The sequence below is a fragment of the Lactuca serriola genome, chromosome 2 (assembly GCF_051521515.1).
Source record: "Lactuca serriola cultivar US96UC23 chromosome 2, Lser_US96UC23_V15, whole genome shotgun sequence".
Lineage (NCBI taxonomy): Eukaryota > Viridiplantae > Streptophyta > Magnoliopsida > Asterales > Asteraceae > Lactuca > Lactuca serriola.
Genome location: NC_136409.1, coordinates 217,723,931 through 217,796,019, shown reverse-complemented (window position 1 = coordinate 217,796,019; position 72,089 = coordinate 217,723,931). Strand labels below are relative to the sequence as shown.

The 72,089-nt window shown below is 38.2% G+C and overlaps 2 pseudogenes; both read right to left on the bottom strand.

The window, feature by feature from the left end:
• Nucleotides 1-22,233: 22,233 nt before the first annotated feature.
• LOC145090075 (E3 ubiquitin-protein ligase UPL3-like) lies at nucleotides 22,234-25,627 on the bottom strand (annotated as a pseudogene).
• Nucleotides 25,628-25,806: 179 nt separating this feature from the next.
• On the bottom strand, nucleotides 25,807-26,639 carry LOC145090074 (uncharacterized; annotated as a pseudogene).
• Nucleotides 26,640-72,089: the final 45,450 nt, after the last annotated feature.

Below are 72,089 nucleotides of genomic sequence, written 5' to 3'. Positions count from 1 at the left end.
TTTTGCTTTAAGATGACGATTACTCTAAAAAGATAAGGTGCTGACTCAGGCGGGAGTCCAATCGATTTGATTTCAAACGGCGCTAGAAGGCCAGGCATGCGAATAGGAACCGTTTCCTTTAAAAACCGGCGCCTGATGGGAAGGCGTGTGAATCGGGACTGACATTCTCTCTCATGCGTAATCATCAGTGCTACGTACTGTCACACACCAGTCACTCCCGGAAATCCCTTCATATTACCCTTGAAGATTTGGGAACGATTCTTCTCTCTCCTCTACCCACAGTATAAAAGGTAACTTCAACCATTGTTTACCTCTTTACTGCACCCAAATTTCAGAGAGCAAGAAAACCTTCAAGTATTCTACTGTTCATCATCTCTCCCAACCTCTTCACAACAATGGCGGATTCTTCATCAGTTCATGCTACTTCACACATCTTGTCGATTCGTCCCCAACAGAGTCTGATCATCGATCTTACTCCCCACGCATACGATGCCTTCGTTTTCCCGCTAATCGAATGCCTCAAGTACTCGCCAATTGCTCCTGCTCTCACCAAAGCTGAAACAGTTCCTATGGAGTTCTTATCTCAGATTTTCGCCACTGCTCACTACGACAAGGCCGTCGATCGGATTTTCTTCGACGTATTTGATCACAAGGTGTCAATTTCCGAGCAGAGATTCTGCTCACTATTAGGGTTTAAACCTGATTTATCTAGGGTTAACCTTGAAACCATTCCAATGGGTCATCTGTTTTCTATGTTCTACAACACGGGGTATAATGAGGTGCTTACAACGGTCACGAAGTTCAAGAAATCGTGCCTGCCTCCTCAGTGGAACGGGTTATTTATAGTGCTGTTCAAGGGGTTGTCTGAACGCAGTGCAGGATCGGACGGAGCAAGTCGTATGTTCATCTCGATTCTCTACGGGATCTACAACGGTATTAATTTGGACTACGGGTCGGTCCTATGGCAACAGCTCATTCAGAGTCTATCTTCTACATCTCGGCATTCCAAGATTTCGTACCCTCGTTTCTGGACTATCGTTACTAAATGGGTGATGGACAAGTACCACATCCCCATTGTTGCTGGTTCTCCAATGTCTTCGATTGGTACTTTCCATACCACGAAGATCATTATCTCAGATGCCTCAAAATTTCCATTCAATGGTTCAATCCCCGAATCGATGTATGGCGACGTTCCTGCTGACAGCCGGATAATTAAAGCCCACAAGGAGTTTCGTAGCTCTAGTCCTAGAGAGCTTACTCCTGAGATGCTCAAGTCCATTCATGAGGCTGACAAGCCTGCTCCAAGAGGAAAGAAGGTTGACAAGGGCAAAGACAAGCAGGTTGCAAAGGGAGCGAAAGGCCCTTCTCCCAAGAAACGTAAACCTACCAGGGCTGTCCAATCCCCTCCGATGAAGAAGAGAAAAACCCAACCAAAGCGAAAGCTGATCATCGCTTCGTCTTAAAGCGAATCTAAGGAAGAGGGTTCTGATTCTGATGAGTCCCCTCGTGGTAACACTCCTCCAAGATCCCCTACCCCATAAGTTCACTTTTCCAATTCACCTATCTCTTCTCCACCAGTTACCATTCCTATTTCTATCCCCCCCCATAACTTCCACCACTTAAATACCACCTACTTCCATCCCAGTACCCCCTCCCATCTTTATAGAAGCAACCACCACAACTGCAGAAGTAAGAACCAACGTATCTGATACGGGGGCTCCTACTAAAGCACCCGAACACACATCTCAACCCGAACCTACATTTACTACCGAGCCTCCACTATCATCTCCTGCTCACCAAGCAGAGAGTGAAGAACCATTCCTTGGAGGAGAGGACATGACCTTTGATTCGGTCTATTACAGTCCGTATCAAGTACAGAGTGATGACTATGATGATGCTCCCGTCACAAAGAAGCATCTCAAGGAGCTTCACGAAAAGATAGATTCGCTCATCGCCTCCTCTTCTTCATCGCCTCCTCTTCTTCATCCCACTCAACCAAAGCTTGTGAGGCAGCGACCGAAAAAGTCGAAAAACTATTTACTGATGCTTCCTCTCTGTTACAATCTTTACTGGAAACTGTCGAAGCCACCAAAACGAAGTTGGAACCCATTGTCCACCAGTTGGCTACATCAGTTGCATCCGAGCTGAAGTCTTTTGCTTCTCTTTGTCAATCTCTCTCAGAAGACAACTCAGCTTTCAAGACAACCATTGACGAGCGCCTCTCCAAGCTTCAAGAAGATCTAGCTGCTGAGAACTCCCTCATGGACGCTCTCGTTAGGAAGACCACCGCTCTTAAGGTCAAGAGTATTCAACTCTCCAATTCTCAAAAGGAGATTGAGTCTCTTCGATCTGAAAGAGAGGTGATTTCATCGTGTGTTTCGGATGTCCACGCATCCATTTCAAACATCCTGGAAGCACATGACCTGATACTCAACTATTCTGTGAGGCGTGATCTTGCAAAAAACCTTCCTCCTGCCCTCTCTCTCCTAAGCAAGATTGAAGGGCTCCTTGATTTCGTGTCCATTCCGAAACAAGGGGGAGAGAATGAAAATGTGTCTCAACCGCCTCCTTCTTCAACAGCAACCAAAACAACCGAACCTCCTTTTACAGGCCAAGCCTCAGGTTCGGGTGTCAAAGACAAGGGCAAGAAAATTGTTGAGGAGAGCGATGATGATAAGGAGACCATTGCCGACCTTCTGAAGAAGCAAGGTCGTGATAAAGATGTTGACATCAGCACTTGTGTGGCTAGAGAGGCTGAAGAAGCCGAAAGAAGACAGAAAGAAGCTCACGACCTTCTCGAGAGTAGGAAAACTCTTTTTCCTCCTTGGACTCTTGAGAAGCTGCTGAAAGAATCCATCGAAACACCCAGCATCTTGTGGCTAGAACCGATGATCTCTTTAGATCGTTCAAATACTATCGATTCTCAGTTCGATATGCCACTGACCCGAAAGGCGTTCATCTTTCATGCCTTTGATAACATTGCTGAGTTCCCTAATCTTCATCTAAAGGTTGACAGGGACTTAGTCGATTTCTATCTGAGGGTCGCTCAGCCACATTATCAAACATGGAGCGCTCAGAAGATTATCAATGTTTGGGTTCTGAAGCCGTATAGGGAAGGAAACTTTACCAACGTTTGGTTCAAGATACTAAGAGGATCTGCCAAGACCGAACATGCCATCTCGCTTGCGGATCTTCCCAACTTAAATCCACATGACTGGATCATCTTGCACAACATCCTTCTTACAAACAAAGCAGAATATGGTCCGATCATTGACCACTTTAAAAGGATGCTTGTATGATGTGTCATGGAAGTTGCCCAGATGGATCAGGAGATAACGAGTGTGTTCAAGAAAAATCCTACTATATCTCCTGTTGTCTTTGCCAGTGATCTCAACATGATGCAGATGGGGAAGATAGACCCAAAGAGAAACTTCGTTATGTTTACCAGAAACGAAGGCCAAAAATGCCTTTTCGCTTTGGCAGACAAACATCTCTATACCACTGCATGTCTGGAACACTTCTTTGGGATCATTCATCGGTGCAAGCAAAATACAGCAGATGATAAGAAGTACTTTGAAGATATGATACAATGGTACATTCTCTTCAGACAGACAATGCTCGCGCTTATCCCTCATCAGTTTGATACAACCAAGAAGGTTCCAGTAGCTAGTCCAAGCAAGAAGAAATGATAGTCTCGCTCCAAATTGACGCAAAGGGGGAGATTGTTAGGTCCAGTTTAGTGTTGCGTCTTTTGGGCTCGTTAGCTAGTCCAAGTTTTGTCTCCGGTATGGGCCTGTCCATCCGTGAGTTTTATGTAGGGTTTATTATAAATAGATGCTTGCATGCATCCTAGAACGTAACGATTAGATAAGATTTTGATAGAGATTTTCAAGCGTATTCATCGTTCTTGTTTTGTAACCCTAGAATCCTCTACAACGGAAGTTTTTAATCAAGCTTTGCTGAGGACTGAGTTAATCGAATCATTCGACTCATTCAGATCCATACTTGTGTTTTATTTTATTATTTTTTACGTTCTTTATTTACCTGTTACAAAGATCTAATCGATCAAATAGTTTTTAATAACTCATCAATGGGGCCTCAGCACGTACGTTGGGTGTACTCTTAGTATGCAGGGCATACGTGGTGAGATACTAAACCCTAATTTTTAGGGTTTGGACCATATTTAACCAACTTTGTGGCCTCCAAACCTCATCCCTCATCAACCTTTAAGACCTCCATACGATTTTAGCTAACCCTAGCTACTTGTTTAAACATTCTTGACCCTTGTGCGTGTTTTTGGTGGTCTTGAAGGAGAAAGAAGGAAGTAGAATCACCTTGGAAGCTTGAAGGAGCTTTGGATCTGGGAGCTTCACCTATCTAGAAACCTCCAAGAGGTATAAAGCTTTAAACTTGGCTTGTAACTCCTCAGATCTTGCTAGGCCTGGATTCATGAGCATTTTGGTCCCAAGTCTTAACCTTTTTAAGTATGGCATGCTCCAACCAATTTTAACTATCATATCTGACATTTTGAGAAGTTTAGTAGCATAAAATAGAGTATTGGATCTTATTTCTTCCCCATGCATGTGCTTGGTGATCTTAATGGGTTAAGAGGTTGGTGTTTCTGTCATTTAGCACTTATTAGCCATGCAAGACCATAAAGTGGAAACTATATCGTGAAGAATGATATTTGGGACTTAGATCTACATTTTGGACATAAAAGATTAAGTATTAAGGACTTATTACCTTAAGAAGAAGTTTAGTTGTGTAGTTTGGGCGTACCAATTGGTAAGTTGCATGTATGTGGTCAAACCCCCACTTCCTGGTCAACTATCGAGTACGCCCCACGTTCTGCTGAGTACGCCCAACGTACTCCGCTGGGTTGAATCGACTGAGTTTTTGACTTTAACCTTTGACCAATGTTGACCTAGGAGTTGTTTGAATATTTTGGGCCTTGGGATTGCTAACTATGCTTAAGTCTCAGTTCAGTTTAGGTGATCGACAGTGTTGACTTTCAGAGTTGCATTTCATTCAACATTCACTTTGGACTGAGAGGTGTGTTTTTCTCACTATACTCATAGGTTGAAGGCACAAAGTGTAATATCCGGTTCCTGGTACGTATTTAAATTCAAGTAATCTCATGTTTTGCTCTAAGACTCGGCGAGTTGGAGGCCCAACTCGACAAATAGAAGCTGTCTGGATGAAACCCTAATATTTAGGGTTTGCACCCTATTTAAACACCTTAAGTGGTTCCCTTTACAACCTCAAACACCCTCAAAACATCTTCACAAAACCCTAACCATTTTTGAGTGATTTTTGAGCTCTTTGTGCCACTTTGTGTAAGTTAGAAGGTTGAAGAGAAGAAGAAGGAGCTTGGGATTTCAGAAGGAGCAAGGAGATCAAGAGGTTTTGCTTCATGTCTTGTTTATTGGAGGTAAAAAGTCCATACATTGCTTCTCCTTTCATTAGATACTCTTTTGGGAGTAACTTAGGGTTTTTGGAAGCCATTTTGGAGCCATTCTTGGATGCAACCATGATTTTCGGATAAGAACTTCAGATTTGGAACCATTGAGGGTTCCAATGGCATAAAGGTGCAAACTTTATGGCCATGGGAGACCCATGCAACATATAACCCCCTTTTATAGTTTTTTTTAGCAAAATACCCCATGCATGGACATCAAATTCGTAACTTTACGTATAATATGGACCCTAGGAGGTCAGATATGTGGTTTGGGTGCATTTAGACTGATTAAAATCGACTGTATAGTTTCAGAAAAAGAGGGACTCGGCGTTTCGGGACGTATTTTCCATCAAATCCTTTCTGTTGATGGACTAGATGCTAAGATTGAAGGTCCCTCAGTTGTTTAGGCTTATCAGGGACTTGGAAATCATAGAACTCAGCGAGTGTATGAGCTAACTCGGTGAGTTCAAGGCAATGTCCCAACCACATGAAGATGGACTCAGCGAGTTCAAGGGGAACTCGACAATTCATAGATTGAACTCATTAATATGGATGAAGATGAACTCGATGAGTTCAAGGATGAACTCGGCGAGTCGGTTGTAGAAAGTTCGATGTGCTATTGAAGGCGAACTCGTCGAGCTCTTGCTAGACTCGATGAGTAAGGAGGAAGTTTTAGCTTTTCGTGGACAAGGGGACTCGACGAGTTGGTGAACCAACTCGGTGAGTCTGGTCAACCAGATGTTGACTTTGACCAGGGTTTTGACCTATAAATTGACTTGGAATTTAGTGACCCTTGTAAGGGTTATGGGTATGATTTGGTAATGTAGAAAGGATGTTGTGTAGGGACTGAGTAATCGGGAAGAGTCGATTTTCACACCGAGGACAATGCAGACACTACACGACATTGAGGTGAGTTACCTTCCAGTAGAAGTGGGTCTAAGGCACCAAGCCCGACGCACTAGTAGTTGATTACAGTTGAGATGATTGTCTTTGTGATAATTGTCTGGTTTGCTACTACCTAATGTGTTCTATGTGCGAGTATGATATACTATACGTGATAGTGGTAGTAGGAGGGGAATAGTCCCATGATTCGGTTGTTAGGACTGAAGGGTAGGTTGGATAACCTAGATATGTCAGATAGCATGATCATGATATGTTATTAAGTGATAGTAGTAGGGACTAAATAGTACCCGTGACCGGGTGAGATAGACCGAAGGGTAGGTAGGCACCCCAGAACGAACTGACACAGGTAGGTCAGCACCCCATAATGTCTTGACATGAGTAGGTTAGCACCACAGAATGGCTTGACATGGGTAGGTCGGGCACCCCAGAATTGCCCGATAGTATGTACTCCACATTTGAGAACCCTGGGATTATACTATGACATTATGCTATTTGACATTTTGGTTTTTGAGACATGTATCTATGGTTTTGTGGTTTGATGTGATATCAATACTGTTTTTCCTTAAACATTTTTACAAGTAATATAATTAAAAACAAAAATTTTGGGTCTTGATTTTTGGGATGTTACAAGTTGGTATCAGAGCCTTGGTTTGAGGGATTCGGGCACACCTTAGGGGGTGTTTGGACTCAAATCGAGGGATTGAAGGATTTTTACAAGAAAAATGGTTTTCTAAAATATAAAACAATAAGTTTAGGAAAGAATAAGGTGTGTGATGCGTGCGACCGGCCGAGCTCAAGTAAGTTTTTCCCAAGATACCCATACATGATGTGTTATGTTATATGATATGATTATGAGAACTACATGCTAGACTAGGGTTAAGGATCTAGGGAGGATGTCGTGTATGCCTGTTAAGTGATTATGAGAATTGCATGCTTGACTAGGGCTAAGGATATAAGGAGGATGCCTTATATGTCTGTTGTATGAGTTTATTGAGCTATATGTTAAGGCTGGTTAGTCAGCTGTATGATAGCCTGATTAGGTCATGCTTGGTAATGGTTACTCAATGCACGGATGCTGCTTGCTTTGTGCTGATAGGGGTTCCGGCTAGCTTTAACTAACTAGTAAGCGAATATGTAATAGTATTCACGAGCTAGTTATGGAAATATGGTAGGGACTCCTTATGCAGCTGATGGCGGAGAGTAGGTCGGAGAGTGCCCTAGGACAAGCCTAGGATGAGATTAGTTTGGAAAGCAGTAATAATAGAAGGGAAGTGGTGAAGTCAAAGCAATCTTTGAGGAAAGTACTGATAGATGTGGAAGGTAGTATGGGCCCGTACTATAGGAAGCAGAGGATCCGAACTCGAATAAAGGAGTGCTAAGATAGAACTAGGAAATTGGAAGGGTATGTGAGACCTCTCGAGAGTATGTATGACCCTGACGTTTATGTGTTTATGTCACACCCCAAAACCGAGAACGGCGGAAACGTTCCGTGGTGGAGGACGTCATGTACAGTATCACAACAGTGTAAAGTAGTAACAAGCAACAACATCATCCATTGCATTAAAAGTAAAGTTTTAATACATGTGTGTTCTTTCATTGTAATAAGACACCAAAATATGTAATCAAAATAAAAGACGAGTCTTGTTTGTGCTCCGTCTTCTCAAAACCTGGCCATCGTACCTGTCTACTGGTGACCTGTGAATACAAGTTATTTTGAAAGCGAGTATCAGCCTAAAGCTGGTGAATTCATAAGTATTTAAGTGTCATTGTCTTGTTTTGGAAAGCCGTCATGAATGCCATGAAAATCTTTGAATGAATCAATTGATATAAGTATGAAAAACCCTAGAAAATCCCATATTTCCTACTAGTATAAAATGTAGTCTTCTACCAAGACCCAAATGTTTTGAAAGTAGTCTTCTACCAAGAAATGTATGTATGAAAGTAGTCTTCTACCAAGACCTGTATGTTTTTCTGTAACAAAGATGATTTTTCCTTCTTTTTGAGTATTAGTAACAGTACTTAGTCTAACTCATCGTTTATGTGAATGTATCACACAATGAAGTAATAGGAAAATTAGAATCATGTAAGTGTTATCCTTTGGTAGGATTAACACGACATCGCGACTAGCGAAATGTATAACCTTTGAACATCCGTAGATTGTTCAATTTTCCTCTGTAGCTGTAGCAGGTTTAAGGAATGGTTAGTCCCGTAAAAGTACTCCTAATATAAGTATTAACCGTAGGCATCTGTAGATGGTCATTTACCTCTGTAGCGAACAGTAGGCTAAAGGAATGGTTAGTCCCGTAAAGGTACCCCTAATATAATTAATAACCGTAGACATCCGTAGATGTTCATCTACCACTGTTGCTAACAGGTGGGTTCCGGAATGGTTAGTCCCGTCTAGACATCCCGTTGAACTGGGATAGGCAGGACAATTTACACATAATGCACTAGTAAATCATCATAGTGAATCTAGGTACAAGTATCCATGTAAGTGCATACAAATAAATGTATATATGTAAATGTATACACGTAAGCGTATCTATGTAGACGTATTCATGTATCATGTAATGTATAGTATAGACTCATGAATGAACTGACTCTGGTGTAATTCCTTGTAATAGGAATAATGTTTTGTATCTCCTAACTATCCCTATAATAGTTTAACTGGAAGTTAATTGATTGTCCAATCAGGTTTATACACCCTTGCTACACAAGAGTGTGGAAACCTGAATGAAGGCTGAAAATTATAACATTAATACATATATAAGAACATAAGTGTATAGATATAGTTTTGTTCGAGAAGTTGAAAATGGTTTTGTAAGATATTTAAGAATTTTGAACAACAATTAACAATGACTTGATGTCATTTTAATAAACATTTCAAAAGTAATACATTTGATAACAAAGTATTTTTAAGATAGAAAACCATTTCATGCATCACATTTTGAAGTATGTGAAATCTGCTGGATGAAAACACAGTTATAAATACATATGAGTGATTTAATAACATGTTGTTTTCTACTTGTATCCCCCCCCCCATTAAAGCATTTAAAATCATTTAAACATTGATTAAGGGGTATGAACTCACCTGTAGTGAGTGGTTCGGATGTACGGAAGATGTAGGATTGCTAGGTGTCAAGTGAAGTCCTGAAGACACTCTATGATCCTAGTTAGCATATAATCACACATATATGTACCTAATTAGTTTTAAACTACTAATTGATCATGATAAGACCTTCTAGATAATGCTAAACACCTTACATAGGTGTTATTAGTCCTAAGGATGGTATCTAAGTTGTTGTAGGTCAAGGCTAAAGTGTTTGGGGTCCAAGGGTAAGCTCCTTTGGAGTTTACAGTTTTAATGACCATTACCCAAGGAGTTTACGGCAGTAAACTCAAGGGTTTATGGTCGTAAACTCTACACCTTATGACCATATGTTGTTTTGAGGTTTTACAAGTCCTTTGAAGCATTTCTACTTGGTGGTTAGTCCTTTGGAAGGGACTAGGGCATCAAAACTCTCCTTTGAGGAGTTTACGGCCTCATGGTCATATTCCTTTGGGTTTACTACCATAAACCCATATAGAAAATGGTATTGCTATGTTTTCAAGTCCATAACTCATCTAGGTAATTTTCTAGGTTAGTTTTTAGGCCTAAGGAAGGAATATGGCCCAAATAAACATACTTTAGGGTGTTTACGGTTTTGGGAGATCCCCAAACCGTAAACACATAGAAATGGTGGACTTTGGTGTTTTTCACGGATTAAACACATCAAGGGAAGGTTCAAACACATCAAGGAAGGCTTAAACATCCAACTAGGGCTTAGATTAAGGGCTTAGGCACACTTTGGTGCCTTTCTTGGTGTTTACGGCCCAAGAACATTCTTGGACTGTGAACACCTTATTTCTTGTGTTCTTGGCATATTTTCTTGATATTAACATGTAATACTAACTTAATAAGACTCAAGGATGGAAGTACTTACTATAAGGAAGCTTGAAATATGTTAAAAGTCCAAGAACACTTAGTGTGTGTTCTTGGTGTTTTTGGAAATCTAATCAAAACACAAAAATGAATGGATGAATAGATGCACAAAAACTAGATTAAGTGTTATATCTGTTGGATTAGTGTCTAAGTCCATAACTATTTTGGTATGTACTTGACCCGATGGTGCATGGTCCTTTTGGGTTGCCTTCATCAAAGCAACTTGATAGGATGAATTATGGAGAGAAAGGATTAATTATGATTTATTAATATGTTATGAGAATAATATATTAAAGGAGAAATCATATTGTTTAATTAATATTAGTCAAGAATTAATAAGAATTAAGTTTGTGGCTAAAAGACATTAATTAAACTTAAGGGACTAAAAATGTCAATTGTATGATAGTTGAATATTGGGCTAATGGACTCCATATTAGAGGAGTGGACGAATTCTATGGGGGAAACCCATTAGAAATCGTCCGAGGCCTCTAAGGAGGGATTCCATGGGTTTCTTAGGGCCTAAGCATCCAAATTAGGGTTTCCTTGTTAGATATCCCTAATAGCCTCACTATTTAAGGACCCCTTGGGCACCAAAAACGTGGTGAACTGATTCCTTAGGGTTTCCACAAGTTTTGGGTAGCCTCCTCTCTCCTTATTCTTCATCCTCTTGCTCTTGGTGTTTGTGAACCATTAGAGGAGTGACAATTGTGTCTCTAAGCTTTCTAAAGTCATTACAAGGAGGATTTGAGATTATTATTGCCACATAACAATCAAGGTAATATCTTAAACCCATTCTTATATTAATATTGATTATCATATGCTAGATATAGGGTTTAAAGTCTTGGATAAATTGCATGTACAATAGAGATACCTAGATCCAAGCATTAGGGTTTGCATGAGCACATAGGATGTTCTTATGGCTAAAACCCATCAGTGGTATCAGAGCCTTGATTGGTTTCTACTGTATTGATGCCTTGTTTGTTTGTTCACGCTGTAAAATCGATTTTTGGCCCCCCTGCCTGATGAACTCAGCGAGTAGGCCTCAACTCGGCGAGTTCGAGCGTCAGAAGGAGGGGATTTCGGGATTTCTTGCTGTTTTACTCATGGATACTTGCCTTAACTGTTTTGGGTCATAAAAATCCGATTTTAAACATATTTTTGAGTATATCCTTGATTAAACAAAAGATATTTACCAATTGATTAGATAATAACTTACTTATACGATTAAAGTTTGATTATTTGTATTAATTGGATAACTTATCTTGCAAGAAATTGAAATTAGGTCAAATATAGATAATGAAAAAATTAATTGTTTAATTTCTATTATTTGTTATTTGATCCTTGTGTTGTGAAAAAGTTTCAATTATGCCCATGTAAGTTTTATAATTTAAATTAAAACTTAAAAGTTTTTGTTTTGAAATTTAAATAGTTAAAACCCTAATGTTTTGAAATGTTTCAAAACATGCCCTCAAGTTTTGGAATTTAAAAGTTGATTAAAAGTTTAATTTAGAAATGTTAAATTCTCAAACCCTAGTATAGTTTTGAAAAGTTCAAATCATACCCTTATGGTTTTATTAATTAATTAAGGTATATAATTAAACGAGATTTAATAAATCCATAGAGTTTTTGGTTTATATTTGATTAAATTAAAAGTATAATTATTAAAGTTGACCATCTAGTAGTTTAAAAGTGTAAAATACGCCCTATACTATATGTAACATTAAAAGTCTAATATTATATATGTATGAGTAAAGTGTCAAGTATTACCGTTAGTAGGCCTCATTCACGAAGCTGGTCTATAAGGGGTGTTTAAGGAAATTGCCTATAAAATGGCGATTGAATGGGTATCCACTCTTACCCACCGCACTCTTGACTAGTGGAGGGTCGTTAGCCGAACGGGTAGGATAGGACATACACCTTCCATTATAAGTATAATGAAGTACAAAAGTAACTAAATGCTTTCATAAAATTCCCGATCTTAGTTACTTTAGGCAAAAGTGAATTGATGCAATTCCATGAAATTACACTTTGTGCCCTTGCGAAGACGTTAGTGGAGTGTGTGTGGTTAACCGGCACACTAAATGGTTCTAAGCAAAGGTAGCAAAGGGTGACTCAATGTTTGTCATAGTTCGGTGGAGTGTGTGTGGTTAACCGGCACATCGAATATATGATTGTAACATGTGGGGGTACCATGTAGATTTGCATGGTTATTCAAACCCGCTTTGTGATCCTCGGCATCCCAGTCACAAACTAGAGGGGCATATTGAGATTTAAACATGCCATTGAAAAGTTCAATGAATCTCAAAAGATCTAGGAAATTTCAATAGATTTAAAACTTAAATTTCTTTTCATTTTTCATGGTGAAAATTAGTGAATCGTCGTTCACTTACCTTCAAATGTTCTGCAATTTGGGTTACGGCATCCCTCTCCCGAGTTGTGGAATATTGTGTTGGGTCCTAGCCTTAATATATCATTTGGGTGATTTCCTAAGGACTCAATAAATCAACTAACTTGAATTCGTTTTCTCTTATTTTGTAGATGTCAAAGTATGACAATCATGGTCTTGCCAAATTTCAAGGAAAAGGTGTTCCTACTAAAATTAAGTTGTTCCGCTATTCAAGTGAAGAATCAAAGTGGATTAGGATGATTCCACTTCCTCCTCCTCCTCCCGTTGTTCTCCCTAACCTACAAGATCGAAGAATTGAAAGGTTTAATTTCACTAAAGCCCTATTGGAAATGAAACATGAAGATGGTAAGCCCGTGTGTGCCCACGTTCTAGGAATGAAATCACACATCGATAGGTTAATTATGTTGGGTGCGTCATTCCATGATAAGTTGGCTGTAGACCGGGTTCTGCAGTCACTTCCTGAATTATATAATGAGTTCAAAAGAAAGTATTTTATGATGGATCATGACGCAAACCTCATTGACCTAACTTACATGCTCATTGCTGCTGAATCAGAAATGATTTGGCAAAGCAATGGAGTATATTTGTTGGGAAAGTCAACCAACCATGCTTCTGAGGACGTTCTAGGAGAACCGACCTGCGTTTGCTGCCAAGTGAAAGGGCGTTGGATATAAGTCTGCCCTAAGTGCCTGAAGAATCCAGAAGATGGGAGAGTCAAAGAGTATGGATGTGCTTCAGGTAAAATCCACTATCTAACTCCATAAAGTTCCTATTCATTGATTCTTAATACATAATGTGATAAGATTGCATTTGAATGTTTTTCAGGATCAGTGAAAAGAGAGGAAGCCTGATGGAAAAGCAAGATGAGTCTGATCACGAAAAGATGGATCTCGATCACATGGATTCGAAGATTAGATTTTGAGCTTAGAAAGTTATGATAGAGTTGTTAGGAATATTTGATTACATAGTTTTTCAATTGATTTTGCATTGTAAGGAAAAATGTTTTCCGCTGTTTTTATGAATAAAATAAATTTTTGTTTGACTCATTTATTTATTTATTTATTTCCTTGCAATGAAATCGTTATGAAAAAATTGATGTTTGCATATTTCTACAACGAATGGATGTGATTCTTAATTGTGTTATTTGTGGAAAGGTCAAAAAATTTACCAAATAGGGAAAGTTTCTCATCGCCCAAGTTTCATGTGGACAGAAACTTGGAATCATACAACAAGTATTGCATGATGAATGAGAAATTTCATATTTGAAAATTAGACTAATTCGTTGACAAAGTGTCAAGTGAAGGACTAGGAGATCGAGCACACAAGGTTGTGTGTTGATCAAGTCCACCATAAGAGTAACAAAGATATTCTTCATGATTTACTAAGCTTAAGTAAATATGATTACACTTATAAGATTAAGTGTAATTCTTAGTTGATTGAAAGAGTTTAAATCAATAGCAGAACGAATAAGAAGAATCAAGTAGGCAGAAAGATAAAAGTTTCTCTATTCTATGAAGAAGGGAGAGTACCTTTTATTATGTTTTATGATAGGTCTTAATGATTAAGAACCATATCTCAATTGATCCTCTAAGTGAATCTTTGTGCAATTGTATGTCTAAGAAGAGGAATCAAGAATTGAAGAAATGGTTAAATCAAGAAGCCAATCATACTTAGTTCCAAAACAAGTCTTAGAGTTAAGATTGTGACATTGAGTGAAAAGTATTAGGAAGGTTGATAACATTCATCAAATGTGGAAAGTTGTGACGTCTTGGATAAGACAAAGACCAACTAGGACCAATTTTATGAAATGTTTTGTTTTGATAAAAGCTACACTAACTCTTGAATATTCGTTTGTCAAGAAATGTTCATTGACAAAAGAATCTTATATGTCAACGAGTCAGTGGGAGTCTTAATGGTCTTGAAAAGTTTCAAGAACTAATCAAGAATGAACCTTATCCATCATCACTAGCACACGACTTGAGGTTTACAACCTATTGTGTTGACATTATCTTGTTTTTGTGCCGTTCCAATTGAGTTAATTATGCATGGAAGTTCTATGAGTTCTCATTTGAACGCATAAAAGGCAAGCACCTTAATCAATGAAAAGTACATTGATAAGATAGGGTGAGCTGCTTAACTACTTGGAAGACATGGTGGGCAGCTGTTTTACCATAAGGCAAGAGATCAAGAATAAGAAACTTCGGTCCATAAGAGTTTGGATTTGTCGCAAACTTTGGTTTTGACAATTCGCATGGATAGGAACACATACACCGTTAAAATGTAAGTGTCATAAGATTTCCTCCTTCATAGAGATGGATGTGAGTAAATGCTTTCACTAAGAGAGATTTTAAGAAGATAGCGATCGTAAAATTGTATTCTCAAATTTGATTATGGTTACGGTATCCCTTTCCATAATTCAAATTATGAGATTTGGCAATTAGTCTGAATTGTTTAGACACACATATGAACTATCTCAGATAAAGGTGTATGAGATTAAGAAGCTTAGATAAAAGATTATCAAAGCATTAAGTATTAGAAATATGAACTTAAGAAATTCAATAGGTATTGTTTTTTTTTCTGGAAGTTCAGTTGTTTTCTAAAACATGTCAAAGCTAGTGGGAGCATAAGAGTTATGCTTATTTGATAATAATCATCGTGATAGTGGGAGCATAAAAGTTGTGCTGGTATGATTATTAAGGCAAGTATTGCAAGTTAGCAATATTAATTATAGAAAACAATAGTTATACTTTGCAAAGTTGTAAGGGTTGAATATTTGTTTTGCTATAATTAAGGGAGAGAATATTATGCTTCATTTCAAATCTAAAGGCTTAGGTTGTGTAATGTTAATAAATTTAGTCAAGGATACATAGTGTGTTCTTAAATTTCGATTATGATTACGGTATCCCTCTTCATAGTTCAAATTGTAAGAACGAGACACATAAAATATTATGGCAGAAGATTGATAAAGTATCATATCTTTATGTAAGACATTATGCATCGTGTCCCATACGCTTCGGGTATAGGATCAATTGTGAATGCTATAATATTTGACCATTCTAAATTTTTTTTTCCAAATGTGTAGCGCATTTAAAGGGAAAAAGGACTAGAATCGGTTTTGACTAAGATAATTAAACAACTATCTAAGGACGATCCAAAGCTTGCTAAGCATTGGTAGCTTGTGAGTAGTTGGAAATATGATATTGGATGGAGCATATCGACATTATTATGAATAGATAAGATTCTATTAAGAATGAGTTGTCATATGATAAGTATGGAAAGGTTTCCATATTGGGAGTTGGATATTGATAATCTATGTCTAGATTAGAAACTTTTATGCAAAAGGATGTTCAAAGGAATGTACTTTGAGTGAGAGACATCACATCTATGGAATTGTCTTGTAACAATTTCCGATAGAGAGCTTTGTAATTCATTGGCAATAGTCATTGTGACCTTAGTGCAGTGACATTACAAAAGGATCATTGCATAAAATGTTAGAATCTAACATAAGTGGCAAGAATTTGATATTCTTACACTTATGATAAGAATTGGGAGTTGTGAAATGAGTATGATTGGAAATGTGTTCATTTGATCTATTTCACAAAGTAAGGACCATAAGTAAACATTGTGTGCTAAGAAGTTGATTACCCGAAACAACAAATAATGAGTAATCGATATGGTGATAAATAAAAAGTGTTTTGTTTATACTCAAAGGTTTGAGGCCATATGGGATTAGTATTATTCTTGTGTTTCACTTTGCATGTTTTGACTTCCTGAATAATTTAATTGGCTCAGAACAGTCAAATTATTCGAACGGACCACAGTCGTTCTTATATAGGAAGTAGGTATGAATGAAGACTGTCATGAATTGGTGTGTGGATTGTCTAAAGTGTATCAGACATAAGGAATTGTTTGCTGCAACGTTCATGAGTGCTTATGAATATGATTTGAGCATTGGATCAAACCCACGCTCACTTGGATCACTTCATGGATTTCATCACGAGTGATTGGTGAGATGATAACATCTTATATTCTTGAAACCGAGATGAGTGAGTTGTATCTTGTGAGTCGGTTACACATTGATAATATGTAAACGCACCAGTAACTTGGTGTTATAAAACATATTGTTGTGTGTAATTCGGTAACTAAGTGCAAGCGAGCATTGAGTCAAAGTTTATCCGTTCCTTTTATCCAAAGTAGGATAAAAGCGATATCTTTGGGCCCCTCGATGATTTAGTCATGGCACCTAAGCGCTTGGCCAAGCCAGGACTAAATTGATGTGTTCAATTGTAGTCTGTTGTCAGTCATCATAAATCGGAAGTCGGGAAATAGTATAGAGGGAATGATTATGCTCATGTCTCATATCTATACGATATCTAGAATGGAGGAATATATGATTCCTTATCGAAAGGACACGTGTATCTGATAAGATCAGAGTAGACAGCGGCTTTGGAAAGCTACAATTGCAGATCAGGATCTGAATTCATACGCATAATAGTTATTAGACTTATCCAAGTGGGAGACTGTTGGATTAGTGTCTAAGTCCATAACTATTTTGGTATGTACTTGACCCGATGGTGCATGGTCCTTTTGGGTTGCCTTCATCAAAGCAACTTGATAGGATGAATTATGGAGAGAAAGGATTAATTATGATTTATTAATATATTATGAGAATAATATATTAAAGGAGAAATCATATTGTTTAATTAATATTAGTCAAGAATTAATAAGAATTAAGTTTGTGGCTAAAATACATTAATTAAACTTAAGGGACTAAAACTGTCAATTGTATGATAGTTGAATATTGGGCTAATGGACTCCATATTAGAGGAATGGACGAATTCTATGGGGGAAACCCATTAGAAATCGTCCAAGGCCTCTAAGGAGGGAGTCCATGGGTTGCTTAGGGCATAAGCATCCAAATTAGGGTTTCCTTGTTAGATAACCCTAATAGGCTCACTATTTAAGGACCCCTTGGGCACCAAAAACATGGTGAACTGATTCCTTAGGGTTTCCACACGTTTTTGGTAGCCTCCTCTCTCCTTATTCTTCAGCCTCTTGCTCTTGGTGTTTGTGAACCATTAGAGGAGTGACGTTTGTGACTCTAATCTTTCTAAAGTCATTACAAGGAGGATTTGAGATTGTTATTGCCACATAACAATCAAGGTAATATATTAAACCCATTATTATATTAATATTGATTATCATATGCTAGATCTAGTGTTTAAAGTCTTGGATAAATTTCATGTACAATAGAGAAACCTAGATCCAAGCATTAGGGTTTGCATGAGCACATAGGATGTTCTTATGGCTAAAACCCATCAATATCAACTTGGAATGGCTAGAACACCTACAAGTTTGAAGATCTTGATTTAATTCTAGGATGATACTTGAGAGGGTTTTTGAGTTTACTCTTTTAGGGTGAAATAATGAAAAGTGACTAATTTGAGGTGTAAACTCGTGCTTATGCATGAGTTCACAGTTTTTGGATGATTTTCCGACCCAAATATAAAAGTTTGGCCGTGAACTTCTAAGACACGAGGTGTTTGCGGTTTTTAAATTTCAAAACCCGAGACGGCACTTTCTTTCACCCGTTCGCTTAAAGAATAATATTAAAATAATCAAACAGACTTTAAATTATCTAAAATAAGAAATAATGACATTAACTTATAATAAGAAGTGATTGACTTTTAGGTTTTGACCAAATGAAAATTCCGGGTTGTCACAGTTTATTTCAATATGGCGATTACGCAGCATGGAGCAGTAGGTTGAGGGTCTGGATCAGGATCAAGATCAGGCTCGGGTGCGGGTGCGGGATCCGAGCAGGTTAATGACGGGCTACGCGAGTTCATCATGCCTGAGATCACAAGAGGCATCCTTGAGGCGACCCTGGTCATTTTTGGGTCTATCAAGGAGGGGATTATTGAGCTTATGGAGGATCGCCTCCCGAATATTCAGGAGTGACTTGGCATATAGCCAGTCGGGTAGGCGCACACTGTCCTTCAAGGACTTCAGAGGGAGTGGTGTGCCAGACTTTCACGGGGTGAAGGACCTCATTGCTGCCAGAAGATGGATCGCAGACATCGAGTCTGCGCAGTTGACGAGCTTCTGCCTGGAAGGGTCGAAGTTCCGCTTTGTTGTAGGTTGTTTGAGAGACAGATCTAGGGACTAGTGGGTGTCGGTTGGTGACTCACTGGGAGCCCTAGCTATCGAGGCTATGACTTGGTCTGTGACCAGGTTCAGGGCTGAGTTTGTGCCAGTTGTGGAGCTACAGCAGCTGGCCAGGGAGTTTCTTGACATGATACAAACTACAAAGATAGTGGCGGAGATCACCGCCAAGTTCCAAGAGAGGGCCTTGTTGGTACCTCAATATGTAAGGGATGAGGAGATGCGGAAGACCCACTTGTTGGATTAGTGTCTAAGCTCGTAACCATATTTGGTAAGTACTTGACCCGGTTGTGCATGGTCCTTTTGGGTTGCCTTCACCAAAGCAACTTGACTGGAGAAATAATAGAGAAAGACGTTATTATGATTTCTTAATATATTATAGCAATAATATATTAAGGGAGAAATTATATATGTTTAATTAATATTGGTCAATAATTAATTAAGAATTAATTTTGTGATCAAATGTAATTAATTAAACTATAGAGGTTGAATTGTGATTATGTGATAGTTGCAAATTAGGGCAATGGATGCCCTAAGGGAGAGGTGGACGAATTCAAGGGGATAAGGCCCTAGAATTCGTCCAAGGATTGGTTTCTAGACTGATCTTATGGATTGCTTGGTGGGCAAGCAACTAGATAAGGATAAGGACTAAAACCCCAATCTCTACCCTATTAAAAGACCCCTTGGCTAAGGGAAATCGGCCACTTGTTTCTAAGAAGCCTTAGAGCCGATTTCTAGCCTCTCCTCTCTCTCTCTCTCTCTCTCTCTCTCTCTCTCTCTCTCTTTCCTCTCCATTTGCTTGTGGTGTTGGTGAGCCATTAGAGGTACTACACTTGTGCTACTTGCTTTCCAAGACAAGAGATTGAAGATTAGTGTTGTTATTGCAACATAACAATAAGAGGTATGTAATCCCTTCTAGTGTATATAAATACATGCATGCTAGGGTTCTTCTTGTGTTCATAAAGTTGTATATCTAATAGAGAAAACATAGATCCAAATCTAGGGTTGCATGCACACATATGATTGTTTGTACAAAACCCATCAGTGGTATTAGAGACTTTGGTTGAAATGTTTTCAATTAGTATTATACAATTGTATGAATTTGACACTTTAGGGTTTATGGCCAATAAACCCTAAGAGGCAAGGATTTCGATTGTAGGGTTCTTGAACCCTAGTGTTCGAAATTTTGAGAAGGGTTTTCAAACTCTTTTTTTCCTTGTTGCCCAAGATTTCGAGATCTAGGGTTTGCAAACCGTAGATTTATGAGATTTGCCTCCTCCCCAAGATAATTTCCTAAAATTTAGGGATTTGGATAATATCATATCTTGTAATTATCCTTTAATGTTAAATATGGTAATTCAAGATTGTGAATTATCCCCTCCCATATTAGAGGGATATAAGGGATTAGGATAAAATTAATTGTTTAATTTAAAATAATCCTTTATGATTTAGTAATTAATTGTTTAATTTAGATAATTATTAAACCAAGAGTTTTAATATTTAAAATTTTAATTTAAAAGTTCTGAATTTCGAAAAATTTTAAATTGAAATTAATACCCTAGTATTTTTAAAATGTTTAAAATACACCCTATACTATTATATTATTAGAAGACTAATATATATATATATATATATATATATATATATATATATATATATATATATATATATATATATATATATATATATATATATATATAGGGTTAGGATCAAATGTGAATCATAAGTATTGTATGAATGTATGACTAAATTTTGACTATTAGATTAAAAGAATGGATGGTTATGATCAACAATGGCACGATGGTAATTAAATGGAAAAAGTTAATTACTTTTTTTTTTATTTAAGCCATAAGAAGGGTACATTGGACATTTTATTTTTAAGCAAATCAAGTAAGGGCGGATTTTAAGGATATTTTTTTGATTGTTTTTTTATCACATATTCATTTTAATTATTATCTGATTTTTAATCAATTTCAATTGCAAAGAGCATTCTTGAAGAACGTAGTGTTTTATCCTAAACGTTAACTTGATTTGTTAGGGAAATAAAGATTAATAATTGGTTTAAATTAACAAACAATCAAATATTCTTGCAGAATTGCAATAATAATACATTTAATACATTTCCATTGTAGAGAGCATTTTTGAAGAATATAGATTCTTTGTGGTTCAATAAAAAATAACATTCTTGAACTAAATAAACATTGTATAAGAATGGAAGACTATGACAAGAATTATAAGTATAAATAAAATTCTTGAAGGATAATAGATAAGTTATAAATTCATAACTTACATTTTTGAAATATTATTTAATATTCTTGAAAGAATAAAAGACATGTTTTAGGAATAATATATGAAAAAAAATACAAATACATGAAACATTCTTGTTCTATACATGTTTGGTCTGCAAGTCCATTCTCTACATTCTATTCTTCAAGAATGTTGTTGTATTCTTAGAGAATATGTGAATGGAGTGATTTCATTACTAAAAAAAAGGCCTTTTGACACTCATTGTGCGTCGTAAAACGCTCAGATGACGCGCAAATGCGTGTCAAGGAAGGCCTTTCCATAAAGAGAGACGACGCACTTTTACGTGTCGTCTATAGACGACGCGCATTTACGACGCGCGGTTATGACACGCAATGCGTATCAAGGAAGGCCCTGTCATAAAGGAAGACGACACGCATTTGCGTGTCGTAACCTCACGACGCGCGTGTTTATGACACGCAATGCGTATCAAGGAAGCCCCTGTCAAGAAAGGTCATGTCATAAATGAAGATGACACACATTTTTGCGTATCATAATTTTAAATGTTCTAAAAAAAATATTTATATATTTATTAATTTTTAAATTAAATTTGCATTTAATGTCTCATAATAGAAATAAAATATCATATACAAAAAAATGCAATCCATTGTATAAAATTTAATGTCATACAATTCTATTTTTAGAATATCTAAATTTGCATCTAATCTACTCTGTACATCAAATTCCAACTAAGTAAAGTTGCATCTTGCCTTTCATAATTCTTTAAGACTAATGCTCCAAGCAGCTGTTATATGGATAAGAAGTTGTACATTGGCCCATCTCACTCAAGAATGACTTAGCCAAATTCAACTCCAAGTCTTTACTGCATCTTGCTGATAATGTTGCAAGATTTGAATCAAGTGGCTTCATATTCCTTTCTTCCACCAACTTTACCTGATGCACAAAATACACAAAAACAAAAAAAAACATTGTAGAGGAAGGGGTAATTTTGGAAAATGTGAGGGGTATCCTCTGCAAAACAAAACAAAAAATATCCTTTGCAAGATTTGCTCTTTAGTATCCTCTGCAAAACAAAATAAAAAATATATATCAAAAAATTAAATTTTTATAGTTTTATATCATAATTATGCCTAGAGTATTACATACCTGAAGAACCATTTGTTAGCTCTACAACACTTTTTGAATCTGAACCAAGCTTTCATCACTAAAACCAACACCTTTTGTAGCCCCTAGGACTACGCATAAAAGTTAGAAAAACTAAATATTCCAAAAATACCCCTAGGACTCTTTTTGTCCCAGAATCTGAATTAAACCACAAGTAATGCTTCGATTTCCCTGTTTCTTGCAACTTCAACATGAAGTGTTCTGATGTTGTATGTGTAAAGTTTCAGACTTTACAGGAGATTCTTGGGGAAGGAAAGAAGGTTAAGCTTGAACAGAAGGTAATTTCATATCATATGCTTCTGTGTTTTAAGGGTTAAACAAATCATTTCAAGATTTGAAATTTATTAAAAAAACATTATAATTGTAGAAAACAAATTGATAACCTTCTAAAATCTTGGGAGCGAAACTATATCCAATTAAAACAATGAAAATGTGATTTTATTTTTGTTTTCAATGTTGTAGTAGTAGGAAGAGATGAAAGTTTGATATAATAAACAAATAACTAAAAGTAGGTTGCTATTTCTTAAAAAGTAATTCAACTTTGGCATATTATAGCTTACCTTCTCTGTTGGTGGCAACTGCAATGAGTTCTTTCATGGCTATATCAGAAACAAGATAAAACTATAGAAAAAAATGTAGGTTAGTTGGTAATTTACAATCTTTCTTTCATCATACAATCTTTATTCTTTAGGTATAATGTATTTATTAATCCAACAATATTGATATTATGCATAACTTGAATTCAAATATAAATTGGACAAGATATAATGTCTTTCTTAAACAAATAGTTCAATATGCTACCCCACTATCGTTGACTATTAAAGAAATTAGGGCCAAATCTAACAGTAGAATGTTTATGACAATTAAGGCCTCATTTGGAAGCCAGCAACAATAATACAAGCTAGAAAAAAGGGAACGGGTGGTGTTTTTAAGTTATAATTTTGAATAGAAAAGGCAAAACATCTATAACAACTACTATAGCAACTGAAGTTAATATCATGGTGCCTTCCTCAGATCCTGATGCTGATCTGGTATGCTTGCTTCCAATTTATTTTTCTTAAAAAACTTTCTAGAGGTAGTTACGTCATTTGCACACACAAGAGATTGAAAACAAGTCCTGGTCAAAGTTTCTGCCAAATATACAAATTTTGTATGTTATTATCGTACAAAATATAGAAAAAGAGGTGAATATCTAATTTTTATTAGCTGATTCTTTCTTTATCACATGTCTCACGTGTTATCAATAAAATCTAAAACCTAAAATCACCAATTTTTAAATAAACGAATTGAAATTGGGACGTGTAAAGAAGTGTAAATGCAAACAATAAGAATGTTATAAATGGGTAAAGTTTTCAAAATAGAATGCCTTGATAAGAAAAAAAATTTGAAAATAGAATGTCTTAAAAAACGAAATGAAAGTATGGTGCTATATAATACACAAATAAATGAACCATATTCAAAGGAATTGGAATTTGAAGGATCTGGAATCTCAAGAAATTGGATTCTCTCACACATTTGGTTGATAAGAAATAGATTGGAATTTGTAAACAATACGTAGAGGAAAAGTAGATGGAAATGCAAGAGATATGTTTACTTGTGAGATATAGGGTTAAAAGGGTAGTTAGAGTATTTACTATTTATAAAGAGACAGTGTTGCAAACATGATGCGGGATTAGAATGGAATCGAATTCCAGTTCCAATCCTAATTCCAATTCTGGCCAAATCACACAGAATGTGACATAAAGGTGACTTAGACCACAAAACATCATAACTGAAGTGTAAAAGAAATCCAGATAATTTAGGGTTCTGTGACTTCTTTATCAATTTGATTCAAAACTACTTCTAATCAGATTTGTCTAAAATCCAGACATTTTTATCTATATTTGCATCAAAGTCTTATTGAGAAGAGGGGAAACAATACTCTTCAATCAAAAAACCATTTCTTTGTGATAGAAAGAAATGAAAAGTTTGTTTACCTTGGTGGAATAAGGAAGAAGCTTGAGGTAGTTGGCACATGTCATGACACTTGGCAAATCATCATCTGCAGATTCCGACACTCCACCCGCAGCATTTGATTCAGTGTTGTTGGAGCTTTGAAGAGCGTTGTAATTAATAAAGGGTTAGTGACTGAGGAGGGGCAATTTCGTAATTCACCTAGATAAAATTTTGAAAACAAGGGGTGGTTGAGGGGGTGTTTTTACCCTTCTGACAATGGTCAACTTAGGGTTCAAGACAGCCAAGCCACCTGGAAGAAGCCGAGGTGCACCAGTAACAAACTGACAGAATGCCCTTTGCTGTTCTGGATTGAACTCTCCCATTATCTCAAGCAACTAACAAAGAGACATAAACAAAATTATTAATATTAACTATAATATAAATTTATAAATCTTCCCTGAATATCGCTAAAAAAAATAAATTACTCACATTAATTACTACAAAGCTCTTGGATGTGTATCCATGGTCGAATTTTATGTGTTCCACAAGTGTATCAGCCTGCATTTAAAAGAAACATGAATTCTCTACATCATATCATTTTCACAAAAAATACATGTTATGTTTAAGTAGAAAAAAGATGAGCAAATTACCTCCCACATTTCTCTACGCCCACAGAGTAAATAATCCAACTCACTTGGAGAAAATATTTGTCAACTTGAAGCCTCAAAAACCTGATAGTAATAAGATAAAATAATAGCTTAAAAAAATTATTTTGTATATTTTCTAATTCCATAAACAATTTAGCATATTAGAATGTTGGAAAAAGATGATGACCTGATTAAAGCCAGCTCTAAATGCTTCCAATTGCCTTGTGATACCAGTCTTGACAGTAGCATCAACCACCAATGAAATGTACTCTTCCAAATTATTTAAATCGACCTGTGAATTTGGAAGCCACAAGTTTATCAACAAATTAATTGCTAGATAAACATAACCCCATAAACAATAAAGATGAAAAAAGATCAAATTACATTCAATCAAAAAAACCATTTCTCCTTCTATTAACACTTGATCTAGAACAGGCAAACATGTGAAAACTATCAACCTAACTTCAACTGGCCAATTTGTTAAAGCTTCTTTCTTTCAAGTTTCATCAACTAATGTAACCTTGATCATCGATGCGAAAAAGAACTTAAACCATGTTGCCAACAAGTATTTCTCGTAGTAAAGATTCACAAACAACTAAATATGAATTCATAATAAGCTAATCATACATAATATCCACGGTTAAATCACTCAAATGAAGTCTACAGAGAATTAAACTTACTTCTTGTTTCTCCTCCCACATTTAGGTCCCCATCCTTCAAGCTTTACAACAGGGCAACCCACATATGAAGTTCATATGTGGTGGAACTTGTCAAATAAAAGAAAAAGAAAGAACTAAATGCGTTCATCTTAATCGGTCACTTCAATCAAGGATTAGTGCCCTAAATCATCGGGTCTCTAAGTGTAAGAAAATTAGTGTGATTATGATGGGAACCAGACTCCAAATTCACCCGTGGCTGATGAGTCTGAAGGGTTTGTATTCTCAGAGAAGGACTCGGTAGGCTGAGCCAAGTCCTTGTAAGGGCTATTTGAGGTCCAATGGTCTCCTTTCTTCCCACATGTCCTGCATACCATCAATACATCTCCTCCTTTCGACATTTGGGCTAATGGGTCTCCAACTGCATTTGAGTCTTCAAAACTTCGCATTCACAATCTGCATATCTAACAAGCAGCAATGAAATTGAGATAGATTCCTAAGTTTTTAAATCGGTAGTGATTGACTATTGTCATGATGATTGATATGTGTATAGTGAATTGCAACTGAAACTGTTGATCTAGGCAATAAACCTGATGTAAAGAACTAGGGCTAGATGTAAATAAAGTAATAAACTTCTTCAACTACATATGCCTTAACAATTTCACATAAATAATTGTAAAGGATTGTTACAATTATCTGAAATTTCAGATCTAGGGATGACGTACCTGGAGCCCTTGGTCACTCAAAGATGATTTCCTCGGTAGAAACCATGGTGAGTTTGGCGCTGACGTCCTCTTGAATGGCATCACCGAACATAGGCCAAGAACACCTCTCCATGGTGCGCTTGCTCAGCCGAGCATTAGCGATTTTACGGATGCGTGTGGTGGTGGTAATCTTAACCCGATTACCTTCGTTGTTGAATTTGTACTTTCAACCCATGTTCGTCGGGTCCAATAACCTATTTCGGTGGCAACAAATAGTCATAGTCACCGCCATCAGCTTCTTCCTCCAATTCGCCCCATCTGGGTTTTTGAGCCATGTCTGCGAAGCTGCTAGAATTGTTGCTGAGGGAAAATTAGGGTAGGAGATTCGAAGTGGTAATGTGAATAAGATGAATATGTAATGAAGTCGGTTGTTGTGATTCTCTAGGCTTCAAAATTGATAGATTTTTTTTCGATTCTTTCAACTTTGAATCAGAAAATGAGAAAAAGTTAGGGAAATCAAGAGTGCAATGTTCGTCCTTGTTAGGTTGAATGGTCGTGATTGCCAAGATGAAAGATAGATAGAAGATAGAAAAAACAAGGCGGGTTTTCAAAATTTTGGGGATTTCATTTCCCCCCTTGTCTACTAAAAGCGCGTTTCATTAAAATTATAAAGCGACAGGTACAGACGACGTGCGTTTAAGATAAAGCGCCCTCCGTGTTTTTAATTTTTTTTCTTGAGACACTAAATTAAGGGCACACAATAAAGCGTGACGTAAATCCTTAAATTTTTTGGAGAGATGACACTATTTTAAGGGCACGTCCTTTAGCGTATCGTTAATTATCGCGTGTCGTAAAAAGCGCGTCATTTCTAGTAGTGTTTCAATATTGCTTGTACTACTTTACTTGGGTGGGAATCAATAGGCGTGATCAGCTTCCTATACCTCTTGCTCTCATAATCTTCAAGTACATCCTATGTTTTTAACCAACAAAACCCAATTAAGACATTAAAAGATATTAAAAAATGAACCTCATGGTTTTCAAATATATGCAGAGATTTACAAAACTGCAGTGAGATTGTGATACAGTTTTTAAATATATGCACTTGCAAAATACAAATATGCACATAAGCATTTTGTACACGTACACATGCATTTGTGTAAACAAAAAACACTTCATGGTTATTTGGAGATGAATATAAACATATGCATTCATGCAAATGAAAAAAAAAAAACAATTCACATTTAAATGGAGATAAATATAATTGGCATGTTCATAATACATAACATAGGCTCTGTTTAATCAAACCAATTCTATATATTATTAAAGTTAACTAAAATCATAAGATAAAACCATTTCTAAATATTATTAAAGTATAACTAAAATCATAAAGTAAAATCTAAAAGCACTAATTATTTAATACTAAATCACATTTAACAATTGTTCTCCAAACTTGTTGCACATATTTACCCTTTTATAAAAATTCTCTTTTTTCACCTGATACTTGCCATGGAAAATAAAATGTCGCTAAACCAAATACTTAAGAATTGATATGTAGTGGAAATATATATAAATACATATATCAAGTTTCTTAAATCAAATGATAGCAATTTCACATGAAATATGAAAATGATCAATAACCACCGTCTTACAACAACACGAATGAACCCATGAAAAAAAAACTAAACTACTGGAAAAATAAACCAAGAAATACATACCTTATTTCAAATATCAAACATTGAAATCGATTAAATGTCCTCCACTAAAATCGATCAAATATCCATATTAGAAATCAGTGACGATCGTTATACTCTCACGTCACGCAGACGGAGGCGATGTCGATCATGATTATCAGTCCCTTTGGCGGTCATGGACGGAGAGAGGAAGGGTGGATGCAACGACGACAATTTAAGAGAGCAGGCAGAGTTGATCGCCACACAACTCTTTGACATTTGAACATGTTCGCAATAGCAAAACAAACCAACATTTGGGATTGTTCTAAAAGAATACATGAAAATAAAAATAAAAGAAGGAAGACTGAATTACAATATTCTGATATTTAGATAACTTTACTTAAAAGAGTTGACACATAGGAACACCATATGTGCAAGGAAAAATACTGACACAGTCAATTAGCATGCATCTTCATGTTTAAATAAACTTTGTTACATAGATTCTTTATCTCAAAGAGTTTCACAACTGCTATATCTTAAACAATCAACAAGCAAACCCACTTTGGAGCGAGATCTATACATAACTGCTAACAATTTCCCTTCATCAAAGTTCCAATTTCTTTCCAGTCATTCAAGAGATATTAGCATCAGACCTCATTTAACATTAATAAAATCATGACTTGATACTACAAAAAGCCACAAAAAAGACACTTTATTTTGACTTGATATACCTAGTTGTAAGCATGAGTCAGAATAATTAAATTGTGCACATGAATGTTGTGATCAGAATAATTAGGAGGACTATCAAAATCAACTTAACACTAATGCATAAGAAAATTAATTGGAAAACTCAAATGACATTACATCGATTACCTGATAGGTAGAATATGAAAGTCTTACATACATATATAATAATTTTATAAGCCACCATCAGTATAATCAAGGTCCAACATTTGATATTCTTGTTGTTTGTGAATTTCATTCTTTTAGTCACAGTTTCAACACAGAAAAGAAAAAATTGAAAATTCAAATGACAGATATACTAGGAATAACATTTACGTACGACCATTCCCCTCTAAAAAAGCCTTAATCACAAGTACCGCAATTAAAATCAAGATGTACATCCAAATTAAATGGAAAGAATAAAATATATAACCGAATGGATTCTATACCGGTAAATTCACTATCAGATCCATCCTCCTCCTGAGTCACAACTCAACGGTGTGATAGAATATTGGAGACATGACGAGCAATAGAGGTTGGGTGAAAACCCTAGAACTTGAATAGTCTAAGGAAGCCACGTTTCATGAGGTGAAGAAAAAAAGGGGGGGCGGATTTTGTCGTCGGAGACGAGGATCGATGAATTTTGTCATCGGTTGGGAGGGTAGATGGAGGTGAGAAATGTAGGTGAAAAAGAAGTTCGTAACAGTTGATAAGGAAATGGTTAAGGAAATACCTAATTCACCATAATTAAAAATAGATAAAGTTAGTATTATACCCTTATCAAACGATTGGTTTAGAATCAGTCATACATTCACATAATATTTGTAGTTAATATATGAACCTATATATATATATATATATATATATATATATATATATATATATATATATATATATATATATATATATATGTATGTATAACTAAAATGCTAGTCTTACCGTTAGTAGGCCTCATTCACGAAGCCGATCTATAAGGGGGGTATAAGGTTATGGCCTATAAAATGGTCGTTTAACGGGTATCCACTCTTACCCACCACTTCCTTGATTGGTGGAGGGTCGTTAGCCGAACGGGTAGGATAGGTCAATCCTCTCTTCATTAATAAGTATAATGAAACTATATAAAGTAACTGAATGTTTTTACAAAATTCTCAATCCTAGTTACTTTAGGCAAAAGTGAATTGATGCAATCCCATGAAATTACACTTTGCACCCTTGCTAAGAAGTTAGTGGAGCGTGTGTGGTTAACCGGCACACTAATTGGATCTAAGCAAAGGTGGCAAAGGGTGACTCATTGTTTGTCATAGTTCGATGGAGCATTGTGGTTAACTGGCTCATCGAATAGGTGACTGTAACAATGAGGGCACCATGTATATTTGCATGGTTATTCACACCCGCTTTGTGATCCTCGGCATCCCAGTCACAAACAAGAGGGGCATATCGAGATTTAAACATGCCATTGAAAAGTTCAATGAATCTCAAAATCTAGGAATTCTCAATACATTTAAAACCTAAGCCTTATGTTTTTCATGATGAAGAATTAGTGAATCCTTATTCACTTACCTCCAAATTACTTGCATGTTGGATTACGGCATCCCTTTTCTAATGTGTAAATAATGTTTTTGGATCCTAGCCCTAATTTCTCATTGTTGGGTGTTTAATTAGGGATTCAATTCTAATCAAACTTTTTCCTTTCTATTTGCAGATGTCTAACGCAAACGCAAACAACGTTGCTACTGGTTCATTCTCGCTAATGAGCCTCTGTCAAAAGGTGACATTCGACGGATCGAATTTCAGCGAATGGATAAGATACATTCGCATGATTGCCCGCTACGAGGACAAAGAATATGTCCTCGACGAGAAGCTTGAAAAGATCAATCCGGAAATCACTACTCCCGAAGAAATGGCCGTCTTTGAGACCCATGAGCATGATGCAATGAAAGTCCATTGCATTATGTTGGCCACTATGAACCTTGAAATCCAAAAGTCCTATGAGGACATGTATCCCTATGAAATGCACCAAGATTTGCTGGAGAGGTACCACAAAAGCGCAAGGCAAGAGCGCTACGAAATCATCACCAACATGATCACCGCTAAGATGGGAAGTGGAGAATCCCTAACCTCGCATTTGCAAAAGATGCAAAGGTATGTTGATCGTCTTCACAAGTTAAATGTTAACTTTGGGGAAGACTTGGCTATCGACATCATTCTCCACTCCTTGCCCTCGTGCTACAACCAATTTAGGATGACCTACCACATGAACAAGGAAGAAGTCACCCTAAGCAAACCCAAGGACTGCTGAGAGCAACCTCAAGAACAAATCTATTACAGCAACTCCCACTCCACCCACTGCTCCTGTTTTGGCCATTGGGCAAAGGAAGGGACAAAAGAGGAAGGCTCCTTCAAAGAGCCACCACAAGGTAAAGCCCCAAGATGGTTCCTATACTAGTGGAACCAAAGTTGGTCCTGCTAAGCCCAACTCAAACCCTAAGGAGGCAGAATGTCACCACTACCACAAAATAGGACACTAGAAGAGAAGCTGCCCAGAATATCTGCAAGCCATCAAGGATGGGAAGATCAATCCATCTTTCGCAGGTATTTACACAATTAAATCTAATGATTCTTCACATGCTATTTCTTGGGTTCTTGATACAGGATGTCGTTTTCACATATGTTTTGATTTTCAGGGACTAAGAAGAGATAGAGATGTGGAGCGTGGAAGAATAAATCTAGTCATGGGGAATAGAAGATCGTCGCATGTCACCAAGATTGGAGTGTATTCTTTAGCGCTTAGTAATGGATTAGGTTTAGATTTAGATAATTGTTGCTATTCGCCAGATATGGCAAGAAACATCATTTCATTTCATGGTTTGTTTAGACAAGGATTTAGATATTCATTTGATAATCAGAAAGGTTCAATTTATGCTTATCTAAATGGTGTCTTATATTTTGAAGCATTGCCTTGTAATGGAATTTATGAAACTGTTATGGTTGTAGATAACATAGGAAATGATGTGTTGTGTGTGGATTCTTCCAATGGTTTGGATAAAGCATACTTGTGGCATTGTCATCTTGCACATGTCAACAAGAAACGCATAGCCCAACTCCAAAAGGATGGAGTGTTGGAGTCATTTGACCTTAGGGACGATAACGTGTGCGAGTCTTGTTTACTTGTAAAGATGACCAAGTCACTCTTCACTGGCACTTGTGAAAGGGGTGAGGGTTTATTGGATCTCATACATACCGATGTGTGTGGGCCCTTTAGATCTACCACAAGGGACGCGAACCGCTTCTATGTGACTTTCACCGATGATTATAGTAGATATGGGTATATTTATTTAATCAAGCACAAGTCAGAAACCTTTGAAAAGTTCAAAAATTTTAAACAAGAAGTGGAGAATCAATTGGGCAGGAAAATCAAGATGCTTCGATCCGATCGAGGAGGAGAGTACCTAAGTCTTGAATTCCACGACTATCTCAAGGAATGCGGAATAGTTTCGCAATTGATGCCGCCTAGGACACCGCAGTTGAATGGTGTGGCTGAGAGGCGTAATCGAACCTTGTTGGACATGGTTCGTTCCATGATGAGTCGTGCTTCACTACCTATCTCATTTTGGGGGTATGCCTTAGAGACTGCCGCCCATATCCTTAACTTAGTCCCTACAAAGAAGGTTACCAAAACACCTCACGAGATGTGGACAGGGAAAGCTCCCTCGTTGCCACATATCAAGGTTTGGGGTTGCGAGGCTTTCGTAAGACGAGAGACTCACGACAAGCTCTTACCTCGTAGTGAGCGATGTATTTTCATCGGCTACCCGCAGAAATCCTTTGGATATCTCTTCTATAGACTGAGTGACAATGTTGTCTTCGTTGCGAGGAGAGGAGTTTTCCAAGAATGAGAACTCATAAACCAAGGAGACAGTGGGAGGCAAATCGATCTTGAAGAGATTTAAGAGACGAGCGATGAAGGAACCTCTAACGCTGGCGCTCAACCCGAGGAGGAAACTCCAGTTGAACCGATTGACGAATCCTTACCTCTTAGACGTTCCGAAAGAGTTAGAGTTTAACCCCACTTGTATGGTTTTCATATTTCTACCGAAGGGGACATGTATATTAGTAATAGTACACTAGTAAATCTAGATGAACCTAACATCTATAAGGAAGCAATGGCAGGCCCGGAGTCTGCGAAATGGAAAGAGGCGATGGACAACGAGATTTAGCCCATGTATGACAACCAAGATTGGAATTTGGTTGACAATGTGCCCAGACGTAAGATGGTTGGGTGCAAGTGAATCTTCAAGAAGAAGACGGACATGGATGGGAATGTGCACATGAAAACCATACAACTGGATGTCAAAACCGCTTTCCTTATACATGTGAAAATTAAGTCTATTAGGGTGATGCATGTCCCATTACTGCATTTCATGATTATGAAATATGGCAAATGGATGTCAAAACCGCTTTCCTTAATGGGAAGTTGGCTGAGGATGTTTACATGGCTCAACCTGAGGGTTTTGTCAATGCGAAGCATCCCAATAGAGTGTGCAAGCTTTAGAAATCCATTTATGGACTTAAACAAGCATCTCGTAGATGGAATCTTTGCTTTGATGAGAAAGTCAAAGAGCTTGGATTTATGAAGCGAAGATGAATGATGTGTGTATGTCAAAGCCAGTAGGAGTATAGTTAGCTTTCTCGTATTGTATGTCGATGACATATTACTCATAGGAAATGACATCCCGACACTGTAGGAAGTTAAGTCCTGGCTCGGGAAGTGTTTCGCTATGAAGGACCTCAGAGAGGCTTCCTATATTTTGGGAATAAGGATAGTGTGAGACCGAAGTAAGAGACTAATAGGACTTAGTCAGAATACTTACTTGGACAAGGTACTAAAATGTTTTATTATGGAGAACTCGAAGAAGGGAGAATTACCGATCCAAAGTAATGCCAAGTTGAATTAGACTCAAAGTCCGAGTACCGAAGCCGAGATAGCAGAGATAAGTCGAGTACCTTACGCTTCCATAGTAGGCTCAATCATGTATGCTATTACTTATAGTTGCCCTGATGTGGCCTTCGCTTTGAGCATGGTCAGTAGATATCAAGGGAACCCCGGCAGAGCACATTGGACCGTAGTCAAGAATATCCTTAAGTACCTTCGGAGGACCACGGAATGGTTTCTAGTTCTTAGAGGGAGTGATGACTTAAAGGTGCGAGGGTATAGTGATGCCAGTTTCCAGACCGACAGGGACAACTATCGTTCACATTTGGGCTGGGTCTTTACCCTTAATGGAGGAGCAGTGACTTAGAAAAGTTCCAAGCAAGAAACCGTAGCTGATTCAACGTACGAATCAGAGTACATTGCGGTGAGCGAAGCATCAAAGGAGGCAATATGGTTGAAGAACTTCATTGGAGACCTTGGAGTTGTACCTGCCATAACGGAGCCTATCGAAATTTTTTGTGATAATGAAGGAGCGGTTTCCTTGACCAAGGAACCGAGGGATCATGGTAGATCTCGAGAAAATATCACTTTAATAGACATTGGGTAAAAGAAGGACTCCTGGTAGTTAAGAGGATATCGTCGGAGGATAACCCAGCACATCCTCTTACGAAGGGACTGAGTAGGATAAAGCATTTGCAGCATGCTAGGAGCATTGGGCTGAAGGACGATGTTAGTTTGGATTAGATAGTTTAGAAATGAGTAAATAGATAATTGTAATTAACATTTGATGATTAAATAAAGGAGTGTTATTTATTAGTATAGTTGGTGTCTTATGTTAATTGGTTGACTATTATTTTGCTTTGCATGTTTTGACTTCCTGAATAATTGAGTTAATTAAGAATAATCGAATTATTCAAATGGTCCACAGTCGTTCATATATTGGAAGTAGGTATGAATGAAGACTGTCATGAATTGGTGTGTATATTGTCTGAAAGGTATTAGACATAACAATGGTTTGTTACAACGTTCATGAGTGCTTATGAATAAGTTTTGAGCATTGGAATAAACTCGCACTTGCTGGAATCACTTCATGGAATCTATCATGAGTGATCGCAAGACAATAATATCATATGGTCTTAAAACCAAGATATATGGTTTATTGGTTGCTAATTGATTGTACATTGATAATGTAAAACCGCATCAGTAAATTGATGTCATAAAACGCATTGTTGTGTATAATTGATTAGTGAGTAGTAAATGCATATAAGTCGAAGTTTATCTGTTTCTTTTATCCTAAGAGGGTAAAAGCGATATCAAGGCCCCTCGATGATTTTGATTTGACTTATGTGTCGGGCCCGGTCAGGACTGAATTGATGTGTTCAATTAAGTTCTATGTCAAATGAATCTGAGATCGAGAAACAAGCTACTGGACAATAAGTATGACTATATGTGATAGTGGTAGTAGGAGGGGAATAGTCCCATGATTCGGTTGTTAGGATTGAAGGGTAGGTCGGATACCCTAGATATGTATAATAGCATGATCAAGATATGTTATTATGTGATAGTAGTAGGGGGTAAATAGTACCCGTGACTGGGTGAGATAGACCGAAGGGTAGGTAGGCACCCTAGAACGAACTGACACAGGTAGGTCAGCACCCCATAATGGCTTGACATGAGTAGGTCAGCACCACATAATGGCTTGACATGGGTAGGTCGGGCACCCCAGAATTGCCCAACAATATGTATTCCATATTTGAGAACCCTGGGATTGTACTCTGACATTATACTATTTGACATTTTGGTTTTTCAGACATGTATCTATGGTTTTGTGGTTTGATGTGATATCAATACTGTTTTTCCTCAAACATTTTTACAAGTAATATAATTAAAAACAAAAATTTTGGGTCTTGATTTTTGGGATGTTACAAGTTGGTATCAGAGCCTTGGTTTGAGGGATTCGGGCACACCTTAGAGGGTGTCTGGACTCAAATCGAGGGATTGAAGGATTTTTACAAGAAAAATGGTTTTCTAAAATATAAAACAAGGAGTTTGGGAAAGAATAAGGTGTGTGATGCGTGCGACCGGCGGAGCTCAAGTGAGTTTTTCCCAAGATACCCATACATGATGTGTTATGTTATATGATATTATTATGAGAACTACATGCTAGACTAGGGCTAAGGATCTAGGGAGGATGTTGTGTATGCCTGTTATGTGATTATGAGAACTGCATGCTAGACTAGGGCTAAGGATATAAGGAGGATGCCTTATATGTATGTCGTATGAGTTTATTGAGCTATATGCTAAGGCTGGTTAGTCAGCAGTATGATAGCCTGATTAGGTCATGCTTGGTAATGGTTACTCAATGCACGAATGCTGCTTACTTTGTGCTTATAGGGGTTCCGGCTAGCTTTAGCTAACTAGTAAGCGAATATGTAATAGTATTCGTGAGCTAGTTATGGAAATATGGTAGGGACTCCTTGTGAAGCTGATGGCGGAGAGTAGGTCGGAGACTGCCTTAGGACAAGCCTAGGATGAGATTAGTTTGGAAAGAATTAATAATAGAAGGGACGTAGTGAAGTCGAAGCAATCTTTGAGGAACGTACGGATAGATGTGGAAGGTAGTATGGGCCCGTACTACAGGAAGCAGAGGATCCGTACTCGAATAAAGGAGTGCTAAGATAGAACTAGGAAATTAGGAGAGTGTGTGAGACCTCTTAAGAGTATGTATGACCCTGACGTTTACGTGTTTATTTCAATATGGCGATTACGCAACATGGAGCAGGAGGTTCAGGGTCTGGATCAGGATCAGGATCAGGCTCGGGTGCGGGTGTGGGATCTGAGCAGGTTGATGACGGGCTACGTGAGTTCATCGCGCCTGAGATCATGAGAGGCATCCTTGAGGCGACCCTGGTCATTTTTGGGTCTATCTAGGAGGGGATTATTGAGCTTATAGAGGATCGCCTCAAGACATTCAGGAGTGACTTGGCATATAGCCAGTCGGGTACGTGCACACTGTACTTCAAGGACTTTAGAGGGAGTGGTGCGCCAGACTTTCACGAGGTGAAGGACCCCATTGCTGCTAGAAGATGGATCGCAGACATCGAGTCTGCGCAGTTGACGAGCTTATGCCCAGAAGGGTCGAAGTTCCGCTTTATTGTAGGTTGTTTGAGAGACAGAGCTAGGGACTGGTGGGTGTCGGTTGGTGACTCATTGGGAGCCCCATCTATCAAGGCTATGACTTGGTCTATGACTAGGTTCAGGGATGAGTTTGTGCCAGTTGTGGAGCTTCAGCAGCTGGCCAGGGAGTTTCTTGACATGAGACAGACTGCAGAGATAGTGGCGGAGTTCACCGCCAAGTTCCAAGATAGGGTCTTGTTGGTACCTCAGTATGCAGGGGATGAGGAGATGCGGAAGACCCACTTGTTGGATTAGTGTCTAAGCCTGTAACCATATTTGGTAAGTACTTGACCCGTTTGTGCATGGTCCTTTTGGTTGCCTTCACCAAAGCAACTTGACTGGAGAAATAATAGAGAAAGAGGTTATTAAGATTTATTAATATATTATAGCAATAATATATTAAGGGAGAAATTATATATGTTTAATTAATATTGGTCAATAATTAATTAAGAATTAATTTTGTGATCAAATGTAATTAATTAAACTATAGGGGCTGAATTGTAATTATGTGATAGTTGCAAATTAGGGCAATGGATACCCTAAGTGAGAGGTGGACGAATTCAAGGGGATAAGGACCTAGAATTCGTCTAAGGATAGGTTTCTAGACTTATCTTATGGATTGCTTGGTGGGCAAGCAACTAGATAAGGATAAGGACTAAAACCGTAATCTCTACCGTATATAAAGACCCCTTGGCTAAGGGAAATCGGCCACTTGTTTCTAAGAAGCCTTAGAGCCAATTTTTAGCCTCTCCCCTCTCTCTCTCTCTCTCTTGCCTCTCCATTTGCTTGTGGTGTTTGTGAGCCATTAGAGGTACTACACTTGTGGTACTTGCTTTCCAAGACAAGAGATTGAAGATTAGTGTTGTTATTGCAACATAACAACAAGAGGTATGTAATCCCTTCTAGTTTATATAAATTTTGAAATATATACATGCATGCTAGGGTTCTTCTTGTGTTCATAAAGTTGTATATCTAATAGAGGAAACATAGATCCAAATCTAGGGTTGCATGCACACATATGATTGTTTGTACAAAACCCATTACCACTCTCATGATATGTTGAGGGGTGATATTCGGGAGCATGTCAGCTGCTTAGCCTACCCGACCCTGGAGTTTATGATTGCCAGGTTGAGGGAGAGAGAGATTGATTTAGAGCACCTCAGGAAGAGGACGGCAGAGACAGAGCAGGTTACTGGGGTTTCGGGGAAGAAACCCAAAGGATCCGAAACTAGGTCGAAGGGCCAGCTGGGCCAGAGCAGCTGCAGGAAATGAGGTAGGCCGCATGAGGGAGCTTGTAAAGCGTGATCGTCAGGATGCTACAAGTGTGGCAAGACGGGGCACTTTGGCAGGGATTGTACTGCCCCTGCCCCCATTGTTTAGACACCAGATCTGATTTGCTTTCATTTCAACCAGAGGGGCCATAAAAAGGCAAACTGTCCCAGGTTGATAGCAGCAGCAACGGTTCCAGTGGTGGCACCAACTCCAGTGACTACACGGGTTACAGATGGCCGGAAGGTCAAGTCAGAGGCTCTAGTGGTGATGAGCTGAGCTTTCCAGTTGACAGTTGAGGAGGCACACGTCGCACCCGATGTAGTGAAGGGTATGGTTTCTTCTCTCTAACTATTATTATATGTCGCTTGTGATATTGATATGCCAAGTGATATGTTTTTTTAGGATCGTTCCATGTGAACGGTATCCCAATTTAGGCGTTGTTTGATTCGAGTGCTACCCGATCATTTGTCTCTCTTGCGCTTAGCAAGAGGTTCTCTAAGTCTTCGGGCATGTTGGATTGCCCTCTAGAGATTGAGATTGTGGATAACCGATCAGTTCAAGTTGCGGAGGTTGTCAGGGATTGTGTTTTGAGGTTGTTTGAAGATCGTTACTTGGTAGACTTGGTTCCCATACCATTAAAGGGGAACAAGGTTATTATAGGTACGGATTGGTTGAGCCCCAATAGGGCGGTTATCGACTGTGTGCAGCAGTTGGTCCGGGTCAGGACCCCAAGTAAGGGAGAGCTGCTGATTCAGGGAGAGAGGCCACAACGTGGACCAGCTTTATGTTCAGCAGCGAGAGCTAGGTGTTACCTTTTGCAGGGGTGTGCAGGGTATGTCGCCTATGTATTGGATACCCGGGAGACAGGTGAGGCGATAGTGAGTGACGTGTCGGTGGTACGAGAGTACGCGAATGTATTTCCAGAGGAGCTGCCTGGGATACCTCCGAAGAGGCAGGTAGAGTTCAGGATCGACCTATTCCCTGGTGCGGCTCCGATAGCCAAGGCACCGTATCGGTTGGCTCCTCCCGAGTTGCAGGAGTTGTTTACACAATTACAGGAGTTGTTTGACAAGGGATTCATCAGACCGAACAGTTCACCATGGAGAGCCCCGATCCTATTTTTGAAAAAGAAGGACGGGTTGCATCGGATGTGTATAGACTATCGGGAGCTGATAAAGTAACAGTGAAGAACCGTTACCCACTCCCGAGGATTGGTGATCTCTTTGACCAACTTCAGGGAGCATCTTGGTTCTCCAAGATTGATCTGCATTCGGGTTATCATCAGATGAGGGTCAGAGAGGAGGATGTGAAGAAGACTGCTTTTTGGATGCGACATGGTCACAATTCGTGGTGATGCCTTTTGGGCTCACTAATGCTCCAACCGCGTTCATGGATCTCATGAACCGCATGTGTAGACTGATGTTGAATCGGTATGTGATAGTTTTCATTAATGACATCTTGGTCTATTCCAAGACACATGAGTAGCATGAGGAGCACTTGCGGGAGGTATTGGATACTATTAGGAGGGAGAGCTTGAATGCCAAGTTCTCCAAGTGTGAGTTCTGGTTGCGTGAGGTGCAGTTTCTTGGGCACCTTGTCAGCCAGAACGAGATTTCAGTTGACTCGACCAAAGTGGAGGCCGTGATGAGGTGGGAGGTTCCAAGGTCTCCATCTGAGATTCGGAGCTTCCTGGGACTGGCAGGTTATTATTGGAGATTCATTCAGGGCTTCTCCAAGATAGACGTGCCCTTGAACCGGTTGACAAGGAAAGTCGTGGTCTATTGCGGGGGGGGGGGGGGGGGGGGGGAGCAGCAGGCCGCATTTGATACACTGAGACATGGATTGTGCAAGGCACCAATCTTAGTCCTGCCGGAGGGTATGGATGATTTTGTGGTTTATTGCGTTGCGTCCATCTCGGGTTTGGGCGTGGTATTGATGCAGAAGGGGCATGTTATCGCCTACGCTTCGAGGCAGTTGAAGCCTCATGAGACGAACTATCCGACGCATGACTTGGAGTTGGGGAAGTTGTTTTCACCCTCAATATTTGGCGTTATTACCTCTATGGGGTCTGCTGTACTATTTACACGGACCATAAGAGTTTGAGGTACCTCATGGATCAACCAAATTTGAATACGAGACAACGTCGATGGTTAGATGTGGTGAAGGATTACGATTGTGAAATCCTCTATCACCCAGGGAAGGCCAATGTTGTGGCCGATGCACTTAGTCGCAAGGAAACCCCGATCAGGGATATATGCTTGAGGATGACAGTGGTGAATCCACTGTTGGAGCGGATCCGAGAAGCCCAACAGGAGGCTATGAAGGAGGAACATCTTAAGAGTGAGCGTGTTGTGGGTTAGGTTTCCTCCTTCGATTATGACAGTCGCGGATTGTTGAAACTACACTGTAGGGTGTGGGTCCCATATCATGGAGGTGTGCGCCAGGTATTGATGGAAGAGGCATATAAAACCAGGTTTTCCATCCATCCCGGGGCGACGAAGTTGTATAGAGATCTTTGTAATGATTATTAGTGGGCCTGCATGAAGTGGGATGTAGCCTAGTACGTTGAGAGATACCTAGCCTACAGGAAGGTCAACGTTGAGCACCAGAGGCCTCACGACAAGACCCAGCCGTTGGATATCCCGATGTGGAAATAGGAAGATATCAATATGGATTTCGTCACGAAGCTTCTCAGGACCGCACGAGGAGTTGATTCGATTTGGGTAATCGTGGGTCGATTGACCAAAAGCGCCCATTTTATTCTGATTCAGGAGAGCATATCGGCCTAAAAGTTGGTCGATATCTATATTCGGGAGGTGGTGGCTCGGCACGGGGTGCCAGTTTCGGTGGTTTCCGACAGATATGTATGGTTCGCTTCCAGATTCTGGAAGAAGTTTCACAACGATCTGAGTACTCGTCTGCACTTTAGCACTGCTTTTCAACTGCAGACAGATGGTCAGAGTGAGCGGACCATCCAGACCTTGGAGGATATGTTGCGGGCATACGTTTTAGACTTCGGAGGTAGTTGGGATACTTACCTTCCTTTAGCATAATTTTCCTATAATAACAACTATCATGCGAGTATCAACCGTCCTCCCTTCGAGATGTTATACGGGATGAAGTGCAGGACCCAGATATGCTGGGGTGAGGTTGGGCAGAGGGTTATGGGGAGCACCGAAGTGGTGCTCAAGACCACAAAGAGGATCCAACAGGTTTGGAGCAGGCTTCAGACTACTCAGAGTCGGCAGAAAAGTTATGCCAAAAAGCATCGTTTGGACCTGGAGTTCCAAGTCGGGGATATGGTGCTCCTGAAGGTGTCACCTTGGAAATGCGTCATTCGGTTCAGGAAGCAGGGCAAGTTGGACCCCAGGTATATTGGGCCTTTCAGGGTTGTAGCCCGGGTGGGCAAGGTGGCGTATAGGCTGGATCTGCCAGCCGAACTGAGTTAGATTCACAACACTTTTCACATCTCCCAGTTGCAGAAGTGTCTGGTAAACGATTCGACAGTGGTGCCTTTAGAGAATATTTAGGTGAATGACAACCTAGACTACATCGAGCGACTAGTAGCTATCCTTGACAGGAAGTCGAGGGATCTGAGGAAGAAGAGGGTCGAGCTGGTGAATGTGCAATGGCAGCACCGCAATGGCTAGTAATGGACTTGGGAGCTGGAGACGAGATGAGGGAGCACTACCCCAAGCTTTTTCCGGATTCAGCAGCACACTTCGAGGATGAAGTCTAAAATAAGTGTGGTAGATTTGTAACACCCGGTTCCTGGTATGTATTTAAATTGAAGTAATCTGATGTTTTGCTTTGGGACTCGGCGAGTTGGAGGCCCAACTCGTCGAGTAGACTTGCTTTTGACCGGGAAGTTTAGTGGCTTACTCGATGAGTTGGGGGGCCGACTCGGCGAGTAGAAGCTGTCTGGATGAAACCCTAATATTTAGGGTTTGCACCCTATTTAATTTAAGAAATATTAGTTTTTAAAAAAATGTTAACATAATAGGATGCAAAATGTGATGACTCAAAATATTTATGATTAAAAAAAGACTTTTGATTCAACTTGTTTATGATCCTTAATTTATTATGATCTAAAGATATTTAGACTCAAATATTTGATAATCCTTAATTATATCTTTTCCGATTCAAAATTAAATGATTCAAAAAATACAATGATCCATAATTTTTGTAAGATAAAATTTTATTTAACTGAATATATTATTGATCCCAAGTCATATGATTCAAAAGCGATTTGATTCAAAATACAATGATTCATAATAAGTTGACTCAAAATTTTATGATCCAAAAATATTATGATTCAAAAAAAGTATGAGCGAAAAATATTGAGATACATAATATCCTTTTTATTTAAAATTTTATAACTGTTAAACATTAAAAACTCAAACCAATATTTAGTTTAAAAACAAAAAACAAAAAAAAAAACAAAAACATTAATATCTTCAAATATGTAGTAAAAATATTAAAAAAACGAGAAAAAACATTGAAAAAAACCCAAAAAATTACAAAAAATAAAAACGAAGAAAAAATAAAAAATGTGAAAACCGAGTATATCATTGTTTAATTTTTTAATTGTTTGAATAAAATATAAAATATATAAAAATAAATAAAAATAAACGAAAATAAATAATAAAACACACTTAAATGATGTTCAATGCACGTGACTAAATGATCTAGTCCATATTAATTACTGCGGATGTGGGTCGCAAGTGAACTCACCACGACCAAGTATTGAGTTTGACATTTGTGCCCTTAATAAAATAGACGGTGAAAAATTGTTCTCGCAGTTCTCACCAAATTTTGAGTCCTCACGACACCGGACCAAATTCGATAAAAAAATTTACTTTTTTTTCGTCAAATTCACACTGTGAATCTGTACAAATTCACAATGTGAATATGAATTCACACGGTGAATTCGAAAGATATATAATTTATTTTTTTAGCATTCATAATGTGAAGTTATGAATTTAGATATTTTTAATTTTTTTTCAATAAAGAATTAGCTCAAAATTTGAAAAAAAAATCTTTAATTTTTTGGAGAACTATTAATAATAGTTAGTTATAGAACTTTTGCATATATATATATATATATATATATATATATATATATATATATATATATATATGGTAGTATATATATATATATATATATATATATATATATATATATATATATGTATGTGTGGTAGTTTAACCCAAACTCACGTCACAAACTCTAACCTAGCTGATTAAATCAATAGGGTATCATCGAAGAGTGAGGAAAGGCGTATGTGGATATAGCAAAAGGAGAAGGAGTTGATTAGGTCTAGGGATGAAACAATTTATTTGCAAAGAGATAATTTAAAGCTTTTCAAACAACTAAATGTTTTCTGTTTAATTGCTAAAAGATTATATTCCAACATTACTCAACTGCATCTTAATTGTGATATAGGAAAGAAGATACATCATATGATTTTACCCTTCCTTGAGTTCAAGGAGGATGAAATCGATGCCGATGCATACAACTGTGAAAACGTTATTTCTTCTAATGATATCTCTCCCTCTTACAAAATTGGTCTGGACAAAATAGAGTACATCATAAAGTTAAAAGACTATAAGGACATGCTCAAAAAGTTGTTAGATGAAAATGACAAATTAAAAATCAAAACAGAAACTGTACAGAAATTTGACTCTTTGAATGCCAAGTTGAGTTCAGAAAACAATATTGATATTGAAAACACTTATGAATTCAATGAGGATGATGATATGAGTGAAATTTCCGTAGAAGATTGTCACACTCCCAAACCGGAACAGCGGAAACGTTCGGGGGCGGATGACTTCATGTGGTAACGTAACAAATGAATACATAGTAAAGAAAGCAATACAACCGTCATATATATAATTTAAAGTTTACATTGTATAAAGGTACATGTTCTAAACCAATTACAATATGATGTCAAAATATGAATTTAAACTGGCGCCGCAGCGTCCTTTCTTCAAAAGCGGTTTGTTACCTGTAATTACTGAATCCCTGGGACATACAAGTAGTTTTGAAAGAGTAGATCAGCATTTAAGCTGGTGAGTTTCATAAGTATTAAATGACAATGTTTGTATGAAAGGAAATGTTTTGTTCTTGTTTGTTTGTTCTTAGAAAATCCTATATTTTCTACTAGCATAAATGTAGCCTTCTGTCAAGACCAATGTTTGTTTCTAGAAAATGTATGGACGTATAAAATTTCCAGTACGTCCGAAAAACCCCATAAATCAATGTGTTTTTAATACTCCATGTGAGTTTTATAACCATGCTATTGACTAGAAATGCCTATACACAACGTTCTTCAGGCGTTGGAATGTTCTGATGTTTGTCACCCCAAATGGTGGACTGTAGCTAATAGTCAGGGTGCAGGTTGTCAAGCCCATATAGATCTATACACAAACCTCATGCTCCCCCTCCAAGGGATTCTGGTATATAATACAGGACTTGAAATGCGTACTCGAACGTACGTGAAGTTAATGTCTCACAAAAATTAGTATAAAAGTGATTTACGTATGAAAATGTTCATTAGTTCTTGTATGTAAAAGTAATCTTCTTGAAATAGTGTTTCTAGTATGCAAAAGTTCGTAACGTTCTCGTAAAACTATACCTATTATAGTTTTCTAAAAGTGTGTCTCGTTTGTATAGTAATCCCTAGTAAAATGCTCACTTGTTATGAAAAGTTATAATTTATATAATACCAATATGAACATATATACATATATAACCACATTTTTCATTTCCAAAAATATGATGTTATCGTGATATATTTTTCATACGAAAGTTTCCCTATAATTGTTATAAATCACATATGATTTCCGTTGATAAAAGTGTATAATGAAACTTTATATATATAACACAATAATAATCGTGTGTTTCACTTGTATTCCCCCCTTAAAAGCATATAAAAGTATTTATAAAACATTTAAAAGTGTGGATTATAAGGGTATGAACTCACTTGAAAGATCGGAAAAAGCGTGATGAAAACCGGGCAGAAATTCTTCTCGGGAAAACGGATTTTCTTGGGATTCTCGGGAATCTCGGGAGTACAAACGATCTTCGGGTCTTGAGCAAAGTGATCGGGGCTTCGGTTTAGCACGGGCAAGGAAAACGAGGCAAACAACACAAGAGAAATGAGAGAGAATGGCCCTTTTCCTCGGAACCCTCGCATCCCTTTTATAGGGGGTGGGAACCGCCTCGGTACGTTGGGAGTACGCGGGTACGCTCGTCGTACGTGTGCGTCACGCATGACCGGATCCTCGACTGCCTCGGAGCTCAGATGGGACGGGGCGTAGCTTCGCATAGGGCGAGACATGGACGATCTGAAGCCTAGCCCTTGAGTACGCTGGGCGTACGCCTGTACGCCGGGCGTAACTCGGATAGACTTGCTGACTCTTCCTTCGGATAATACCAAGGTTTAATAATAAAATTTATATTTTATTTAATTAATAAACTTCTAAAATTCATATCTTCTTCATACGGACTCCGTTTTCGATGTTCTTTATATCCACGCGTAGGTGAGACTACACTCTACAACTTTCGTTTAGATTCCGTCGGCAAATTTTGAAATTATTTTTATTATTTATTTTTAAAATGTCGCGTTTAAGAAAATTTCGTTAGAAATTCATAACTTCTTTATCTGACGTCAGTTTTTGCCGGACTTTTTACCGCTAAAATACCATTGTTGAGACCTTCGATTCTCGTTTAGGTTATTCCGGCCATAAGTCGCTCGATCTCCGATTCGAGTTTTTAGCTGTCTGTTGCTAAGCCGAACTTGAAAAAAATTCATACTTCAATATACGAAATCGGATTTGGGCGTTCTTTTTACGTACGATCACGGTTTAATGACATCAAACATAGTAGGTAGTTAAATAGGAACTTTTTGGACATTTTATTTTCGAAGTTAATTTCATTATCTCAAAAGTGGTTACAATACTTGACGTTTTAGGTCATTACATAGAGTTGAAATATCGGGTTGTCACATCATCCCCCCGTTAGAGGGAATTTCGTCCCGAAATTTAAAGTAAGAAAGATACTTGTGAATCAGAGAAAGAGATGAGGGTACTTTAGTTTCACTTGATCTTCGCGTTCCCATGTGAATTCAGGTCCTCGCTTGGCGTTCCAGCGAACCTTCACGATGGGTATGCGACTTTGTTTCGTTTGTTTGACCTCTTGGTCCATGATTTCTACCGGTTCTTCCACAAAGTTGAGACTCTCGTTGATCTCGATCTCATCAAGTGGAATAACAAGAGTCTCATCGGACAGACACTTTTTCAAGTTAGAGACATGGAAGGTTGGATGTATGTTACTAAGTTCACGCGGTAGATTAAGCTTGTAAGTCACAGGGCCGATTCTGACAAGAATCTCGAAAGGCCCTACGTATCTTGGATTTAGTTTTCCACGCTTTGCAAAGCGTATTAAACCCTTCCATGGTGAGACCTTCAATAAAACGCGGTCTCCTACCTGGAATTCCAAAGGTTTCCTCCTTTGGTCAGTGTAGCTTTTCTGTCGGTCTCTAGAGGCTTTGAACCGTTCACGAATCTGAACGATCTTCTCTGTCGTTTCCCGTATGATTTCCGGACTAGTGAGAGTGCTTTCAGGAAATCGTCCTTTAGCTAACTGGGTGTCGCCAACTTCAGTCCAGCACAAAGGGGACCTGCACTTTCGACCATAGAGGGCTTCAAACGGCGCAGCCTTTACGCTTGTATGATAACTATTGTTGTATGAAAATTCGACAAGGGGTAAATGGATATCCCATGCCTTTCCAAATTCAATCACACAGGCTCTCAGCATATCTTCCAAAGTTTGTATCGTTCTCTCACTTTGCTCATCTGTTTGTGGGTGGTAGGTTGTACTCATGTCTAGCCTAGTCCCCAGGGAACTTTGTAGTGACTGCCAGAATCTTGAAGTGAGTCTACTATCTCTATCGGAGATAATGGATATCGGAACACCATGCAGTCGCACTATTTCCCTTATGTAAGTTCTTGTAAGCTTTTCCATCTTGTCAGTCTCCTTGATTGGTAGGAAATGCGCGGATTTGGTCAATCTGTCGACGATGACCCATATGGTATCGAGTCCACCCGTCGTCTTGGGTAACTTGGTTATGAAGTCCATAGTAATTCGTTCCCATTTCCATTATGGTATCTCCGGTTGTTGTAGTAATCCTGACGGTTTCTGATACTCGACCTTAACCTTAGCGCAAGTAAGGCATTTACTTACGAAGGTAGCAATTTCTGCTTTAATGTTAGGCCACCAGTACAGTTTCTTAAGATCCAGATACATTTTATCTGAACCTAGGTGAACGAAATATCTCGTGTTGTGTGCATCGGTCATGACTACGTCTCTGAAATCGCCATGTTTCGGCGTCCAGATTCGGTCCATGAGATAATATGCTCCACCACCGTTGATTTCCATATTCTTTTCCATTCCTCTCAAGGATTCACTCGCCACATTTTTAGGTTGTAAAGCTTCTAGTTGTGCCTCCTTAATTTGTGTGGATAAGTGGGAATGGATAGTCATAGTTAGAGATTTGACTCTTCGACCAGTGTATTCTTTTCGACTGAGGGCGTCAGCTACCACGTTGGCCTTGCCAGGATGATAACGAATTTCACATTCGTAGTCATTGAGTAACTCAACCCATCGTCGTTGTCACATGTTGAGTTCCTTCTGATAAAAAATGTGTTGAAGGCTCTTGTGATCGGTGAAAATAGTACTCTTTGTTCCGTATAAGTAGTGTCTCCAGATCTTTAAAGCAAATACCACTGCTCCTAACTCAAGATCGTGTGTCGTATAGTTCACTTCGTGTGTCTTAAGCTGTCGGGAGGCATAAGCAATAACCTTCCCTCTCTGCATAAGAACACAACCAAGTCCTTGGTTTGATGCATCGCAATACACTACAAAATTTTCTATCCCTTCGGGGAGGGATAGTATCGGTGCGGTGCACAAGGCCTGTTTCAGTGTTTGCCACGCCTTTCTGGGTTAATGTAGGAAGAGGTTTCGCAATGCTAGAGAAGTTCTTTATGAATCTGCGATTAGCCAGTGAGACCTAGAAATTGACAAATCTCCGTAGGTGTCTTTGGTGCCGACCAGTTCTCAATGGCCTTAATTTTGGAGGGGTCCACGTGTATCCCCTTCTCGCTAACAACGTGGCTCAAAAATTCGACTCTTCGAATCCAAAATTCGCATTTAGAGAACTTCGCATAGAGCTTCTCCGATCGCAATGTTTCTAATACTTTTTGTAGGTGCTGACTATGCTCTTCCTTACTTCGGGAGTAGATAAGTATATCATCGATGAAGACGATGACGAACTGATCCAAGTAAGGACGGCACACCCTATTCATTAGGTCCATGAATACTGCTGGTGCGTTGGTTAATCCGAACGGCATCACTACAAACTCATAGTGTCTGTAACGGGTTCAGAAGGCTGTCTTGGGAATATCCTCCTCTAGTACTCGTAATTGGTGATATCCGGATCGTAGGTCTATCTTCGAGAAGTAATTTGCTCCTTGAAGTTGATCAAATAAGTCATCAATGTGGGGTAGAGGATAACGATTTTTTACAGTAAGTTTGTTCAGTTCTCTATAGTGAATGCACATACGGAACGATCCGTCTTTTCTTCTTTATGAACAAGATCGGTGCTCCCCAAGGTGAGAAACTTGGTCTAATGAATCCTTTTTGATGGAGTTTGTTAAGCTGACTGGAAAGTTCTTGCAACTCTGCTGGTGCCAGATGATAAGGCGATTTCGCTACTGGGGTAGCCCCTGGAACTAAGTCGATTCTAAACTCGACTTGGCGTTGAGGTGGTAATCCCTGTAGTTCTTCTGGAAAGATATCGGGAAAGTCGTGTACTTCTGGAATGTTCTTAATGTCCTTCAATTCCTAACTCGTATCGACGATGTGTGCAAGGAATGCTTGACAATGCTTCCGCAAACACTTTCGAGCTTGGATGCACGAAATGATGCGAAGGTTTGTACTTGATTTGTCGCCGTAAATCACTAATGTTTCGTCGTTAGGGAGATTAAGACGAATTGCTTTCTCAAAGCACATGATGTCGGCGCGAAGAAGACTTAACCAATCCATGCCAACTATGATGTCGAAACTTTTAATTTGGACTGGCATGAGGTTGATTGGGAAAGAGTCGCCGTCTAAAGTTAATGTACTGCCCACGTATATGTAGTTAGTGTTTTCCGTTAATCCGTTTGCCGTTTCTATAGTGAATGATTTTTCTAACTTGCTAGGTGTACATTTAAGTAAGTGAATAAAGTTTTGACTCACGAATCTTCTCTCCGCTCCACTATCGAATAGTATGCATGCGTATGAATTATCGAGAAGAAACGTACCAGCAACTACTGTAGGATTAGCAACGGCTTCTTCGTGGCCTATCGCCAAAAATCGTCCCACTCCGCCAGTATTTGCTGCCTTCGGGCAGTTTCTCTTGTAGTGGCCCACCTCGCCACACACGTAGCAAGCTTGGCCTACACCAGCGTTGGGAACTTGAGTGATCGGCTTTATGGGGGCTCTGCAGAAACGGACAGTGTGTCCCTTTCTATTGCAGTTGGAGCACTGCATTTCCCGACAAGGTCCATTGTGGTGGTAAGTGCATTTGGTGCACTTTGGAAAGTTACCTTCATAAGGCTTTGTTGGGTAGGGATTTGTAGGAACGGTAGTAGGTACAGTAGCAGCATTCACTGAAACCAGTTGTTGTTTCTTCGAGGATTCTTGGAAAGATCCACCCTTCCCATTATTCTATCCTCTCTTCCTGTTATTGTTGTTGTTGTTCCCTCTTTGTGGTTCTGGTGCAGAAATTGTTGAGTTCTGATGACTTTCGTGATCAACAAGAGATTGTGCCAATTCCTTGGCACTTTCAAAAGTGTCAGGTTTTGAGGCTAACACGCTTGACTGAATTTGGGGCGACAGTCCCCAAATGTATCTCTCTATTTTCTTGCTCTCAGGAGCACTCATATCCGGACAAAGGATTGCCAGATCGCAGAATCTATTGGTACAAGTTGCTATATCGGTACCAATCATTCCGAGAGTCCAGAGTTCGTGCTCGAGTTTTTGAATCTCTCCTCGTGGACAGTATTCTCTCATCAGCATGGTTTTTAAGCTCTCCCAGCTTATGGAGTTCGCCACTATTAGAGTAAGTACCATAACATGGCCCTTCCACCAAGTTAAAGCTCTATCAATAAGCGTGAAGGTGGCAAACTTAACTTTGCTGTGCTCGGGACAGGAGCAGATTTCAAAGACTGATTCTGTCCTTTCAATCCACTGCCTCAAAATCATCACACCATCTGTCCCATTAAACATCCGGGGTTTGGCATTCATAAATTCCTTATAGGTGCATTCTCGGGGTTGTCCATGACTCTCGCCATGGTTGGAAGGAAACATGCCAATTCCCGAGCCAGTAGCAACTGGGGTATTGAGTTGTGACATGGCAGCCGCTACAGCTGCGGTGACTGCTGCTTGGAACATGGCAGCATCAAATTGAGGAGGTGGAGGCGGTGGTGGTATAGGTGCTTCCTCACCGTTGTTTCGTCTCGGTTTTCTACGCGGAGGCATCCTTCAACTATAGGTTGAAAAGATAAAGATAAGAATTCCATAGCATAGAAAATGTATGTATCATGAACTAAATCGTTACAGTTCAACAACAGATGATAGTATGAGTTTTAAAGATAGAAGGATGAAAGTTATTTGTAAATCCGAATATATGAAACAAGCGTATGGTTTCTCCGTAATATTTTAAAGGATTGAACGAAATACACAAAGTAGTAATAATAGCGTGCCAATTATATTAATATAATAGTTGATACAACGATCACGAAAATTTGGCCCCTATAAGGGTCTCTGATTACAAAGTTTAAGAAAAATAAAAACTTTTAGCCGATGTCCTAACTTATAACAAAATTTGGGATTTTGGCAAGCACTACTTGCAATGTAGGTTACGCTTGGAGCTTGATTCCGCATCCGATTGCTTTTCTTCCATAAGACGCCTATCGAAGGCGGCCTGTTGTTCCCTTAATTCGACGAGGGCTACAATCATTTGCGCCTGGAATGCCTTGGTTTGGAGTTGGGCATTGTCCTGAGCTCTGTCCAGCCTACGGATGTCGGAAGTGTGAACCTGTACTTCCACATTGACTTCCCGAATCCGGATAGCTTGAACTCTGGATTGGTAGGACTGGTTGGCGAGTTTGGCCACCATGACTGGGAGTGCCCGATCGGCTGAACCTCCGCCGCGGACATCGTAGAAGTCTCGGCACATGCCATAGGGAGGGCGTAGACTTTGTTGTTGGCTCCAATAGTGGAGGTGACTTCCCCAAACGGGAGTTGGTCCTTGAAAGTTCCTTACGAAGGCGAGAGGCTGTGCGGGTGGTGGGTTGATCACTTCCGGCTCTGAGTCGGTACCGGAGTCATCCTCTTCATCCAATTCTATGGGTTCTTCGTCCTCCTCGGGATCATCTTCGATCCATCCCCCGTTGCCTTGGTTGGGATAGTAGGGGTCGTCGGGGTGATGAAATCCAGCCATTTGACTGTACGAGAATAGGGTTATAAGAATTGAATAAAGTTGGAACATGTAAGTTAAACTAGTTTATGTAGAAAATACTCCTATAGTATTTAAATTCTTGTGTTTGATCCTCGTGATGTTTTTGGTAAGTTTTGACTTGTTGCTCACTACGAGCGTTCCTCGATATACATTGGTCCGATCTCGGGCAAATATAGTTGATCACGCTATATTTGTCCCAAATCTGATTACATATATCGAGTCTTAATCGTAGTGTCCAACTTGTCTAAATATTTGTTGTATAGTTAATAATCATGAAAATAATTTGTTGTATGCATGTATTTGTACTTAAATGAACTAACATTTTAAGTTAAACGAAACGCGGCTTAGGCATAAAACAAAAATTGTTTTGTCAGAGAGTATTAGTCCCTTAAGCATTTATAGTTTGTATATCTTATGTGGTTCGATATACTTAGTTCACTATAAACATTGCTCTAATACCAATCTGTCACACCCCCAAACCGGAACGGCCGAAACGTTCCGGAGCGGATGACTTCATGTGGTAACGTAACAAATGAATACATAGTAAAGAAAGCAATACAACCATCATATATATAATTGAAAGTTTACGTTGTCAAAAGGTACATGTTCAAAACCAATTACAATATGATGTCAAAATATGAATTTAAACTGGCGCCGCAGCGTCCTTTCTTCAAAAGCGGTTTGTTACCTATAATTACTGAATCCCTGGGACATACAAGTAGTTTTGAAAGAGTAGATCAACATTTAAGCTGGTGAGTTTCATAAGTATTAAATGACAATGTTTGTATGAAATGAAATGTTTTGTTCTTGTTTGTTTGTTCCTAGAAAATCCTATATTTTCTACTAGCATAAATGTAGCCTTCTTTCAAGACCAATGTTTGTTTCTAGAAAATGTATGTACGTATAAAATTTCCAATACGTCCGAAAAACCCCGTAAATCAATGTGTTTTTAATACTCCATGTGAGTTTTATAACCATGCTATTGACTAGAAATGCCTATACACAACGTTCGTCAGGCGTTGGAATGTTCTGACGTTTGTCACCCCGAATGGTGGACTGTAGCTAACAGTCAGGGCGCGGGTTGTCAAGCCCGTATAGATCTATACACAAACCTCATGCTCCCCCTCCAAGTTAATGTCTCACAAAATTTAGTATAAAACTGATTTACGTATGAAAATGTTCATTAGTTCTTGCATGTGAAAGTAAACTTCTTGAAATAGTGTTTCTAGTATGCAAAAGTTCGTAATGTTCTCGTAAAACTATACCTATTATAGTTTTCTAAAAGTGTGTCTCGTTTGTATAGTAATCCCTAGTAAAATGCTCACTTGTTATGAAAAGTTATAATTTATATAATACCAATATGAACATATATACATATATAACCACATTTTTCATTTTCAAAAATATGATGTTATTGTGATATATTTTTCATACGAAAGTTTCCCTATAATAGTTATAAATCACATATGATTTCCGTTGATAAAGTGTATATTGAAACTTTATATATAACACACGATAATAATCGTGTGTTTCACTTGTATTCCCCCCTTAAAAGCATATAAAAGTATTTATAAAACATTTAAAAGTGTGGATTATAAGGGTATGAACTCACTTGAAAGATCGGAAAAACCGTGATGAAAACCGAGCAGAAATTCTTCGCGGGAAAACGGATTTTCTTGGGATTCTCGGGAATCTCGGGAGTACAAACGATCTTTGGGACTTGAGCAAAGTGATCGGGGCTTCGGGTTAGCACGGGCACGGAAAACGAGGCAAACAACACAAGAGAAATGAGAGAGAATGGCCCTTTTCCTCGGAACCCTCGCATCCCTTTTATAAGGGGTGGGAACCGCCTCGGTACGCTGGGAGTACACGGGTACGCTCGTCGTACGTGTGCGTCACGCATGACCGGATCCTCGACTGCCTCGGAGCTCGGATGGGATGGGGCGTAGCTTCGCATAGGGCGAGACGTGGACGATCTGAAGCCTAGCCCTTGAGTACGCTGGGCGTACGCCTGTACGCCGGGCGTAACTCGGATAGACTTGCTGACTCTTCCTTCGGATAATACCAAGGTTTAATAATAAAATTTATATTTTATTTAATTAATAAACTTCTAAAATTCATATCTTCTTCATACGAACTCTGTTTTCGATGTTCTTTATATCCACGCGTAGGTGAGACTACACTCTACAACTTTCTTTTAGATTCCGTCGGCAAATTTTGAAATTCTTTTTATTATTTATTTTTAAAATGTCGCGTTTAAGAAAATTTCGTTAGAAATTCATAACTTCTTTATCTGACGTCAGTTTTTTCCGGACTTTTTACCGCTAAAATACCATTGTTGAGACCTTCGATTCTCATTTAGGTTATTCCGGCCAGAAGTCGCTCGATCTCCGATTCGAGTTTTTAGCTGTCTGTTGCTAAGCCGAACTTGAAAAAAATTCATACTTCAATATACGAAGTTGAATTTGGGCGTTCTTTTTATGTACGATCACGGTTTAATGACATCAAACATTGTAGGTAATTAAATAGGAACTTTTTGGACATTTTGTTTTCGAAGTTAATTTCATTATCTCAAAAGTGGTTACAATACTTGACGTTTTAGGTCATTACATAGAGTTGAAATATCGGGTTGTCACAAAGATGAGTTGGACTGTTCTGAATTTGTAAAGAGCGAACCTGAAACCAATAAAAATCTTATCTCTAAAAACTCTGTTGAGTTCGCTCGCTCATCAAAAGAAAAGACTAAAGTCCTTAAGGCAAAAGCTGTTGTATATTAAAGGTCCAAACAACTCCAAATCAAGTTTATACAGTTAAAGGAGTTACTCAGAAATAGACAGCTAAACTAACAGCATTAGTAGAAGAAGATAATGTTGATGGCTGTGATGAGTTTTTCTGGTCAGCACCGATTGATAACGCCGATGAAACAGAAGGTTTATCTTAGAAAACATCATGGAGGGTGAAGGGTAGGTATGTGGCAAAACCACTTAATGAACCTACGCGATTTGATGTGCCAAGCACTAATGGTACAAAAATATCTTCAAGCGAACCAATCATGACAACTAGTGAGACATGTTCGCTAAAGAGCGAAACTCATGCTCTGAAACCGAAGAAAAAGGCTAACATCCAAAAAATCCAAAACAAGTATCAGAAAGAAAGCATCAACGGAATTTGAGATACAAGAAGAATCTCACTGAGAGGAAACAGTTTTGGCTATCTCAAAATCCTAATTATGTTCGCTATGATAACTCTTTTAAGTCAAAGGAAGAAACAAAATCAAACTCATCTTCTCATGATCAACTCAATAAGGACAATCGAAAAAGGAGTCTCGATCCTCAAACTCAAGACAACCAAAAATAGTGGTTTGGTTCTCAGAATCAAGACAGCCGAATGAAGAGCTTCGGTCTTCAAAATAAAGATAACCAAAAACAGAGCTTTGGTCCACAGAAGCATAGCATCCTGAAGAGAAGGTTGAGTCATCAGACAGCCAACAAACGAAAAAGGAGTTTCGTTCCTCAAGTTGTGAGAAACCAAAAGGAGGGTTTCGGTCCTAAATCAACAATTGCAAGGAACCGAAGGAAAGATAATTTCAGGTCTCAACCAAGTAAGGGCAATGATCAAAAGTCTAATACTAATCGCAAGAGTCATCCTTCTCCCTCTCCCTCACAGAATGATCGAAAGGGTAAAGGAAAACTCTTTCCAGATGAAGAAAAGAAGACGACGTTTGAATCCAAAGTGAAGAACCAAAAGACTGCTAACGTCGAATCAAAAACTGAACCTGAAATACTCAAATCCAATAAAATCAAAGTTTTCACCATAAAAAGAAAAGATGAAACAACACTAATAAAACGAACCTTTTTGGTAGATGTTTCTCTTACTATTCCCTGTTATGTAAAAGGCTTACAATGGCCCAAGAAACTTTGGGTTCCTAAATCTATGTAATTTTTTGTAGGTTATGCGTAACAAGCAGTTCGATGATGAATGGTATATAGACAGTGGCTGCTAGCGTCACATGACAGGAAAAAAAGAAGAGCTGAGAGAATTTCGGTCCCTTCAAGATGGAGGATGTGTCAAGTATGGTAATAATTCCTTTGGCACAATCAAATGTTATGGTATGATTACCAATGGTGATTTCTCAATTCGAAAAGTGGCGTACGTTGAAGGTCTACAACACAATCTCATCAGTGTTTCTCAACTGGTAGTAGGCACCGGGTTAAAAGTTTTGTTCGATGACGAGGGCTCAGAGATTATTGAAAAGAAGACAAACAAAATTCTACTGAAATTGAAGCGAAAAGGAGAGATGTACCCTCTGAATCTCAATCCCACATGAGGAAAACCAGCAGTTTGCTTGCTCACAAAAGCTCATTTAGACAAAAGCTGGCTTTGGCACCGAAGGTTCTCCCATCTCAATTTCAAAGACATCAAGAAGCTAGTGCTTGGGGATCATGTTCGTGGTCTTCCTATTCTGAAGTTTGACAAAGAACACTTATGTGCTGCTTGTGAAATGGGAAAACAAAGTCGAAAGAGTCATCCTTCACGAGTCAATACTAAAGTTATTGAACCACTAGAATTACTTCATGTTGATCTATATGGTCCATCTTCAGTCAAAAGTATTGGTAGTAGCAGGTATATAATTGTAATAGTTGATGACTTCTCTCGGTTCACTTGGGTGTTCTTTTTGAGGCAGAAATCAGAAGCCACTCCTAAGCTTAGAATATTTATCAAAGCAGGTAGAAGTTCAAGTGTGAAAAGTAGTTAGAAACGTAAGAAGCGACAACGGGTTAGAGTTCAAAAATAAAGCATTTGAATATTTTCTTGTAGAAAAAGGAACCACTCACAACTTCTCTACTCCATATACTCCACAACATAATGGAATTGTCGAAAGGAGAAACCGATCTCTATGTGAAGCAACCCGAACCATGCTTAGCTTTGCTTCTCTACCTCTATATTTCTGGGCAGATTCTATTGCTGTTGCATGTTACACGCAGAACAGATATTATCTCAATAAAAGATTCTCTATCACACCTTATGAAATCTTGAACAACCAAAAGCCTAATGTAAAGTTCTTTCATGTGTTCGGTTCAAGATGCTTTATCTTCAATTCAAAGGAGAACTGAAACAAGTTTGATGTTAAAACAGATGAAGGGATTTTCCTGGGTTATTCTTTAACCTCCAAAGCATATAGAGTTCTTAACAAATGTTCAAAGAAAATTGAAGATACATACTGTGTCACATTCGATGATAACTATGTCAAGAAACTATCGGCAACCAAAGGATCTGTGGAGGGAACATTTCCAAGATCTGGTCAAGTTACAGTACCAATTTCAAATATCTTTGAGCAATACATGCTGCTATTTGATGAACCAGAAAAGGCTATTCACTCCGAATCCCAAGCTACAGACAACAGGGTTGACAACCTGAAAAAGATAATCGATGAGGCAGCAAAAACAATGACAAATGAACAATCGACTGCAACCGAACCGCTTAAGTCAAGCGAAACCCCAAAAATTAGTTCTTATGTTCAGGGGGAGGGTTCGTCTTCTCCAAATAGCCAAGGCTCACCATTCCAGGGGGAGAGTTGATCTGAAAGTCCAGTCCAAAAGGAAAAGTCTAAGCTTGAAATTGAAGAAGTATCATCATTCAAGGGGGAGAATGTGAATCTAAACGATGATGATATTCAATCAGAACTCGAAGAAGAGGTGAATGCTGAACTAGATCCCTCTTATGATCCTAATTACCCACCACTCACCAAATGGACCAAAGACCATCCTCAAAAACAAATTATTGGTAAACCAACAGAAAAAGTTCTCACACGTTCTCAACTGAAAGAGAAGCAAACTACACTATTCTCTAAAGTGGAATTTTGCATGTTTAATTCGTTCGTCTCCAAGGATGAACCGAAGACGATTAACACTGCACTCGATCATTCTGATTGGGTACAGCCATGCAGGACGAACTCAATGAGTTCGAGCGAAACAAAGTGTGGAGACTAATTCCAACACGAAAGGATGCTTCTGTGGTTGGACTAAAGTGAGTTTTCAGGAACAAGATGGACAAGGAAGGAAATGTTATTCACAACAAGCCTAGATTGGTTGTGAAAGGTTATTATCAAGAGGAAGGCATTGATTACGAAGAGACCTTCGCTCCAGTAGCAAGGCTAGAATCGGTTCGTATTTTTCTCGCCTATGTTGCACACAAGAACTTTGAAGTTTACTAGATGGACGTGAAGTGTGCCTTCTTAAATGGAGAACTGGAAGAGACAGTGTAAGTAGAGCAATCATCGGGTTTCGTGAATGAGAAATATCCAGATCACTGCTACATTTTGGACAAGGCAGTTTATGGTCTCAAGCAAGCACCAAGGGCATGGTATGAAAGTCTAACTAGATTTCTTAAAATGTCTAAACTTAAACAAGGTTCAGTTGACCCAACCTTCTGTCATAAGAAAGAGGGTGACCACCTTATGATAGTTCAAATCTACGTCGATGATATCATCTTTGGCTCCACAAATCCTAGCTTAATGGCTGAATTTAGGAAGTTAATGGATACTAAATTTGAAATGAGCTCAATGGGTCCGATTAACTTTTTCCTTGGCTTGAATATTAGATAGAGACCCGAAGGCATTTTCATCAATCAAGAGGCTTACACAAAGACCTTTCTTGCCAAGTTTGGAATGTTGGGAGATTCGAAAGTCAAGGTTCCAATGGCGTTCAGCACAAAGTTAACACCTTCTCTGGACAAACCGGCAGCTAACATGACCCTCTACCGTCAAATGATAGGGTCGCTAATATATCTAACAGCAAGTCGACCAGACATAATGTTTTTTGTTTGCTATTGTGCTAGGTTTCAAGCTAATCCATGCGAACCTCACCTGCTAGCAGTGAAGAACATCTTTCGATACCTGAAGCGAACTTCTTCGCTCGGTGCATGGTACCCAGCCAAGTCAGGACTTTGTCCAAGCATTCTCGGATGCTGATCTTGGACGATGTGGACTGGACCGAAAGAGTACCACTAGAGGATGCCAATTTCTGGATGGCAAACTGTTTTGCTGGCAGTCAAAGAAGCAAACCTATGTCTTACTCTCAACTGCCGAAGCTGAATACATAGCTGCAGCATCGTGTACATCTCAGGTCATTTGGATACAAAGTCAAATTCGAGACTATGGCCTGAACATGAAGAAAATCCCACTATATTGTGACTCAGAGAGTGCAATAAGGATTTTCCATAACCCAGTGCAACACTCAAAGACGAAACATATAACACTGAGGTATCACTTCATCAAAGATCATGTGGAAGACGGTAACGTAGAAATTCATTTTGTAAGAACCACAGATCAATTGGCTGACATCTATACTAAAGCCTTACCTAAAACCAGTTTTAATAGAATACTAAAAGGCTTGGGAATGATTGAAGCAGAGTCAGTACAAAAACCTCTTACATCTCTATAAAAATCAAACAAGCAAAATGAACCGAATGCTCGGTCTATTTCGGCTCCGGAATTTTAGGGAACCGGAATGAACCGAACACTCGGTCTATTTTGCTTTATCTTTTCTAAGGTCAGGTTTTGGTTATATATCTTGTTAGTCTTGATTAATATTTTTTCTTGTCTCAGGCCTATCAAAAATACAAAAATATTTTATTCAAAAATTCCAAAAATACAAAAATATTTTATTCTTTTTCAGAAATATAAAATATCCAAAAATATTTTCCTGTTGTATTTTGTGTGGTTTATTTCCTTCCTGGGTCTCAGGAACAACGAAGGTACATGCAGTGGAATGAGAGCAGGTATATTCTTCTTATCCTTGAACTAATGAGGTGTCCCAAGAAGCATGCTGCTGCATGTAGACCGAAGCCTCCAAGACTCTGAGTGAAGCCTTAATGATTCGATCCATACCAATCGTTTCTTCCCAATTAGGCTGCTAAATTCATTCAAGTCATGAGCTACCTTGTTCTTCTCATATGAGTCAAGAGTTTTCTGCTTTGTCATACTTATATAGCAGCGGTACTTTCAGTTCTTTCACCAGCTCCTCTACTTTCTCCAGTACGTTTCGTTCCACCAACGTAACCCTTGAGACTCTCAACATTACCAATGAGGTTTATGGTTACATAAAATCTATGTTTATGATCTTAGTTTCGTGTCACTACGTGCTAAGTGTAACCCAAAATTCAATACCTATAATGCATTGACGGTGAACAAATAAATGTTCTAGCTTTCACCTTGAATTGACGAAACCACTTTTGTGGATGTATCCTGAAATCTCCTTTTATTTTTGCGAGATCCTTATGAAAATTTCTTTTACCAAGATTTTTCTTCCCAAAGGATCCATATTTTTTTTAGATTTCCAATTAATAAATATCACCAAGTCACTGAATATGTTACAAACCTACTTATTTAACAGGCCACACTGGTCTCACAAGTAATTCATTCTATTCTGGTCCTATGTCGAGTATCGGAATCTAGAATTGAAGCGAAAGCCACCCTTAATAGCCTTATATGTAAAAGAAGCCTTTCAATACTTCTCAACAAGTACTTGATCGTAATTCAACGGGAATCCACACAAGCACTTTGAAGTCTCTCTTGACTTTGAAGGAAGAGATTCGTGCCCAGGATCCACTGCTTTATGTCTTAAGTGACATCACAAAATCCCACAAATAGTTTGATTTATTTCTTTATCCTTGACACTATCTTGCACGGCAATTTTTTTTCACAATTTCTTGGTTGGTTATTCTATAAATCTTCAGTTCCTAACGATATACTGAAGTTATTTTCAAACGAAGGGATGCATAAATATAACGCCTTTGGTACTTATGGCGATAAATGTTCCGTTAAAGGATCAAAGGGTGAGTTAGTAGGAAGTTTAAACGATCGGGGATTTGAAAAGAGGCCATGTATGAAAAGGCGCGTGCTTCTGAATTGTTACCCATTCATGCGTCATCTGCTGCTTTATTGGGGTTGCTAGTTGTCAAATCACGCCTTTTTCGGCGATGTTTCCCAAATTAGTGGCATCATTACTCCGGATTTCTCTATCTCCACTGAATTTTATATAAGGATTTTGCTAACCGGGATCTTACTCTTTACCCTTCTTCAACTCTCTCAAGCAAAAAGATGATCATTATTCATCGTCTTCTTCTTCAAGCTCCACCAATGGTAAAATCTTCCTCTGTTCAAGAAACCACTGGACGCTCCACTCTTCTTGCAATCAAGGCCGACCAGAACCTGCTGATCGATCTTTCTCCATTTCTCTATGATTCTTAATGTTTCAAGTGGTGGAATGTCTAAAATATTCCCCACTCGTCAAGGCTCTCTTAATGGTGGAAGTCGTACATATGGCCTGCCTCCTAACTTTATTCCACTACCATGTACGACAAAGGTGCAGAGAAGATTTATTTCAACATTCTAAACCAAAAAGCTTCGATCTCCAAGAGTCTATTTTGCTCGTTGCTAGGGATTCCTTCTGACGAATCCATGGTGAACCCCGATTCCATCTCCATCGGTCAGCTTTTCTCTATGTTCTACAACATGGGGTACATTGAAACCCTAACTACTGTGACCAAATTCAAGAAATCATGCCTTCCTCCTCAATGGAATGGCCTTTTCACCCTTCTTTTCAAAGGGCTTTCTGAACGCAGTGCTGGATCTGATGATGCTAGCAAGTCTTTCATGACTTTGCTTTATGGACTGTACACTGGTATCAACCTCGATTATGGTTTGATTCTATGGCTTAAACTTGTCCAAGGTTTGTCATCTGCTTCTCACCAAACATAAGTTTCTTGTGCCCGGTTTTGGACTATCATCACTTAATGGATTATGGAGCGTTATCATGTTCCTCTCATGGCAGACTCATTTCTCTCCTCCATTGCTACCTTTCATACCACCAACATCATTTTCACTCATCCGTCGAAGTTTCACTTCATTGGCTCAATTTCTGAGGCAATGTATGTATGTGTGTCCCCGGCGAGCAAGATCATTTAGGAGTACAAGAAGCCCCCCTCTTCTGGTCTAAGGGAACTTTCTCCTGAAATGATTAAATCTATTGAGGAAGCAAACAAACCTGCTATGATGGGCAAGAAGACAAAAGCAAAAAAACGGGACAAAGGAGGTCCCGTATCAAAGGTTCAGGCACCAAGGAAGCGAAAATCTGAGAAGGCAACACCTTCTCAGCCCAAGCAGAAAAAGACCAAGAAACCTGCTCAGAAGCTTATTCTTCAATCATCAAGCAACTCAGACTCTGAGTATGTTCCTACTGGCCATAAACACCCCATTTCTAGCGAATCTGAGAGTGAAAGCTAAGATGATGAAGGTTCGGCTCGTGGTGCTACCCCACCTCGTTCGCCTACACCAGAGGTACATGTTCATTCCAAAACACCTTCTCCTCCACCTGTTTCCATTCCTATTTCCTTACCTCCCACTTCCCCTATCATCATATCACAACCTTCCTCTACCATTCCCATTCCTACACCTATTTTCTCTGAAGCTACAACTACAACCACCACTAGAGTTTAAACCAACGTATCTGATACGGGGGTTTGTTCTTCACCACCTGAAACCCCAGTTACCACCAAACCCCTATCTCCTACCCCATCAACAGAAACCAATACCGTTCCTGGTGGTGAGGACTTGGAGTTTGATTCCACTTACTTCAGTCCTTTTTCATGTCCAAAGCGATGATAATACAGATGCTCCACTTACCAAGCGCCATCTCAAGGTTGTGACTGATAAGATAGATTCATTACTTTCTTCATCCACTGCTGGTACTTATTCGGAAGCTGCTCTTAAAGCCTTGTTCTCGTCCGTAGTCAAAGAGCATGATATCTCAATCTCCAATGCTGCAAAGGCTATTGCTGACTCTACCTCTCAATGCCAGAAAGCTTCGGTTGCTGTTGAAGCCTCCATCAAACACTACAAGGATGCGACCGCAAAAGTAGAAAAACTAATATCAGAGGCTCTATTTTTAGATTCCTTGCAAGCCGCTACTTGGAAAAACACACAAACTATGAACGCATCTGTTGACACTCTCTCACATTCGCTGAAGGCAGAGATGACACAACTTGAAGTGCCTTGAAAAGCTATTGAAGCTGCTAACGAAGAGCTTCATACCAAAGTTGATACTCGCTTAACTCAACTTGAGGCCGAGCTTGTAGCTGAAAACAAAATAATGGATGAGATGGACAAGCACACTTCTCAGCTCAAAATTCAGAATTTACGGCTCCATACTGCAACTAAAGAGCTTGACGATTTAAAGTCTGAACGAGAGGTGATTCAAAGCTCTATGGGTGATGTCCATCTTGGGTTTTGAGCATTCTAACACTCCTAAGTACATGTAACCCTAAATACCTTAGATCTATGTTTTCTCTATTATACATGCAAATATGAACTTTCCAAGGTATTCATTCCAACTAGCATAATAACATTGATTCAAATGAATATATCAAGTTAGAATTACATACGTCTTTGATGTAGTTTATCTTCATGAAGCTTGAGTGCCTATTGCCCCAAGTGTGACACCTCAAATGGTTCTGTCACACCCCAAAACCAAGAACGGCGGAAACGTTCTGGGAGGAGAGGACGTCATGTAAAGTATCACACCACAGTATAACAGTAAATAAGCAAACAACATCATCTATTGCATTAAATATATAATTTTAATACAAGCGTGTTATGTACAATTATAGACACCAAAAGTAAATCAAAATAATAAGATGAGTCTTGAATACGCTCCATCTTCTCAAAAGATGGCCTCGGTACTTGTCTACTGATGACCTGAGAATACAAGTTATTTTGAAAGAGTTTATCAGCATTAAGTTGGTGAGTTCATAAGTATTTTAGTGTCGGTGTTTGCATCAAAATGTTTGAACGTGGTTTTAAGCATGAGTTTGTAAACATTGGTGGTAAAAGTATGTGAATGTTTGTAGAAGTTTGAATCTCTCAGAAAAAACCTATATTTTCTATTAAAAGTAGCCTTCTACCAAGGCGTAACTGTTTTGTATGTTCGTTTATCGTAAAAGTGTGTAATTTTCCCAAGTGTAACTATCATTAACAAAATATAGTTTGTACATTAATGTTTAAGTGAAATGATCACTAAATGTATGTAAAGGGTAAATTATTGTAGTATTGTAGTGTTGTATTATAGGAACTATTGCTTAATAACTACATTAAACCGGATTTATATTAAGATATCATGTGATTAATTGTACGATACTATCGACTAGGTAACAACGACAAATGTAGGTCGTATAAAGCTATGACGTTTGGCACCCGTAGAACTGTAGGTCCAGCTGTAGCTAGCAGCAAGGTGTAGGATAGTCAATCCAGTATAGATCTATACGCAAACTCACACTCTCCTTCCAAGAGACTCTTGCTACAACTCGGGCCATGACATTGAAGGAATGCTCTGATACAGTGGATCACAATTTGTTAACGTATTCATGTATATGTAATGTATTGTTACTTGTTCTAGTATCGTTGTATATGTTCTTCTTCTAGTATAGTTGTATATGTTCTTCTTCTAGTATAGTTGTATATGTTCTCATAGTAATGTAATGTATATATTCTCATTGTAATGTAATGTAAATGTTCTCATAGTAATGTAATGTATATGTTCTCACAGTAATAAGTACTGACTCATGAATGAACTGACTCATTGAACATTTCATTGATCTAACAATTGTATAAGTATTATCCCGTGCTACCCATATGGTAACACACTAATGAAGCAACTGGTACGAATGAATCTGGAAGAACTTTTCTGACTATATATGTACACATGATATATAATTAATATTGAAACGACCTTCAGACGGCTACCTGAAATCCCACCAGACCACATCTCAAGCACGAAAAGGAAATAGGGCGGACGGCCTTCCTAAGCCTTTTAAACATTTCTTATATAACTATACATATATGGGCATGCAATTTATAATAACTATAAAAGAGTTTAAGTAAAAGTAATTGATAAGTAAAAGAGTTTAAGTAAAAGTAATTGATAAGTAAAAGAGTTTGTAAAGTAGTTTAAAGTAAAACAGTTTGATAAACAGTTTGAACAGTAATAAAATCATTGGTTTTGTAGTTATTAATCACATGTGATTGATGTAATAACTATAAGTATTCAACTTGTATTCCCCCCATAAAAGCATTTAAAACATTTAAAAGTATTTCAAAGGTTAGTTAAAGGGGTATGAACTCACTTGCAGTGAGTGGATTGGATTGAAGTGTCGGATACGGTGCTAGGTGGCAAATAGAGACTTGTACACACCCACGAGCCTAGTTATCATATAATGAACATATATATAACTAATTAGCCAAATTATAACTAATAAATTAAGTTGGGACATTCTAGAACATTGTATAAGTGTTATAAGTCCTAAGGGTTGCATCTAAGTTGTTGTGGGACAAGGCTAAAGGGGTTTAGGGTTCCAAACGACCCTATACATGAGTTTACTCTCCAATAAACCTCACACAAGGAGTTTAGGGTCGTAAACCCTTGGGTTTACGGCCGTAAACTCCTAGGCCTTATGTCATTTGGTGTTTTGGAGTTCTACATAATTCCTACAAGCAATTCTACTTAGTGGTTTAATCTTTGGAAGAGTTTAGGGCATTAAGACACTCCTTTTAGGAGTTTACTGCCGTAAACTCATATGGAAAGGGGTGTTTTTATGTTTTCAACTCCCATGCTCATGTAGGATAGGTTCTACACATTTATCTAAGACTAATGAAGGCCTTAGGCACACATTGGTACCCTTCCTTGATGTTCACGGCCCAAGAACCAAAACCAATAGAGATTACAATAATCTCTCTTTGGGATGGGTTTCTGATCCTAAATTAACTAGGAATAAATCTAGGCTATTGTCCAAGGCTTTAGGAGTGATTAAGACACTCTTAGGCCTTTGAGTTTGGAGTTCACGGTCCAAGAACTTCTTGGGCCGTGAACACCTAAATTTTGGTGTTCTTGGATGATTTCTAGTCTTAAATACACCTACATACAAGCCTAAGGTAGTTACTTAACAAGGGAAAGGGACTAGGCATCATTTAACCCTTATAAAAGAGTTTACTCCCCAAGATGTTCTTGGGCGGTAAACTCTCGAATCTTGCAGTTTTGCTATGTAATCTATGTTATTAAACACATTATAAGCCATATAATACAACTAGAGAGAGGTACTCACGATTTGGGATAAAAACCCGAAGATCCGTGAGAGAGAAAATGGCTTTTCTCTAGTTGGAAATGTAACTAATGAAATAATTTGGTTAAGAATTATATATATAGTCCTGAGATTTTTGGCAAAAAATATTTTTATTCCAGAAATGAACTCTAATATCATAAAGTTTTGAAATAACAGAGTTGCACAAACCCATGTGCATCCACTCTCCTGATATCTCCTTAAGTGTAAACCCTGAAATACTCAAACTTATTTGGAAAAGTCTGAAAATTTACTGCAACTGATCTAACTTCTATTGACTTGATAATGTTCGTACAGAATGGAAATTTCGGGTTGTCAAAGGTTCACACAACACCAAATACACTTGGAATAGATTGAGAGAACATACACACTTCATGAAATCGGCTAGCCCTTTCTAATACACATAGTGGCCGATTTCTTGAGCCATAGGATTCTTTTATATGGTGGCTATTAGGGTTACACCATGTAACTCATAACATTACCCATTCTTTATGCTCCATGGATTTTAACCTCCATGGAGTATCCATGGGTCACCCCATGGACTTAGTCCAACATAAGGAATCTTGGATCACAAGCCCACATATATAAGAATGAATAAATTACACAATCAACCCATATATTTAATTAGTCTCCTTTTGATCACTTAATTAATTCCAAATTAATTCTTGATCAATACTAATTAAATAACCTTATTAATATATTATAACTTATAATATTCTAACAAACCTTAAGTGTTATTTCTCTCATTATAGTCTATCCAAATGCATGATGCCATGCAACCCAAATGGACCATGCCGGGTCGGGTCAAGTCTCACCAATTATAGTTATGGACTTTGACATTAATCCAACAATCTCCTACTTGGATAAGTCTAAAACTATTATTGCGTATGACTTCAAGAACCGATTGTCAATCGTAGCTCTCAAAAGCTTTTGTCGAACTCTGATCTTGTAGATAAACTCTGACCTTTGTCAATGACTTGTCCATTAGATAAGGGATCATATATTCCTCCATTCTAGATATCATATGGACTGAGACATGGATTATAACCATTCTCTCTGCCCATTTGTTGTTTCCTGATTTCCGATTTATGACGAATGACTAATTGAACAAATACAATCAGTCCAGGCCTGGCCGGGCACTTACATTTGTCATCACCAAATCATCGAGGGGCCCTCATATATCGCTTTTATCCCGAAGGTAAAAGGAATGGCTAAAATTCGACTCATATGGCTTGTTCTACTACTTGTTGAATCATACACAAAGGCACGTTTTATAACCTCGAGTTACCGAATGCGTTTTCGTGCAATCAATGTACAACCAACTCATAGTAACAACTCATATCTCTAGGTTTGAAGAATATAAGATATTATCATCTCATGATCACTCATGATAAAATCCATGAAGTGATTCCAATGAGTGCGGGTTGAATCCAATACTTAGAACTTATGAGCACTCATGAGTGTTGTAGCCCTTTGTCCAACATCTTAGACCTCTACAAGCCAACCCATGACAGTCTTAATTCTTATCTACTTCCAACATATGACCGACTGTGGATGGTTTGAATAACTTAGTCATCCAGAACAATGACCTAGTTATTCTGGAAGTTAAAACATGCAAAGTGAAAAACAATAATAATTGAATCCAATATGGTATAAAAACCTATGAACATAAATAAAACACCTTTTATTTATCACCATATGATTACACATTATTCATTATATACTGTTTCAGCTATGAACTTTGTTCTTGAATTTAAAACAATAGTTTTCCCATGCTCCAAGCATGTATACTATGTTTTCTAAACACTAGTCATGCCATACACCAAGTATGCATACTATGTTTGTCTATGATCTTTACTTTGTGAAATAGATCATTTGAACATAACTCCAATGATTCTCTTTTCACAGTCCCAAATCCTTACTGCAAATGCAAGAATTCCAAATTCATGTCATTTACTGAAATCGGTTAGATTCTAATCTTATATGCATTGATCCTCTTGTAATGATTATGCACAAAGTCAGAAAGACTTGACAACAACTATTATAGAGCATTCCAAAGGAGATCAGCTCCTTGTAAACATCCTTCTTGCATTAAGTTTCCTAATCTTACACAGATTGAATAATTTCTAACTTTGAAACATTTCCAGATTCCATTTTGACTATCACTTCTAAACAAGAGTTGCCTCCTTATAGATTATGTCAATATGGTCCTTCCAGAATTATCACTATACTTCCAACTGTCCTTGAGTAACCAATCTTTAGTAAACCTTAGATTGCCCTCGACAATTGTTTAATCCTTTTAGTCATATCCAATTCTAGACCTTTTCCCTTCTTAATGCCCCAGGCATTTGGAAAATTTTAGAAAGGATGAATATAGCACATGTAATCAATCCTATATCCGAAGCATATGGGACACGATTCATGATGTCTCACATAAAGACTAAACCAGTCTTTTGCTATAACATTTCCATTTCTATTTGCCAAGTTCTCATAATTCAGATTATGAAAAGGGATGTTGTAATCATAATCGAATTTGAGAACGCAAATAATAGACCCATATACAAAATTTCCTTATGTTGAGCCATTCCAACATGAAATTCATATATATATCCTTGACTAAATACGATTAAAACCTCAATCTAAACTTTTAGATTTGAGATGAAGTATAATTTCCTCTCCCTTAATTATAGCAAAACAACTCTTTCCCAATTGAAACTTTTTGTTTTCTATAATTAACATTGCTAACTTGCAATACTTATTATAATTATCATGCTCCCACTAACATGATGATTATTAGCATAACACTTATGCTCCCACTAGCTTTGACATGTACTCAGAAATCAGCTGGACTTCTAGAAATCAATACTTTTTTGACTTTCTTACCAAAGTTCAGATTTCTGATACTAGATTGCTTTGATAAAACTTTATCATAATCATACACCTTATCTTAGATAGCTCACAGGTGTGTCTAAACAATTTTAAGAACTATAAAAAGGGATGTCGTAATCATAGTCTTGATTGTTTAGACCTTTGCCACTTCTCACAAGTCCATGCTAGTGTGCCGGTAAACCACACACGCTCCACTAACGACTGTGAGAATGCAAATATCACAATTGCTATCTAGCTAAAATCTACTTAGTGAAAGTGTTTCCTCACCATCATTTTCATGAATTGGAGATAAACCTTATGACACTTATATTTAATGGTGTATGTGTTCTTATCCATGTGAATTGTCCAAACCATAGTCACAAGACAAGGATAATGACAAAGCTAAACTCATATGGACTGAACTCAATCTTAATTTCTTGCCACCTAGCAGCTCAAGGGTCTGTCATTGCTTCCAAGTTGTTGTGCAACCATTTGAGAACTCTAAGAACTCATATGCAAAGCCAACTTTAATTGGAATGGGCACATAATATGTCAACACGATAGGTTATGAACCTCAAGTCGTGTGCTAGTGAAGAACTTCAGGTTTTATTCTTGATTAGTTCTTGAGACTTTCAAGACCTTTAAGACTCCCAATGTCCTCTTGACATATAAGACTTTCTTGTCATATATTCAAGAGATAGTGTGGATTCTAATTAAGACAAACACTTCACACAATTGGCCTTAGTTGGTCATTTTTTTATCCAAAACATCACAACTTACCAATTTCAAATGTACAAGAGTATAAAACTTTTACTCTTACATTTGACATGTGTTGTAAACCTTCTTTAAGACATGCCACTCAAGTTACAATCTTGGAGTATGACTCTAAGACTTGTATTGAAACGAAGTATGACTCATCTTCTTGATTTAACCATTTCACCAATTCAAGTTCCTCTTCTTAGTCATAAGAATGCACTAAGATTTCCTTATAGAACTAATTGTTCTATGGTTTCTTAATCATTAGGATAATCACAAAAACTGATACTAAAGTACTCTTCCATCTTTTCAGATTTGAAAAACTTTTATCTTTCTGCCTAAGTTGATTCTTCTTATTTGCTCTGCCTTACATTGAAACTTTTCCAATGTTTCAGAATTATACTTAAACTTGTAAGTATAACCATATTTACTGAACTTAAGTAAATCATGACGAATAGTCTTATCGATCTTTTGTGGTGGACTTAATCAGTGCACAAGAATGTGTACTCGATCCCTTAGTCCGTTACTTGACTCACACATCCATGTGAACAAGTAGTTAGTCTTAATTTTTACAATTCTTGAAAGTTCTCATTCATCATGCTATACAACTTGCATGATTCCAAGTTCCGGTCCGATTGAAACTTGGGTGATGAGGATCTTTCCTTATTTGGTAAATTTAGACATTACCACAAATGAAAGAATCTATTTCATATTTCCACTCTTTCTATTAATGGAATCTTATAAGAAACACTTTTTTTTCCTCAAATGCCATTATAAGGATATTTTAAAATAAATAAAATCATCATTTTTCCTTTTCTTTTAAAAACTTTGCGGAAAAATTATCCTTACAATGCAAAAGAGCATGAAAACTTTGTTGTTATCTATTACTAAGCAATGTATCATAACTCCTAAGAAGTAGCTCAAGAATCCGATCTTCAAACTATGCGATAGAAATCCATCTATGCGATCAGATTCAACATATTCTTTCTTTAAGTTCCTTCACTTTTCTTTGATTCTTAAAACATCAACATGTGACCCAGTCGCATCATGTATCAAGAATCTTAGAATAGAAACTTAGCAGAGTTAGATAGTGGACTTTACCTGAAGTAGAGTCAAACTTATTGACTTTAACACCCTTAGGTAAATTGGCAGCTTCGCAACCAATGCCCCTTCCTTTGGCAATTTAGCATATGGAGGCTTTGGTAATAGAACATGGGACTATCACAGACTTAGCTTTTCTCTTTACCATTTGGTCAACCGAGTTGACTATGGCCGATCCCTTTCCATTGGGAAGAGAGAGCTTTACTGGATATCCAATGTCATCATTGTCAATGTCCATAAAGTTTTGGAAGGTGATCTTAGCAAATAGATAAGATCATTAAGAGTCTTGTCATGGTCTATTTCATAGGAGTCCCAATGGAGCTCACTATGTGACTTAGAAAGTGATTGAACCACCAACTTTCTCAAGAATTTGACACCCAACTCTCCCGGCTTTTCAATATGTGACCACATCTCCAAGATGTGATCACACATAGACCTTTGCTTGCCAATAGGGCTTGAGTGACCTTAAAATTTTCAAGAACTTGTGGGTTAGGGAGAATAATTGGAGGAGGTGAAAGAAGTATGATTTCCATGGGATATCATCTTCATTTAGGAAAACTTGTTTCAATAGATTTGGGAAGATCATAGATGTCTAAACCAGACATCTTTTGGGAGATATTCAAGATAGTTGATTTAAAGTCCTTAATATAACACCCAATATGAAATATTAAGGCTAGGACCTAACACAATACTTTTATAACTTGGAAGAGGGATGCCGTAATCCAAGCTATAAAATATTTGAAGGTAGGTGAATGACGATTCACCAATTTCCACCAAGATAAACGAAATGTATTATTAGGTTTTAATTGGTTTTGAAACTCCTAGATCTTTGAGATTCATTAAACTTTTGAATGGCATGTTTCAATCGCGAGTGTGCCCTTCAGGTTTTGTGACTGGGATGTCGAGGATCACAAAACAAGGTGTGAAGTAACCATGCAACTATACCGGGTACCCTTAATATTTACCCCTTAATCGATGTGCCGGTTAACCGCACATGCTCCACCGATACTATGATAAATATTAAGTTACCCTTTTCCTACCTTGTTAAGTCCAAGTTAGTGTGTCGGTTAACTACACATGCTCCACTAACGACTTAAGCAAAGTGCAAAGTGTAATTTCATGGGTAAGCACCAAATTCACATTTTCCTAAGTAACTAAGATTGGGTATTTATAAAAGGTTTAGTTACTTAGTATTTATCATTTATACTTTTAATGAAGGGAGAATTATAATCCTTGTCCTACCCGTTCGGCTAACGACCCTCCACCAGTCAAGGAAGCGGTGGTCGAGAGTAGACACCCATTAAACTGCCATTTTATAGGCAGTAACCTTATACCCCCCTTATAGACCGACTTCGTGAATGAGGCCTACTAACGGTAAGACTGACTTGCTCTTATACATATATATAAATATTATTAACTTATAATATTATAAAGTATAAGGGTTGAATTTTAACTTTTAAAATTCTAAGGGCTAACTTGGAATTAAAGTATTCATAAGTGAAATTTTTTTCAAATTCCAAAACTTGAGGGCATGTTTTGAAACTATTCAAAACTAATTAATTCCAT